The sequence below is a fragment of the Salmo salar genome, chromosome 09, assembly GCF_965601325.2.
Source record: "Salmo salar chromosome 09, fSalSal1, whole genome shotgun sequence".
Lineage (NCBI taxonomy): Eukaryota > Metazoa > Chordata > Actinopteri > Salmoniformes > Salmonidae > Salmo > Salmo salar.
The window spans coordinates 39018653-39090741 of NC_138299.1; the positions used below are offsets into that span (position 1 = coordinate 39018653).

Consider the following 72089-nt stretch of genomic DNA (forward strand, 5'->3'; position numbering starts at 1 on the left):
TGTAATTATTTTCGCCTCTATGGCCTATTTATTTCCTACCTCCCTACTCTTCTACATTTGCACACACTGTACATAGATCTTTCTATTTTTCTTTTCTTTTGTGTTATTGACTGTACGTTTGTATATGTGTAACTCTGTGTTGTTGTTTTTGTCGCACTGCTATAATTTATCTTGGCCAGGTCACAGTCGTAAATGAGAACTTGTTCTCAACTGGCCTACATGGTTAAATAAAAGGTGAAATAAAAATAAATAAATAAATTTGCATTTGTTTAAGCTGTTTTCCAGTGAAATTTATTTGGATACATCCATAACTATGAGCTAATGAGGCGCGATTTTACCTGACATAGAAAATGTGCTCACCCGTCAGGACACTGTTGTTCAGAGGAGCTAGCCAACAACACAGCTAACACAATCACTTCAAACTGAAGCTGAAACACTGCAAACTAGCTGCACTTTGTTTTGTTTTACCTTTTTTCAATTGACATTTCTTTGTTTATATCCCCAAAAATTATGCTAGCTGATTCATGATTTCGACAGGCTGAGAAACGCTGCCTGCCTGTGTGTCTCGTCCCGACTCCCGACACGTTCATTACTATGGGACAACTGGAGATCAAATTTGAATATTGAAACAATATTGCAAATGTCAGAGAGACAGACAGCAAGGTTTATACAAATCTTTGCAGTTGAAAACTACATGTTAGTCTAAAATAAATTTGAGATAATGTCTAGTTGTCACAGTATCCAACGAAGGTGGCGCCCCTCCTCGGTCGGGCGGCGGTCGTCGTCGCCGGCCTATTAGCTGCCACCGATCTATGTTTCTGTGCCTTTTGGTTTTGTCTGTCTATCCCGCACCTGTTTTGTGTCTGTCATTAGTGGGGGGTTATTTAGTGTGTATTTTCAGTTTGGGTTCTCGTGCGGGATTGTTCATTGTCCACTCAGGACAGTTGTGTGTTTGGCCTGTTTCGCTGGCCTGTGTAAGATTTATTGCCGGGCTGCGCCCCGTGCGCTTTTCTTCGTGTTTTCTTTTGGGAATGTGTTTCCCGGGCGGACCTATTTAAGCGCCCTGTGCCTTTAGGCTATTGTGTTTTGTTTACCGTGGCATTAAAACACTGTTGCTCCGGGCCTCTGTCTCCTGCGCCTGATTCCGCATCTCCACTGGTCCTAGAATTCCGTGACACTAGTGTTATAGTTGAGATCAAGTTTATAAATTGCCTGGCTGGGCTGATAAGACAGTGGATTGCGCAGTCAGATGGAACAGGGTAAATAGGCATTTTAACGTCATAGATTTAGCCGGTGGTAACTTGTGGAATAGACACCGGCTGGAATGCGGTTTTAACCATCATTCAGGATTAGAACCACCCGTTGTATAATATATTATATATTAAGATGCATTTGTCCATATGGGCTTATAAAATACTAGATATTCCAAAAGTAATCAATTTACAGTGTTTTAAATAATACAGTATTGGGCACTAGAATCATATAGTGGATTATTAAGTCTCAACCCTCTTCTTGTGTTTTCTTACCACAGGTAAATGAAATGGGAAGGCATTTTTCCACATCCAAAGATGGAGTTGGGCGGATTTGAGTGGAGCAGGGCTGGAGGCCGCAGCACCATCATTGATTGGCCACCATCTCACACAATCAGCATGAGCCTGAAAACTGTCAAAGACCAACCAACCAATCGTCTTTTGGAATGGAAGGAATAGAACTAAGGCTGTGGCCTATCAGAAGATTGCCTGACTGTACAGGACTGTGTTTATTACTTAACCTTTCTTGTTATTACTGTCATTACTGTAATTATTATTATTGTTATTATTTTGTTTATTTTTGTTTACATTTTTTACCAACTATAACCCGAAGCTTAAGTTTAATTGTTGATAATAAAAAAAAAAAGATGAAACTTAGTTTCGTTGTTGCGTGGAAAACCCCTGTGGAAAAGGGTGAAAGAAGGACTGTCTGTATTGTAATATAAGCAACTTGCATCTTTTTTTAACAGGTTTATTAAACATATGGCAAGGAGATGAACATTAATTTCAATGACATAAGTATACTTCCTTGGTTATTTTTATTATTATTTTGAAATCTTCAAGAGGTTTCTTATTCTGTTTTGTGAGCAGGCCCGACCCTATTTGACCAGAGAGGTTTAACTTATTGAGAAAGACTGAAACATGCTGTTTTTTCTACCTTTTTCACAAGTAATGCATCTATGCTTCAATGATGTAATTAAAATGATAATAGATTTTTTTCGCCTTGTCTGGGATTACTGTTCTGGAACTTCTAGATAGCGTCCCAAATGGCATCCTAAACCCTATATAGTGCACTTGTTTTGACCATGGCTCTGGTCAAAAGTAGTGCACTATATAGGGATCACAGGGTTCTGGTCAAAAGTAGTGTACTATAATGGAATATGACGACATTTGGGACGCATCCCTATATGAGGTGCTATTAGTGGTGGTGATGTCAATGCTTGTGTTAACTGAAATAGGACTGCTAGAGGTTTTGCCCTGCCCTCTCTTTCCTAAACCACTTCCAGGTCACCCAGGTTCTGTTTAGGACAGACTTTTTTAGAGACCAGGCTCTATGTCAGGTTCAGGGTATGAGTCAATTCTATAAGAGCTGTTTTTACCTGGTGAAGTCAAATCAATGTTAAGGCCGAGTCCTGTGTCTTAGTTGATTTTTTTATTTAACCTTTATTTAACTAGGCAAGTTAAGAACAAATGTATTTACAATGACGGCCTACCCCAGCCAAACCCTAACCCGGACAACGCTGGGCCAGTTGTGTGCCGCCCTATGGGACTCCCAATCACGTCCGGTTGTGATACAGCCTGGAATCAAACCAGGGTCTGTAGTTAAGCCTCTAGCACTGAGATGCAGTGCCTTAGACCGCTGTGCCACTCAGGAGCCAAAAGTTTAATACAGTTGAAGTCGGAAGTTTACATACACCTTAGCCAAATACATTTAAACTCAGTTTTTCACAATTCCTGACATATAATCCTTGCAAAAATTCCCTGTTTTAGGTCAGTTAGGATCACCACTTTATTTTAAGAATTTGAAATGTCAGAATAATAGTAGAGAGAATGATTTATTTCAGCTTTTATTCCTTTCATCACATTCCCAGTGGGTCAGAAGTTTACATACACTCAATTAGTATTTGGTAGCATTGTCTTTAAATTGTTCAACTTGGGTTAAATGTTTCGGGTAGCCTTCCACATCCTTCCCACAAAAAGTTGGGTGAATTTTGGCCCATTCCTCCTGACAGAGCTGGTGTAACTGAGTCAGGTTTGTAGACCTCCTTGCTCGCACACACTTTTTCAGTTCTGCACACAAATGTTCTATAGGATTGATTTCAGGGCTTTGTGATGGCCACTCCAATACCTTGACTTTGTTGTCCTTAAGCCATTTTACCACAACTTTGGAAGTATGCTTGCGGTCATTGTCCATTTGGAAGACCCATTTGCGACCAAGCTTTAACTTCCTGACTGATGTTTTGAGATGTTGCTTCAATATATCCACATAATTGTCCTTCCTCATGATGCCATCTATTTTGTGAAGTGCACCAGTCCCTCCTGCAGCAAAGCACCCCCACAACATGATGCTGCCACCCCCATGCTTCACGGTTGGAATGGTGTTCTTCGGCTTGCTAGCCTCCCCCTCCAAACATAACAATGCTCATTATGGCCAAACAGTTCTATTTTTGTTTCATCAGACCAGAGGACATTTCTCCAAAAAGTACGATCTTTGTCCCCATGTGCAGTTGCAAACCGTAGTCGGGCTTTTTTATGGCTGTTTTGGAGCAGTGGATTCTTCCTTGCTGAGCGGCCTTTCAGGTTATGTCGATATAGGACTTGTTTTACTGTGGATATAGATAATTTTGTACCTGTTTCCTCCAGCATCTTCACAAGGTCCTTGCTGTTCTGGGATTGATTTGAACTTTTCGCACCAAAGTACGTTCATCTCTAGGAGACAGAACGCGTCTCCTTCCTGAGCGGCATGATGGCTGCGTGGTCCCATGGTGTTTATACCTCCGTACTATTGTTTGTACAGATGAACGTGGTACCTTCAGACATTTGGAAATTGCTCCCAAGGATGAACCAGACTTGTGGAGGTCTACAAATGTTTTTCTGAGTTCTTGGCTGATTACTTTTGATTTTCCCATGGTGTCAGGCAAAGAGGCACTGAGTTTGAAGGTAGGCCTTGAAATGTATCCACAGGTACACCTACAATTGACTCAAATTATGTCAATTGGCCTATCAGAAGCTTCTAAAGCCATGACATAATTTTCTGGAATTTTCCAAGCTGTTTAAAGGCACAGTCAACTTAGTGTATGTGAACTTCTGACCCACTAGAATTGTGATACAGTGAAATAATCTGTAAACAATTGTTGGAAAAATGACTTGCGTCATGCACAAAGTAGATGTCCTGACCGACTTGGCAAAACTATAGTTTGTTAACAAGACATTTGTGGAGTGGTTGAAAAACGAGTTTTAATGACTCCAACCTAAGTGTATGTAAACTTCCGACTTCAAATGTATATACTACTTCCAGAGGTCTAGCCCCCCCCCCCCAAAAAAAAATCAATGTTGCCTTGGCGGTCACCTAATGTCTTTGTCTGTGTGAAGGAGAAAGACAGGGGTTCTGTTTTTGACAGTTGTAGAGATGAGGTTGTAATTCAAGTTTCTCTGTGAAATGAAATGAACAGCTAAACTCTGCTTTCTCTTGTAAAGTGATTATAATTAGTGGATGAGGTATCTCTGCTTTTAACACCTGATATCCTCAACTGTTCACACAGCAGACAACTAAAATATTTATATTTTAAATATGCCACAACACAGAACGACAAAAACAAAAAAAGTGTTAGACTGGGACCTTACTCACAGCCAATGTTGCCTCTAAACTGCACCCGCGCGCAGTGGTACCGAGGCTGCCGCGCGGCTCCCCCGGGGCTGCAGCGCAGAAATATCAGCCCACTGAGAGAAGCACGAGATTGTAACTTCACTCAACTTTCTAGAGCAGTGGTCACCAATCCGTCTATCGCGATCGACTGGTCGATCTCGAAGGCATTCCCAGTAGATCGCCAAACATTTCTGTAAAAAACCCAACGATAAAGCCTTGTGCTCCTATTTTTTGTCTAGGTCCGTTGTATGTAGGTGCACCCAATTCAGCTGCTCTGCGCGGGGGTAGGCGAATTGTTGCTATTTTGAACCATTTCATGTGTCTGAAGGCACGAACGCTGTTTTCCGGGCGGGCCCAGAGAGCAAATCAAGTGCATTATATAGTTACCGCTGGCCAATCGGATGGCACAGATAACGGTGTCTGCAGTAAGGTAGAAAGCTACAGTAAAGTTCATACTGTGAGATTTGAAAACGTTTAAAACCACGACTAGAGACAGACTGTCAACAAATACTGAAAAGAGATGCTGTTTTTTATGAATTTCGAGGAATATTTCACTTTCTCTGTTCATCAGAGCAGTGGCGGTTGTAGACATTTTCAACTGGGGGGGCCAAGCTGGGGCCAGTTATACTGTTAGAGGGGCCAGTTACATTAGACGTTATTGTTGTCATATCGTTTTCTTCACTGCATTGCAGGCAAACTTGCAGATGCATGTGGTACAATACTGTTGTGTTCCACCTAAAGCCGTCCCTCAAGAAAATGTTATTTCATACTCCACATTTAGGGGGGCCACAAAGGGGTCCAAAATTGTTGTCACAGGGGCACTGGCACCCCACCCCCCAGAACCGCTAGTGCATAGGAGTAACACCAGTAATTTGTACACAAGGCAGAAATAATGCGTTGCGACTCCAGTTTCGCCATGAGCTGAAAGACTCCCTTTTTGGTCCGTGGAGGAAAGGGAGAGCAGAGGGATGTTGAGAGGCTGACCCTCAGTCTGCTGCTCTCTCCCTTCGCTGATACTGACCATCAGATACAGGCACCATCAGCCCAGTAAAATACAAATGTAATTATGTAAATGTATGCTCACTCAGCTGTGCTTCACGAGTAATACAATAACTGATATATTACCGGTGTGATCATACAGTCTGCATCAAATTTAGATAAAAAATAATAATAATTATGGCACGAACAACAATGCATTGGCAGGGCAATTCAAGCAAAGCCAATATGCGGTAGTAATGTATTGGACCTATAGCTTACTGCACAAACCTCATTGCTACAGTACTGTTTTAATTGGTTAATGTTGCATAGGTTTACGTTTTTTAACTCATGTTAAGAAAAGAATCTGAGCGGTAGATCTCGGCTTGCATTTTGACTTAGAGATCTTGACTCAGAAAAGGTTGGTGACCACTGTTCTAGAGTTTTCCCTGTTAACACTAGCAACGTTTTTCTTTACTCTGCCAATTGTGAAACTCAACATTAGCCACTTTCAATACAACATACCGAAACAAAACAAACTATGCAACAGATTTGGTTGTAGGCAGAACGCATCGGAGAAGGATTCTATTGCATTGACACAAACTACTCAGCCCGTACTCTACACAGACTGGTGCAGCATAAACAATCAGAGCTGCAGCAAGCCTATATGCAAATAGACCATTGCCATATATGGATCTGTGCCATTTACTTTACACTGGGCTGTGTTTACAGCATTAGCGGTCGTGAGTAGATGCGCTTCCGCATTTAACCCAACCCCTCGGAATCAGAGAGGTGCGGAGGGCTGCCTTAATCGACATCCATGTCTTCTGGCGCAAGGAGAACAGTGGGTTAATTGTCTTGCTCAGGGGCAGAAGACGTGGATGTCGATTAAAGGCACCTCTCTGATTCAGAGGGGTTGGGTTAAATGCGGAAGACACATTTCAGTTGAAGGCATTCAGTTGTACAACTGACGAGGCTATGGTCCAAACACTTAAAAGACACACCCTATCCCCTCAACTTAAGTGGACACTTCTGATGGCGTTTCATGACGTGTGATGAGTATACACTTGCAGGGCAAGGGGCGAGGGCTGCAGGAATCATTTTTAAATAGACCACCCTTGGCCGGAAATTCGTCACTCGTTCATCCGGTGATGATTGTTTTCAGCCTCCGGTAACTTGTGGGTGCTTTATATGCACTACAGTCAATTATGATTGCATGTCTACTTAAATATATAATTATTAATATACGCCTACTGTATGATAGCTAGCAAATTAATGATCTAACTAACATTAGCCTACCTAGCTGGAACTTCTGAAGAAGGAAAATGTTTTATTTCTACAATTTCCAAAAGCTAACCAAACAAAAACCTGTTTACTTTTACGAGATGGGTTTGTGCCATCATGTGCATAAGTAGCACAATGTCTAACTTATTTGCATTCGTTTTGACTTACACTTGTATGTTGACTTCTCCATTGATGTTGTTTTTAAGTTTTCACTGACTTTTCTTAGCGGATGTACAATCGTTATGATTTTAATTATGAGGAGTTTCAGGCCCCGGAGTGAAGATAATTATACACTCGCAAAGCCGACTAAAAACGAGGGCTGAGGGCCTTACGTTGCAAACTTCTCTTGCTTGGCTTTTCATCTGGACCACCAGCTTTGTCTTATCCCATGTAAATAGCCTGTCTTTTCGTATATATCTTAATCTCTCTTTCTATCTATGAACTAAATATACTTTCCTGCAACCCGCCTCACCCAATGTGGTACGGATCTGCTATTTTTATTCCTTATAACCGGAACTTCAATCAGGAGCTAGCCAGCTAACCAGCTGCTAGTCTTTGTTAGCCATGGCTAGCGGACCTCGCCTTTTTTCCCCCAGCATCAGCCAGCCTTAGCTCGGACAATGACCTGCCAGTCTGCACAGTGCGATATCAACCCAGAGCATATCGGACTGCTTCTCTCTACCATATCACCGGATTCCTGCTGCTCTGGATCATTACACCGGATCATTACTCTGGATCATCGCAGCTAGCTAGCTGCAAACGAGTGGCTACTGTTAGTTAACGCCTCTGTCCCAAAGCAAGCACCAGCTAGCCTTGAGCTAGCCTCAAGCTAGACCCATATACCAGCTAATTCTAGGGCTATAACACCTCCTTTGCCAATTGGCCTGGACCCTTTATTGTCGACACGGAGCCCCGCCGATCCATCACAACTGGACTGCTGACGTGATCGCCCGATGTGGTCTCAACAGGCGATGTTGTTACGATGTCGCCGAAGAACCATCTACTAGCCCCGGCCCGCTAGCTTTTCTGAACGTTGTGTCCCCTGCTCGCCTAGCGTAGTAGTGACTACCGAACAGCACCCTGACTCACCTATTGCTGATCTTTTGACCCTATGATCACTCGGCTACACAGCTGATGCCCCCTGGACTGTTTCAATAACACGGTACCTCATTTTGTTTACCTGCCACCCCCAGCCTCGAACTCAGGTCCTGTATGTACCTAACTGACCCGCCCTGCCCATTCATCGCCATTTACCCGTTGTTGTCTTAGCTCTCCTGATCAACACCTGTGATTGCTTTATGCCTCTCTCAAATGCCAATATGCCTTGTCTACTGCTGTCTTGGCTAGTTTTTGTTTCATTTCACTGTAGAGCCCTCAGTCCCACACAAAATGCCTTAGATATCTCTTTTGTCCCACCCCACACACATGCGGAGACCTCACCTAGGTTAACTGATGCCTCCAGAGACGAAACCTCTCTCATCGTCACCCAACGCATAGGTTTTTCTCCACTGTACTCACATTCTACCATACCCTTGTCTGTACATTTTGCCTTGAATCTATTCTACCACGCCCAGAAACCTGCTCCTTTTATTCTCTGTCCCCAACACACTAGACGACCAGTTCTTATAGCCTTTAACCATACCCTTATCCTACTCCTCCTCTGTTCCTCTGGTGATGTAGAGGTTAACCCAGGCCCTGTAGCCCCCAGTTCCACTCCTATTCCCCAGGCGCTATCATTTGTTGACTTCTGTTACCGTAAAAGCCTTGGTTTCATGCATGTTAACATCAGAATCCTCCTCCCTAAGTTTGTTTTTTTCACTGCTTCAACACACTCCGTCAACCATCATCCAGCACCATCCCCAACTACAATATTTTCCACCAAGATAGAACTGCCAAAAGGGGTGGAGTTGCAATCTACTGCAGAGACAGCCTGCAGACTTCTGTCATGCTATCCAGGTCTGTGCCCAAACAGTTCGAGCTTCTACTTTTAAAAATCCACCTTTCCAGAAATAAGTCTCTCACTGTTGCCACTTGTTATAGACCCCCCTCAGCCCCTGGACACCATATGTTAATTAATCGCCCCCCGTTTATCTTCAGAGTTTGTACTGTTAGGCAACCTAAACTGGGATATGCTAACACCCCGGCCGTCCTACAATCTAAACTGGATGCCCTCAATCTCACACAAATTATCATGGAACCTACCAGGTACAACCCTAAATCCATAAACTCGGGCACCCTTATAGATATCATCCTGACCAACCTGCCCTCCAAATACACTTCTACTGTCTTCAACCAGGATCTCAGCGATCACTGCCTCATTGCCTGCGTCTGTAATGGGTCCGCGGTCAAACGACCACCCCTCAACACTGTCAAACGATCCCTAAAACACTTCTGCGAGCAGGCCTTTCTAATCGATCTGGCCCGGGTATTCTGGAAGGATATTGACCTCATTCCATCAGTAGAGGATGCCTGGTTATTATTTAAAAGTGCTTTCCTCACCATCTTAAATAAGCATGCCCCATTCAAAAAATGTAGCACTAAGAACAGATATAGCCCTTGGTTCACTCCAGACCTGACTGCCCTTGACCAGCACAAAAACATCCTGTGGCATACTGCATTAGCATCGAATAGCCCCGCGATATGCAACTTTTCAGGGAAGTTAGGAACCAATATACACAAGCAGTTAGGAAAGCAAGGCTAGCTTTTTCAAACAGAAATTTGCATCCTGTAGCACACACTCCAAAAAGTTCTGGGACACTGTAAAGTCCATGGCGTATAAGAGCACCTCCTCCCAGCTGCCCACTGCACTGAGGCTAGGAAACACTGTCACCACCGATAAATCTATGATAATCGAGGATTTCAATAAGCATGCTTTACACCTGGCTACCCCTACCCCGGTCAACAGCTCTGCACCCCTCACTTGCCCAGGCCTCCCCCATTTCTCCTTCACCCAAATCCAGATCGCTGATGTTCTGAGAGCTGCAAATTCTGGACCCTTACAAATCAGCTGGACTAGACAATCTGTACCCTCTCTTTCTAACATTATCTGCCATAATTGTTGAAACCCCTATTACTAGCCTGTTCAACATCTCTTTCATATCGCCTGAGATCCCCAAAGATTGGAAAGCTGCCGAGGAAGAGGGGGAGACTCTCTAGACCCAAACAGTTATAGACCTATATCCATCCTGCCCTGCCTTTCTAAAGTCTTTGAAAGCCAAGTTAATTAACAAACAGATCACTGACCATTTCGAATCCCACCGTGCCTTCTCCACTATGCAATCTGGTTTCCGAGCTGGTCATGGGTGCACCTCAGCCATGCTCAAGGTCCTAAACAGTATCATAACCGCCATCGATAAAAGACAATACTGTGCAGCCGTATTCATCGACCTGGCCAAGGCTTTCGACTCTGTCAATCACCACATTCTTATCGGCAGACTCAACAGCCTTGGTTTCTCAAATGACTGACTCGTCTGGTTCACCAACTACTTCTCAGACAGAGTTCAGTGTGTTAAATTGGAGGGCCTGTTGTACGGACCTCTGGCAGTCTCTATGGGGGTGCCAGAGGGTTCAATTCTCGGGCCGACTCTTTTCTCTGTATACATCAATGATGTCGCTCTTGCTGCTGGTGATTCTCTGATCCACCACTATGCAGACAACAACATTCTGTATACTTCTGTCCCTTCTTTGGACACTGTGTTAACTAACCTCCAGAAAAGCTTCAATGCCATACAACTCTCCTTCTGTGGCCTCCAACTGCTCTTAAATGCACGTAAAACTAAATGCATGCTCTTTAACCGATCGCTGCCCATACCTGCCTGCCCGACTAGCATCACTACTCTGGACGGTTCTGACTTAGAATATGTGGACAACTACAAATACCTAGGTGTCTGGTTAGACTGTAAACTCTCCTTCCAGACTCACATTAAGCATCTCCAATCCTAAATTAAATCTAGAATCAGCTTCCTATTTCACAACAAAGCATCCTTCACTCATGCTGCCAAACATACCCTCGTAAAACTGACTATCCTACCGATCCTTGACTTCGGCGATACAAATTAGCCTCCAACACTCTACTCAGCAAATTGGATGCAGTCTATCACAGTGCCATCCGTTTTGTCACCAAAGCCTCATATACTACCCACCACTGCGACCTGTATGCTCTTGTCGGCTGGCCCTCGCTTCATATTTATCGCCAAACCCACTGGCTCCAGGTCATCAATAAGTCTTTGCTAGGTAAAGCCCCGCCTTATCTCAGCTCACTTGTCACCATAGCAGCACCCACCCGTAACACGCGCTCCAGCAGGTATATTTCACTGATCAGCCCCAAAGCAACTCTTCTTTGGCCACTTTTCCTTCCAGTTCTCTGCTGCCAATGACTGGAACGAATTGCAAAAATCACTGAAGCTGGAGACTCATATCTCCCTCACTAACTTTAAGCATCAGCTGTGAGAGCAGCTTACAGATCATTGCTGTCACGCGCTGACCTAGGAGAGCTGTGTTTTCTCTGTTTAGCTAGGCCAGGGTGTGATAGGTGGGTGGGCATTCTATGTTTTGTTTTCTATGTTTTGGCCGGGTATGGTTTCCAATCAGAGGCAGGTGTCTATCGTTGTCTCTGATTGGAAGCCATACTTAGGCAGCCTGTTTTTCCTTTGTGTTTTGTGGGTAGTTATTTTCCGTTTAGTTGTAAAGTACCTGACGGAACTGTCTGCTGTCATTTTTTGGTTTAATTTGTAAGTGTTCATTCTTCTTTCATTAAAACTACAAGATGAACATATTCCACGCTGCACCTTGGTCTACTCATTATGACGCCCGTGACAATTGCACCTGTACACAGCCCATCTGTAAATAGCCCACCCAACTATCTCATCCCCATATTGTTTTTCTTCTTCTCCTTTGCACCCCATTATCTCTACATGCACATTCATCTTCTGCACATCTATCACTCCAGTGTTTAATTGCTAAATTGTAATTATTTCGCCACTATGGCCTATTTATTGCCTTACCTCCCTAATCTTACTTCATTTGCACACACTGTATATAGACATTTCTATTGTTTATGACTGTACGTTTGTTTATTACATGTGTAACTCTGTGTTGTTTGTGTTGCACTGCTTTGCTTTATCTTGGGCAGGTTGCAGTTGTAAAGAACTTGTTCTCAACTGGCCTACCTGGTTAAATAAAGGTGAAATAAAAAAGATTGTGTCGGGGCATGAGACGAGAGTGTGTCTTTTAAGTGTTTGGACCGCAACCAAGGTATCCCCCTTTCCCTTTTTGTTTTGAGATCAAAGCGAGAGCTGCATGTAGCCACGAATGCACATTTTGTTCATATCCTTTGCTAGTTAGTGAGTTATTAGCCCCATGTTATAAATAATTTGTAGTCAGCAGTAGGGGAGTGAGTGCTTCCTACAAGAGCACAAAACAAACATTTCTAGACATCTTTGAAAAGTTAGTCAGGTAAAGAGATTTTTTTGTCTTAAATGGGCGGTGTTGTATTTTTAGACAGGCTGAGTGGAAAAATATCTCCTGGTCCGACGAATCCAGGTTCCTGTTGCGTCATGCTGATGGCAGAGTCAGGGTTTGGCGTAAACCGTAATGAATCCAGCAGGAGTCCATGGATCCGTGGCGGTGGTGTAGCCTTCTGGTGTGGGAAATGTTTTTCTGGCACACGTTAGGACACTTGATAAAAATTGAGCAATGATTGAACGCCACAGCATATCTGAACATTGTTGCTGGCCAGGTGCAACCCTTCAGGCTGTTCTGGAGGTGAAGGGGGGTCCGACCTGGTACTAGATGGATTTACCTAACAAACTGAACCTAACAAAAAGCACATGGGTCAGTTTGTGCACAACTCAGATCCGTCACCCTCCCTCTGGCTACAGATACAGGTACATTTAACAGAGTGCCTGAAGAGGTAATAATTTGCCTACTGTGTGATCTAGCATATTATTGCCCTCTGTATGGCGATCTGAGGCGTTCTTTTTTTGTTCATTTCTGGTGCTAACCCTAAAGTATTCTGGTTAAGGGACAAGCAGAGGTGTAACTTTTGTTTCAGTGTTTGAGATTGCACCGTTTGTTCACAATGACTGGAGGAGAAGGAGAAATGTACTGTTTGTGGCTGTACGATTATTGTATATTTGTAGAATTTGTAAAAAACAAAAAACATGTTTTGAGTACAAGGAAATTGGTACTATGTTTAGTAGTAGGTGTATGACACTTAAATACAGTGAGGGAAAAAAGTATTTGATCCCCTGCTGATTTTGTATGTTTGCCCACTGACAAAGAAATGATCAGTCTATAATTTTAATGGTAGGTTTATTTGAACAGTGAGAGACAGAATAACAACAAAAAAATCCAGAAAAAAACGCATGTCAAAAATGTTATAAATTGATTTGCATTTTAATGAGGGAAATAAGTATTTGACCCCCTTTCAATCAGAAAGATTTCTGGCTCCCAGGTGTCTTTTATACAGGTAACTTGCTGAGATTGAGTGCTCCTTGTTACCTGTATAAAAGACACCTGTCCACAGAAGCAATCAATCAATCAGATTCCAAACTATCCACCATGGCCAAGACCAAAGAGCTCTCCAAGGATGTCAGGGACAAGATTGTAGTCCTACACAAGGCTAGAATGAGCTACAAGACCATCGCCAAACAGCTTGGTGAGAAGGTGACAACAGTTGGTGCGATTATTCGCAAATTTAAGAAACACAAAAGAATTGTCAATCTCCGTGTTTGGAGGAGGAGGAATGCTGCCTATGACCCCAAGAACACCATCCCCACCGTCAAACATGGAGGTGGAAACATTATGCGTTGGGGGTGTTTTTCTGCTAAGGGGACAGGACAACTTCACCGCATCAAAGGGACGATGGACGGGGCCATGTACCGTCAAATCTTGGGTGAGAACCTCCTTCCCTCAGCCAGGGCATTGAAAATGGGTCGTGGATGGGTATTCCAGCATGACAATGACCCAAAACACACGGCCAAGGCAACAAAGGAGTGGCTTAAGAAAAAGCACATTAAGGTCCTGGAGTGGCCTAGCCAGTCTCCAGACCTTAATCCCATAGAAAATCTGTGGAGGGAGCTGAAGGTTCGAGTTGCCAAACGTCAGCCTCGAACCCTTAATGACTTGGAGAAGATCTGCAAAGAGGAGTGGGACAAAATCCCTCCTGAGATGTGTGCAAACCTGGTGACCAACTACAAGAAACGTCTGACCTCTGTGATTGCCAACAATGGTTTTGCCACCAAGTACTAAGTCATGTTTTGCAGAGGGGTCAAATCCTTATTTCCCTCATTAAAATGCAAATCAATTTATAACATTTTTGACATGCATTTTTCAGGATTTTTATGTTGTTTTCTGTCTCTCACTGTTCAAATAAACCTACCATTAAAATGATAGACTGATAATTTCTTTGTCAGTGGCAAACGTACAAAATCAGCAGGGGATCAAATACTTTTTTCCCCCTCACTGTAAATCATATCAATCAATAATACCTCAGGTCAGGGTCCCTGAAGGTTAGTGGCCATAAAAAGGATCTGCTCTGTCCTCTGATTATCTCATGACAAATTGGCTGCCTGGGGTAGAAAGGCCTGGGTCCTGTACAGTAGGGCACACTGTAGCAAAACGTTTCACAACGGAAGATTGAAACTACACTTGTTCTAATTGGACAAGTTCCGGTAGCACTTTAGCGGTTAGGAGAATCGGGCCAGTAACCGAAATGTCACTGGTTCGAATCCCCGAGCCGGCAAGTTAGAAAAATCTGCCGTTCTCCCATGAGCAAGGCAGTTAATCGCCAACATTAACTGCTCCCCGGGAGCCAATAACTTGGATATCGATTAAAGCAGCCCCCGCATCTCTCTGATTCAGAGGGGTTGGGTTAAATGTGTAAGACCCATTTCGGTTGAATGCATTCAGTTGTACAACTGACTAGGTATCCCCCTTTCCTTTCCACTCTCACTCAGTTTCAAAATCTTTCTCCCTACTGAACAAGACAGTGCTGCTCACTGTTTAAGGCACTGTTCGTTGAGGTGACGAAAGAGTTAAGATGCATGAACGGCGTGCGTGGAGCCGGTCTAACATGTGCCGCTGTCCTGGCTAGTGGCTACTACTGCAGTCCATGAAGGATCGGACAGTGGAGGGACCGGGAACGGTGTGCCGGTAACAGGACGGTGAGACTTCGCATGGTCTGTTAGTCCATATAGCACATAAATGATTGGCTCTGCTGCATCCGGTAGGACCACCGCAGCGACAATATTACGGTAAGATGTTTAGGTTTGTATCATTTTTGTTCCAATTTAAATTAATGTACTTGAAACCGGACAGGACATTGTGCAAGACTGTACTTTTTTCATCACTACAGTAATTAATATTTATTTGACTGAAATCTCCTCTTGCAAAACGACCCGAGGATAATGTGGGTATGCAGCAGTGACATATTGAACCAATGGAATGAAATGTAGCCAAATAAAATATGGCCCAGTTTGTGTCAGCGGTTCGCTGTCATTTTTTTTACTCTGTCCAATTTATTTTACAACACTGCAATCATCACGGACAAGACAATTCATGTTTATCTATAAGGATTATAACCAGCGTTTCCCCCGATATGTGCAGTTTCTCCAGATAATATTCGCAACATGTTTATTCTCACACTGATTTTATAGGAACAGTTTGTCGCATTGCCATAATGTAGTGTAGTCTAAAAGAAATGCACGCAAAGCCATCATCAGCAATCAATATTTTGATTTGGGGGAGTACTCAGTAGGGTAGGCCTATTTGTGTCATGTCATCGACATTTCCCCCACTATCAGCTAGGCTTTGTGAGTTTGCCAATGCAGCGTTTAGAACCGGGACAGGAGAGATGGAGAATCTTGCATCCGCGCAGTAATGCTGCGGCCTCCCCTCCCCCTCGTTCACAAGCCTGGTCAAGGTGTCGTGGCCAACCCTTCTTCCTCTTTTAATTTGAGTGTCCAAGATTCCTAATCCCATGGATATAAACCATGTCACAGGTTGGAGGGCTTAGTTTTTTAACTCCACATATCAAGGTCTTTCAGGGTCCCTGAACTCAATGGCACAGAGCGAGGGAGAGAGCGAGAGAGAGGGAGAGAGAGCGAGAGAGACGGAGAGAGCGAGAGAGAGGGGGGCGGGGCCACAGGCTAGTAATTCATTTTACTGAATTAATTTCCACACAGCACAGTAGCCTACCTAATAACCAAATCGCATCCACATTTTCGCATCAAACTTTGCATACTCGTTTAGTCATATAAAGTTTTTAAAAAAACATTTGAATAATTGTTTCTGCTAAAATAGATGCAAAATGATAGACGCCTGCTAAGGGACTGTACATTATTTATAATGAGGGATACCTAAAGAAAATTGTATTTCTCTGAAATTAAAATGGATGGCCCTACCTTCAGTAAAATATATTTTTCCCGACCCTTCCTGAACAATTGGAGAGACAAAAAGGGCCCTCCCTCAATTAAAACGAAGTAGATAGCGGAGAACATGCCTACGGTTTACCCTCACTCCTAGGACAGACCAGAGCCTTAAGTATGCAGTTTTAGGAACTGTTCTTGGTTTTGTAAGCATCACATGGCAAAGTAGCCAGAAGGTTGTGGATTCGCAGACCACAGAGGACAAGGGTGGAAAGATATCCATTATAATAAAAGCACTGCATGAATCTATCATCTTATTTGCGGTCTGAGAAAAGAATTGCCTTTTATTAATGCATTTCATGCAATTATACGTCCATACATCCATTTACCTGACTGGAGACAAGCTTTTTTAATACCACAACAGAGCATGAAAACTAATGAGTGCATGCTGCAGCACCAGAGACGTTTAGATTTCGATACAGGATGTTGTTCAAAAAGAGGATAATCTAAGTTTGGAAAAGTTGTCCATCAAGTGTAAAAATGTAGAGCAACAGAACCAGTTACAACTGAAGTATCTGATCATCAATGAATTGGAGAAAAAGCCATTAATTGATTAACACAGCAGACACATATCATCAGGTATGCACTTGTAATTTATTTTTCATTTGGCAACTATCATTTTCTAATTCATTCTATTTTATTCCATTTTATTGTTGTTATAAAACAGATTTGTGTTGACTGTGGTTCAATAAGAATATCTGCTAGGCTAAATGAACAAGCTAGGCATGCATAACTCACCACATGATCCTCAAACCAGACTGGCCAGACTCATGTTTCTTAAAGTGGATTCAAAGGCAAATAAGATTTTTTTTGTTTCATTGTTATTTAACTCTAAGTAGTTATTTTGTAAAATTTTCTTTTACAGCCTAAATGCAAAATTAAAGGCAAGTTGTTGAAGTGCTGTTGTTGATGTGTTGTTGAAATGCTGAGTGCTCCTGACAGCCTATAGCGTGTCACAAATGTTTCACAATTTATTTCTTAAATGGCAGGCTATAGCATTGAAATAATAATATAGCCTAAATATTTAATTTTAGGCTACCTTGCTTGCTTCTGACAGATTTAGAGTTAGTATGTTGTTTAATAGCCTGTTGAAAAAGCGAACCTCAATTGATAGTGACAGAATCCTTACTTCCCTAGTAAACTCATTTTTTTGTCTCCTCCTCAGCTACAGAAGGTTGTAGCGCAGCCTCTGAATGTCATAGAGACAAACCAAATATATCCCATATGCATCGGAGTCACGTCATTCCCCAGCATTTTCCATCCAGCATCGTTATAGATCACTTTATATAATCAGGTCCATTTAAAAATAAATCTTAAGTTAACAAAGGGTAGACCTATGCTTTTAGCCATTTTCTTTAACAAAAGCCACAATACCCTCACATACCCACTCAATTAGAGCCCTGGTTTTAACTTAACACACCAAGCCCTTAACTGACACTGAGATATTTAAAGAGTTCATGGTGACAGAAGGAATTGGCTGACAGAATCTATGGATAGTAGACTATAATTTAGTCTTTCAAACAGGTAGGCATACCTTTTATTTAATAGGAAGAAATATGCTCCAACACAAAGCCCTCTAGTTGTTAATTAAAATTAGACTGTTTTAAATGAATGAGATCTTCTCGAATTAGCCTACTTTCAGCACCCGTGTGCTGTCCATCTCTGCGGCTGCCGCTTCATAGTAATGTATGTAAATTACTCGAATATGGTTTATTTGTGAGTTCAATAACTCTGATAAATAACTTCATTATGGGCAATAAATTATACCAATAGTAAGCTTACCTCCGGTCTTCCTTCTCCTCTTCACGCTTTCCCTCTCAAGCTGAACAGGACATCAGTAGGCCTAGTCATTGCACACAGATATTGCTTTTTTTTGTTGACAAATTGACTCGCCTCCTGAAGTGCCACGATACACAGCACAGTCATTGGTTAGGCAGCACAAAAAGGGTTTACATCAGCAAGAGCAGGGCATGCCAGGGCTCATGATTGGGATAGCCTATCTATTGCAGTGTGTAATGCTCGGGAAGGAAGTACACCTCTCTGAGTATGCTCTTCACATAGTCTAGGCCTACGTTATTGGCCAGCCTTTCTCAAACTTTTGTGCCAGGGACACCCCAGAGATGTCTTCAACAGCCTGTCTGTTGCGATATTTAGATTTTATTGCAGCAAGATATGAGAAGCTGGTCTCACATACAGTGCATTCGGAAAGTATTCAGACCCCTTGACTTTTGTTCCATATTTTGTTACTTTACAGCCTTATTCTGAAATTGATTAAATAGTATTTCCCGTCACCACTCTACACACAATACCCTAAAATTACAAAAAAACAACAGTTTTTTTGAAATGTTAGCACATTTCTAAAATAAAAAAACGGAAATAAGACATTTACATAAGTATTCAAACCCTTTACTCAGTACTTAGTTGAAGCACCTTTGGCAGCGTTTACAGCCTTAAGTCTTCTTGGGTATGACGCTACAAGCTTAGCACACCTGTATTTGGGGAGCTATTTTCAGGTCTCTCCAGAGATGTTCGATTGGTTTCAAGTCCGGGCTCTGGCTGGACTTGAACCTCAAGGACATTCAGAGACTTGTCCAGAAGCCACTTCTGCATTGTCTGTGTCCTTGAGGTTGTTGTCCTGTTGGATGGTGAACCTTCGCCCCAGTCTGAGGTCCTGAGTGCTCTGGAGCACTCTGGAGTTTTCGTCAAAGATCTTTCTGTATTTTATGCCGTTCATCTTTCCCTCAATCCTGACTAGTGTCCCAGTACCAGCTGCTGAAAAACATCCTCACGGCATGATGCTGCCTCCACCATGCTTCACCTTAGGGATGGTACCAGGTTTCCTCCAGACTTGACGCTTGGTATTCAGGCCAAATAGTGGTTTTATCAGACCAGAGAATCTTGTTTCTCATGGTCTGAGAGTCCCAAGCGGGCAGTCATGTGCCTTTTACTGAGGAGTGGATTCCGTCTGGCCACTCTACCATAAAAGCCTGATTTGTGGAGTGCTGCAGAGATGGTTGTCCTTCTGGAAGGTTCTCCCATCTCTACAGAAGAACTCTGGAGCTCTGTCAGAGTGACCATTGGGTTTTTGGTAACCTCCCTGACCAAGGCCCTTCTCCCAAGATTGCTCAGTTTGGCCGGGCGGCCAGCTCTAGGAAGAGTCTTGATGGTTCCAAACTTCTTCCATTTAAGAAAGATGGAGGCCACTGTGTTCTAGGGGACCTTCAATGCTGCAGAGATTGTTTGGTAACATTCCCCAGATCTGTGTCTCAACATAATCCTGTCTTGGAGCTCTATGGACAATTCCTTTGACCTCATGGCTTGGTGTTTGCTCTGACATGCACTGTCAAATCAAATCATCAAATCAAATGTATTTTTGTGACATCAGCTGATGTCACAAAGTGCTGTACAGAAACCCAGCCTAAAACCCCAAACAGCAAGCAATGCAGGTGTAGAAGCACGGTGGCTAGGAAAAACTCCCTAGAAAGGCCAGAACCTAGGAAGAAACCTAGATAGGAACCAGGCTATGATGGGTGGCCAGTCCTCTTCTGGCTGTGCTGAGTGAAGATTATAACAGAACATGGCCAAGATGTTCAAATGTTCATAGATGACCAGCAGGGTCAAATAATAATAATCACTGTGGTTGTCGATGGTGCAACAGGTCAGCACCTCAGGAGTAAATGTCAGTTGGCTTTTCATAGCCGATCATTCAGAGTATCTCTACCGCTCCTGCTGTCTCTAGAGAGTTGAAAACAGCAGGTCTGGGACAGGTAGCACGTCCGGTGAACAGGTCAGAGTTCCATAGCCACAGTCAGAACAGTTGAAACTGGAGCAGCAGCACGGCCAGGTGGACTGGGGACAGCAAGGAGTCATCAGGCCAGGTAGTCCTGAGGCATGGTCCAAGGGCTCAGGTTCTCAGAGAGAGAAAGAAAGAATGAAAGAAAGAAAGAAAGAAAAAAAGAGAGAAAAAGAGAGAGAATTAGAGAGAGGATACTTAAATTCACACAGGACACCGGATAAGACAGGAGAAATACTCCAGATATAACAGACTGATCCTAGCCCCCCGACACGTAAACTACTACAGCATAAATACTTGAGGCTGAGGCAGGAGGGGTCAGGAGACACTGTGGCCCTGTCCGATGATACCCCCGGACAGGGCCAAACAGGCAGGATATAACCCCACCCACATTGCCAAAGCACAGCCCCCACACCACTAGAGGGATATCTTCAACCACCAACTTACCATCCTGAGACAAGGCCGTGTATAGCCCACAAAGATCTCCGCCACGGCACAACCCAAGGGGGGGAGCCAACCCGGAGCTGTCAACTGGACCTTTATATAGACAGGTGTATGCCTTTCCAAATCATGTCCAATCCATTTTAGAATAAGGCTGTAACGTAACAAAATGTGGAGAAGGAGAAGGGATCTGAATACTTTCCAAATGCACTGTAAGTAGGTAGAATGAAAGAGGATTAACGTCTTCACAGCCATCTCGCTGAGTTGCGGGTATTCTTTGCTTCTGAATGACGACAAGTGCATCACATTAAAACGAGTGCGCAGGCCTTGGTCACTGGACAGCTCCAATAGTTTATCATCAAGAACCAGTGACATGCTTAAGTGCGGGTGAAGGGATTACACAGCCACTGCTTTCCCGGGCGTAGATCAGATTGTGAAGGGAAGTAATCCTCGAATTTGAGCAGAGTTTGGCTCAGATGTGACCTCATGAAATCCACATAACCCACGTCAGCCAGAATTGAGAATAGGGGGAGCATATCGAAAATGATTCTATCCTCTCGGTCTCTCCAGATGCCCAGTTTTTTTCTTGAAATCGGCAATTTTATTGTTTGCTTGGAAATTGTCACTTGCTCATCCCTGCATGGATAGGTTGAGCAGCCGTCTCATCGGTAGACTTACAGATCCCGATACAACAGTCCCATCATAATCCATGTCCCATTATGTACTCATTCAGAACACAGAATATTTCACCTGCAGTTGTATTCTGAGGCAACTCTTTACAACAAAGACATTCCTCATGTAGCGAATATATATACAAGAAGCGGCATTTGAAATGTCAGTCGTCTCATCTAATTGGAAGGCAAACCAATTTGATGTGCGGGCTCTGTCTAAAACCTGCATGCGATTCAATATAATCTGCCATATCCTGGATTCTACGATTGACAGTGTCGTTGGAAAGTGGGATTTCACTGTTCTTTGTAGCAGCAGTTGGGCCTAAAACCTCTCGGTAAGCATCCACGACTGAGGGCATGACCAGCTTTTCAACTATAGTGAAGGTAGCCTGGCACTTGGAAATGTTATGAGAGAGTATGTATGAAGTCTTCACTAAACTCTCATTGTCTGGGAAACTGTTGTGCAGCATTTTTGTTAGGTTGTTCATCTCTTTTTTGATCATAAAAAAATAAATGGTCTGGTTTATCCTTGGGATATGGATGCTTTGTTTCTAAATGTCTGCGCATTTTCGATGGCGTCATAACATTGTTGCTGAGGCAAATCTGACATATCACACAGAGCGGTTTGGAGGGCAGCTGTTATCCAGAGAAAGACTGGGTGTGTGTGTGTGTGTGTGTGTGTGTGTGTGTGTGTGTGTGTGTGTGTGTGTGTGTGTGTGTGTGTGTGTGTGTGTGTGTGTGTGTGTGTGTGTGTGTGTGTGTGTGTGTGTGTGTGTGTGTGTGTGTTTGGTGTAGCTAGACTTAGTCATGGCAACACAATTTTTTTATTGCGGCATAGTTCAGCGCATTGCGAAGGTAGGCCTATGGAAAGTATTTATTCGAGTCAGATAGGGCACAGACCATAACACCCCCCCAATCATATTCAATGCAAATATGCTGCAGACAGACAAGCATTCCTCCACAGACCCGGGGTTTGAGAAAGGCTGGTATAGGCTATGGATCATTTTACTGAGACCAAACCAGGTGCACTTGATATTGCACGCCCAGCAGATAATCATGGATGAGGGGCATCATTGGGCAGACATGAGATATTATAATAAGAAACTCATTTTCAAACCCTGAGCAATATGACATTCAATTGATTACAAATTACATTACATTAATCCCCTGGACAAAATAAAACAAATACTAAAACCTCCCCGACTGAAATTAAACCCATTGCCTCTGGAAACTATTATGTAAATGTGGACCTTTCCCTAACACACTGCAACAATTCTCGGGCCGACTCTTTTCTCTGTATACATCAATGATGTTGCTCTTGCTGCTGGTGATTCTCTGATCCACCTCTACACAGACGACACCATTCTGTAAACTTCTGGCCCTTCTTTGGACACTGTTAACTAACTAACCTAAGCTTCAATGCCATACAACTCTCCTTCTGTAGCCTCCAACTGCTCTTAAATACAAGTAAAACTAAATGCATTGCTCTTCAACCGATCGCTACCAGCATCTGCTCGCCCATCCAGCATCACTACTCTGGACGGTTCTGACTTAGAATATGTGGACAACTACAAATACCTCGGTGTCTGGTTCGACTGTAAACTCTCCAGACTCAAATTAAGCATCTCCGATCCAAAATTAAATCTACATTTTAGTCATTCAGCAGACGCTCTTATCCAGAGCGACTAACAGTAGTGAATGCATACATTTCATACATTTTTTTCTCTGTACTGGTCCCCCGTGGGAATCGAACCCACAACCCTGGCGTTGCAAACACCATGCTTTACCAACTGAGCCACACAGCTTCCTATTTTGCAACAAAACCTCCTTCACTCATGCCGCCAAACATACCTTCGTAAAACTGACTATCTTACCGATCCTTGACTTTGGCGATGTAATTTACAAAATAGCCTCCAACACTCTACTCAGTAAATTGGATGCAGTCTATCACAGTGCCATCCGTTTTGTCACCAAAGCCCCATATACTACCCACCACTGCGACCTGTATGCTCTAGTTGGCTGGCCCTCGCTTCATATTCGTCGCCAAACCCACTGGCTCCAGGTCATCTATAAGTCTTTGCTAAGTAAAGCCCCGCCTTATCTCAGCTCATTGGTCACCATAGCAGCACCCACTCGTAGCACGCGCTCCAGCAGGTATATCTCACTGGTCACCCCCAAAGCCAATTACTCCTTTGGCCACCTTTCCTTCCAGTTCTCTGCTGCCAATGACTGGAATGAATTGCAAAGATCATTGATGCTGGAAACTCATATCTCCCTCACTAACTTTAAGCACCAGCTGTCAGAGCAGCTTACAGATCACAGCACCTGTACATAGCCCATCTGTAAATAGCCCATCCAACTTCCTCATCCCCATACTGTTATTATTATTATTATTTTGCTCCTTTGCACCCCAGTATCTCTACTTGCACATTCAGCTTCTGCGCATCTATCACTCCAGTGTTTAATTGCTAAATTATAATTATTTCACCACAATGGACTATTTATTGCCTTACCTCCCTTATCTTACCTCATTTGCACACACTGTATATGGACTTTTTATTATATATATTTTTTCTATTGTATTATTGACTGTATGTTTTGTTTATTCCATGTGTAACTCTGTGTTGTTGTTTGTGTCACACTGCTTTGCTTTATCTTGGCCAGGTCGTAGTTGTAAATGAGAATTTGTTTTCAACTAGCCTACCTGGTTAAATAAAGGTGAAATATTATTATTATTATTTTTTTACTGTATACCCATCATGAAGAGCAGAGGTGTCATGCCCATAGGAGGCACATTCCCCCTCAGATTTGTTCTTTTTATATATATATATATATATATATATATATATATATATATATATATATATATATATATATATATTGTTTCTCTGTAATACTACTAGCCACCTAGCAATTTTATGAAGTTGGCTTTAGCTAGTCTAGATAGGTTCCCAACCTCATAACTAGATACCAAGAAGCCATTTCAGGGTATCAATCAAGTTAGTTTGACAAGCTGGCTACTCTGTCTTAGATGGCATGAATGCTGGCAAGGTTGGTAGACTTTAGAAAAGCAAGCAATAACTAAATGTGCTGAATAAGACATTCCTTTCAATATTTTACCCAGATTTTAGCAGACATGCAGAGAAGCAATATATTGTTTTTCTTTTTAAAAAAAAGAACCGCCAGTCAGGAGGATACAGAGGCTCAAGAGGTTTACTTAGATATGCAGACATTTTTATGTGATGATTATGGCTCTAGATTGCAGAAAGAATTCAAAATTCTCCAATATACGGTTGGATGGCCTAGCCCCCATCCGGACCATCCTCGCATCCTTTGTGCCCCCTCAGATTTTTGGTGTGCCTCACGCCCCTGATGAAGAAAATAATGACAAAATTATATAGACCTAACTACCCCCCCCCCTCTCTCTCTCTCTCTCTCTCTCTCTCTCTCTCTCTCTCTCTCTCTCTCTCTCTCTCTCTCTCTCTCTCTCTCTCTCTCTCTCTCTCCGTGTTTTGTTTAGGATTCACCTTGAGGAGAGTACAGTGATGCCTACTGGAGCGTTACATGAGCTTTTTAAGCACTCCAAAAATCTCTCTCTCTCTTCCATCAGCATCACTCTGTTATTTTTATATAATCCTCCATGCTATTCTCTCTCTCTCTCAGTGGGTATGACTCTCACAGTCAGTGACCTCAGGAAGGTCACTGTTTCATTTCTTCTATTCCTTCTGTATTACATTTCCATTAGGGCTTCACTGTATCAGAGCTACTGTATACTAAAACACATAGGAGACTGTCCAGGAGTAGTCAAAACATCTTTCCTATTCATTTGGAACAACTTTTTTTTGTGCTGCTGTGTGTGTGAACCGCTGCTGCATACAGTACATGACAGGAACCCAGTACCTGCATCCCAAAATCATGATCAATAAAGAGTGACTTGGGAAGCCATACAGCTGTCACTTACTGGCCAGAGGTCAATACCTTGGCCCGTATCCACAAAGTGTCTCAGAGTAGGAAATTGCTGAGAATAGAAACATTCTAATCCTACTCTTATGGGTCAAAATAAAAGCTATGCGTGAAGCCTCTTTAGTCTTTAGTCTCTTTAAGATTCCCACCTAGTCGACAGATACTTTTGGTCATGTAGTGTATGTGGACACCTGCTTGTTGAACATCTCATTCCAAAATCATGGACATTAACATGGAGTTGGTCCCAGCTTTCCTGCTATAACAGCCTCCAATCTTCTGGGAAGGTTTTCCACTAGATGTTAGAACATTGCTGCAAGGACTTGCTTTCATTCAGCCACGAGCATTAGTGAGGTCGGGCACTGTTGTTGAGCGATTAGGCCTGGCTCGCAGTTGGCATTCCAATTCATCCCAAAGGTGTTCCATGGAGTTGAGGTCAGGGTTCTGTGCAAGCCAGTCAAGTTCTTCCACACTGATCTTGACAAACCATTTCTGTATGGACCTCGCTTTGTGCACGGGGGTATTGTCATGCTGAAACAGGAAAGGGCCATCCCCAAACTGTTGCCACAAAGTTGGAAGCACAGAATCATCTAGAATGTCATTGTATGTTGTAGCGTTAAGTTTTTCCTTCACCCAAAACATGAAAAACAGCCCCAGACCATTATTCCTCCTCTACCAAACTTTATAGTTGGCACTATGCATTCAGGCAGGTAGCGTTCTCCTGGCATTTCACCAAACCCAGATTCGTCCGCCGGACTGCCAGATGGTGAAGTGTGTTTCATCACTCCAGAGAATGTGTTTCCACTGCTCCAGAGTCCAATGGCGGCAATGCTTTACAACACACCAGCCGACGCTTGGCATTGCGCATGGTGATCTTAGGCTTGTGTGTGGCTGCTCGGCCATGGAAACCCATTTCATGAAGCTCCCGATGAACAGTTCTTGTGCTGACGTTGCTTCCAGAAGCAGTTTGGAACTCGGTAGTGAGTTTTGCAACTGAGGACAGCCAATTTTTACGTGCTTCATCACTCGACGGTCCCATTCTGTGAGCTTGGGTGGCCTACCACTTCGCGGCTGAGCCGTTGTTGCTCCTAGACATTTCCACTTCACAATAACAGCACTTATAGTTGACTGGGGCAGCTCTAGCAGTCCTGAAATTTGACAAAATGACTTGTTGGAAAGGTAGCATCCTATGACGGTGCCACGTTGAAAGTCACTGAGCTCTTCAGTAAGTCCATTCTACTTGGAATGTCTTAAATAAAAAATATATATGGGCTGCATGATGTGACTATAGGCTCTTGATGATTTGAGAAAGTCGCTGTTCTCTCATCAAGTGTGTTCACCCATCAGACTATTCTCAATATAAGTTATGGATAGGGGGCAGTATTTTCACGGCCGGATAAAAAACGTACCCGATTTAATCTGATTATTACTCCTGCCCAGAAACTAGAATATGCATATAATTATTAGCTTTGGATAGAAAACACTCCAAAGTTTCTAAAACTGTTTGAATGGTGTCTGTGAGTATAACAGAACTCATTTGGCAGGCCAAAACCTGAGAAGATTCCTTACAGGAAGTGCCCTCTCTGACCATTTCTTGGCCTTCTACACTCTCTTTATTGAAAACTGAGGATCTCTGCTGTAACGTGACACTTCCTACGGCTCCCATAGGCTCTCAGAAGGCGGCAGAACGGTGAATGATGACTCTGCTGTCTCTGGCTGAAAAACAGTAGCGCATTTGGATAGTGGTCGATCTGAGAACAATGAGACTGGGGGCGCGTGCACGAGAAGACTCCATGTTTTTATTTTCAGTCTGAACGAAAACAACGACTCCCGGTCAGAATATTATTGCTTTTTTACGAGAAAAATCGCATAAAAATTGATTTTAAACAGCGTTTGACATGCTTCGAAGTACGGTAATGGAATATTTGGAATTCTTTTGTCACGAAACGCGTCGGGCGCGTCACCCTTCGTCACCCTTCGGATAGTGTCTTGAACACACAAGAAAACGCCGCTATTTGGATATAACTATGGATTATTTGGAACCAAACCAACATTTGTTATTGAAGTAGAAGTCCCGGGAGTGCATTCTGATGAAGAACAGCAAAGGTAATCCAATTTTTCTTATAGTAAATCTGAGTTTGGTGAGGGCTAAACTTGGTGGGTGTCAAAATAGCTAGCCCGTGATGGCGAGCTATCTACTCAGAATATTGCAAAATGTGCTTTCACCGAAAAGCTATTTTAAAATCGGACATAGCGATTGCATAAAGGAGTTCTGTATCTATAATTCTTAAAATAATTGTTATGTTTTTTGTGAACGTTTATCGTGAGTAATTTTGTAAATTCACCGGAAGTTTCGGTGGGTATGCTAGTTCTGAACGTCACATGCTAATGTAAAAAGCAGTTTTTTGATATAAATATGAACTTGATTGAACAAAACATGCATGTATTGTATAACATAATGTCCTAGGAGTGTCATCTGATGAAGATCATCAAAGGTTAGTGCTGCATTTAGCTGTGGTTTTGTTTTTTGTGACATTATATGCTAGCTTGAAAAATGGGTGTCTGATTATTTCTGGCTGGGTACTCTGCTGACATAATCTAATGTTTTGCTTTCGCTGTAAAGCCTTTTTGAAATCGGACAGTGTGGTTAGATAAAGGAGAGTCTTGTCTTTAAAATGGTGTAAAATAGTCATATGTTTGAAAAATTGAAGTTTTAGGATTTTTGAGGACTTTGTATTTGGATATTGGAGCAGGTGTTCCGCTAGCGGAACGTCTAGATGTAAGAGGTTAATCTTGTCTTTACTAATATGTCAAATTAGTTTAGATTCAGAATGCTCCATTATCAAATGGGCATGAACAAGGGCAGGGGAAAAATGGAGTCCGCTTTCTTACAGTTCGTTTTTCAATAATGCAGGAAGGCTACTATTTCAGTCCCTGCAACAAACACTGTTTGAGGTACATGCAGCCTCTTGCTGTGGGACTGGTGATATTTCGCCCAAACTCTGTATGCCATGGGCTCTCCAACCCTCTTCCTGCAGCTAACCAGTGTTCTGTATGCCATGGGCTCTCCAACCCTGTTCATGCAGCTAACCAGTGCTCTGTATGCCATGGGCTCTCCAACCCTTTTCCTGCAGCTAACCAGTGCTCTGTATGCCATGGGCTCTCCAACCCTGTTCCTGCAGCTAACCAGTGCTCTGTATGCCATGGGCTCTCCAACCCTGTTCATGCAGCTAACCAGTGCTCTGTATGCCATGGGCTCTCCAACCCTGTTCCTGCAGCTAACCAGTGCTCTGTATGCCATGGGCTCTCCAACCCTGTTCATGCAGCTAACCAGTGCTCTGTATGCCATGGGCTCTCCAACCCTGTTCATGCAGCTAACCAGTGCTCTGTATGCCATGGGCTCTCCAACCCTGTTCATGCAGCTAACCAGTGCTCTGTATGCCATGGGCTCTCCAACCCTGTTCCTGCAGCTACCCAGTGCTCTGTATGCCAAGAGCTCTCCAACCCTGTTCCTGCAGCTAACCAGTGCTCTGTATGCCATGGGCTCTCCTACCCTGTTCCTGCAGCTAACCAGTGCTCTGTATGCCATGGGCTCTCCAACCCTCTTCCTGCAGATACCCAGTACTCTCTCTGTATGCCATGGGCTCTCCAACCTTGTTCCTGCAGATACCCAGTGCTCTGTATGCCATGGGCTCTCCAACCCTGTTCCTGCAGCTAACCAGTGCTTAATTTGGGAAACCAAGTGAAATCTTTTTGGGAACATCAATAGTAACATGTTTTCACAACAAAACATATTTCATTAAACTGTTTGACAGCACATCTTTCTGCGTGCTGGAGAAAGGAATGAAGGAGAGAGAGGAAGAGATGGAAACGAACGGAGAATAGATATTCTGTTGCTAAAGGTAATGTGTCAGCCTATTAATTATAAAAATATGCCTTATTACTAGGCTATACAAAATCAAATACAAATTCTATGTAATTGTAGGCGAACCAACAGCATAGCATAGGCCTATAAGTTCTCCCCCAGACTCATGAATAGAACATTTGGAGTATAGCATAAGGTAACCAGTCCATACAGTATGCATAATAATACAGTCCACACTCAAAGGTGATTACTAGAATTTGTTTAATTCTGGAGTACAGGCTAGACCAATTATGTACTAAAGACATCTTAAAATGAGTAAAACAAAATAAAGTCTGTAATAAATCGTAAAAATCCAAATAACTTCACAAGATGCCATCCCTGCCACAATAAATAAATCTGGTATTGTATAATGGCACAATCATTATTTTAATTCAGTTTTTTTGCGGGGCTTGGGCTCATATATAGGCCTATGCATATGCATCAGCTCTAATAGTCATATGGGAGTTTTGAATGAATCATCACCTTAGAAAGCGCTGTCATTTTCTTTGTGTTTGGCTTTGAAACAGCATCCACGAGGACCATGTATTCCACTTAGTTTCAACTTGTTGTTGAACTTCTTTCTTGAAATTGATCATCACAGTGATGTGAGTTTAAAAGAACAATACTGTTTTGATGATAAGTGTTTGATGTGATTTTCGAATACGTTTGCATTGATGTCAGAATGGTTAAAGGGACAATAGAGCCCTGAGTACCAGGCCATTAGCTATCTGATGGTCGTTAGCGAGTGGGTACTGCCAACGCATGTCCAGAGTGCATAAGAGGACATTACCGTGACTCAATGGTCACGTGGAATTTGACTGGGGTCATGACTCATGACTGCCAGTGTTGCGGTGTCAACAGCCCTATGTACCTGTATGACAGCGTGGTTGTATGACAGATTGGTTGTATGACAGGGTGGTTATATGACAGATTGGTTGTATGACAGAGTGGTTGTATGACAGAGTGGTTATATGACAGAGTGGTTGTATGACAGAGTGGTTGTATGACAGAGTGGTTGTATGACAGAGTGGTTGTATGACAGAGTGGTTATATGACAGAGTGGTTGTATGACAGAGTGGTTGTATGACAGAGTGGTTGTATGACAGAGTGGTTGTATGACAGAGTGGTTGTATGACATAGTGGTTGTATGACAGAGTGGTTGTATGACAGAGTGGTTGAAGGATGCCATCCCTGCCAGGGCCTGCAGACTCCTGATACCAGTGGTGCCTACTGCCAGTGGTGTCTACTGCCTCGGACTAAAACACATTACCAACTAAACTCAGCAAGAAAAGAAACGTCCCCTTTTCAGGATCCTGTCTTTCAAAGATAAATCATAAAAATCCAAATAACTTCACAGATCTTCATTGTAAAGGGTTTAAACACTGTTTCCCATGCTTGTTCAATGGACAATTAATGAACATGCACCTGTGGAACGGTCGTTAAGACACTAACAGCTTACAGACGGTAGGCAATTAAGGTCACAGTTATGAAAACTTAGGACACTAAAGATTTATATTGACTCTGAACAACACCAAAAGAAAGATGCCCAGGGTCCCTGCTCATCTGTATGAACGTGCCTCAGGCATGCTGCAAGGAGGCATGAAGACTGCAGATGTGGCCAGGGCAATAAATTGCAATGTCCGTACTATGAGACGCCTAAGACAGCGCTACAGGGAGACAGGACAGACAGCTGATCTTCCTCACAGTGGCAGACCACCTGTAACAACACCTGCACAGGATCGGTACATCCGAACATCACACCTGCGGAACAGGTACAGGATGGCAACAACAACTGCCCGAGTTACACCAGGAACGCACAATCCCTCCATCAGTGCTCAGCTGAGAGAGGCCCTCAGCAATAAGCTGAGAGAGGCTGGACTGAGGGCTTGTAGGCCTGTTGTAAGGCAGGTCCTCACCAGACATCACTAGCAACAACGTCGCCTATGGGCACAAACCCACCATCGCTGTACCAGACAGGACTGGCAAAAAGTGCTCTTCACTGACGAGTCACGGTTTTGTCTCACCAGGGGTGATGGTCGGATTTGCGTTTATCGTTGAAGGAATGAGCATTACACCGAGGCCTGTACTCTGGAGCGGGATCGATTTGGAGGTGGAGGGTCCGTCATGGTCTGGGGCGGTGTGTCACAGCATCATCGGACTGAGCTTGTTGTCATTGCAGGCAATCTCAACACTGTGCGTTACAGGGAAGACATCCTCCTCCCTCATGTGGTACCCTTCCTGCAGGCTCATCCTGATATGACCCTCCAGCATAACAATGCCACCAGCCATACTGCTCGTGCTGTGCGTGATTTCCTGCAAGACAGGAATGTCAGTGTTCTGCCATGGCCAGCGAAGCGCCCGGATCTCAATCCCATTGAGCACGTCTGGGACCTGTTGGATCGGAGGGTGAGGGCTAGGGCCATTCCCCCCCAGAAATGTCCAGGAACTTTTAGGTGCCTTGGTGGAAGACTGGGGTAACATCTCACAGCAAGAACTGGCAAATCTGTTGCAGTTCATGAGGAGATGCACTGCAGTTCATATTGGAGCTGGTGGCCACACCAGATACTGACTGTTACTTTTGAAACATTATTCTGTTTCTGTTAGTCACATGTCTGTGGAACTTGTTCAGTTTTTGTCTCAGTTGTTGAATCTTGTTATGTTCATACAAATATTCACACATGTTACGTTTTCTGAAAATAAGCGCAGTTGACAGTGAGAGGATGTTTCTTTTTTTTGCTGAGTTGATAAACCAAAAGCTTCCCCGGCAGCAGACCCCCTCATTGCCAAATAAACTAAACCAGCTTTACTTCAGATTTAACTCACAAAGGCTTTTCAATCACAAAGACAATAACACCCACATCTCCCTCCTTGCCACTTCCCACTCTTACCCATCTACCCCACGCCTCCCTCCCCCATTCCTTTCCAGGTTCCTCTCTCCTCTAGGTCTCTGCCATCCCAGGAACCCCCCACCCTCCCTCCCCCAGCCTGTCTAAGGCCGCCCTCCCCTTCCCCCACCACTTGTCATCACAGAGCAGGAGGTCAACAGACTCTTTAGAAAACAGAAAAGCAGGAAGGCTGCTGGCCCAGATAAGGTATCTCCATGCAGCCACACTTAAGCGCTGCACTGACCAGCTCTCCATGGTTTCCACGGACGTATTCAACCAGTCATTAGAGCAATGCACTGTTCCTGCCTGTTTCAAATCTTCCATCGTTGTTCCAGTCCCGAAGAAAACAGTCCTTCAGCAACGGCTGCTTGTCTGTCTGGAAAGGACTAAAATACATGACCAACTACAAACCTAAAGCTCCCCCGGCAGCAGATGACCCCCTCACTGACAAATAAACTAAACCAGCTTTACTTCAGATTTGACTCACAAAGGCTTTTCAATCACAAAGACAATAGCACCCACATCTCCCTCCTTGCCACTTCCCACTCTTACACATCTATCTCACCCCTCCCTCCCCCATTCCTTTCCAGGTTCCTCTCTCCTCTAGGTCTCTGCCATCCCAGGAACCCCCCACCCTCCCTCCCCCAGCCTGTCTAAGGCCGCCCTCCCCTTCCCCCACCACTTGTCATCACAGAGCAGGAGGTCAACAGACTCTTTAGAAAACAGAACAGCAGGAAGGCGCTGGCCCAGATAAGGTATCTCCATGCAGCCACACTTAAGCGCTGCATTGACCAGCTCTCCCCGGTTTCCACGGACGTATTCAACTAGTCACTAGAGCAATGCACTGTTCCTGCCTGTTTCAAATCTTCCATCGTTGTTCCAGTCCCGAAGAAACAAAAGATGTCCTGCCAGAACGACTACAGACCTGTAGCGCTCCCCTCGCTCATCATGAAAACCTTTGAGCTCCTGGTACTATCTCATCACAAAACCAGCACTCCCTCGACCCACTTCAGCTCGCCTACAGAGCCAACAGGTTGTTGGACGACGCTGTCAACTTAACCACTTGCGTTCAACACCATCATCCCAGAACTGCTACACGACAAACTCTCCCAGCTGAACATGTTCAGCTCCATCTTTCAGGCCAAAGACTTCAATCTTGGTTTCATCAGACCAGAGAATCTTGTTTCTCATGGTCTGAGAGTCCTTTAAGTGCCTTTTGGCAAACTCCAAGCGGGCTGTCATGTGCCTTTTACTGAGGAGTGGCTTCGGTCTGGCCACGCTAAAGGCCTGATTGTTGGAGTTCTGCAGAGATGGCTGTCCTTCTGGAAGGTTCTCCCATTTCCACAGAGGAACTTTGGAGCTCTGTCAAAGTGACCATCGGATTCTTGGTCACCTCCCTGACCAAGGCCCTTCTCCCCTGATTGCTCAGTTTGGCCGGGCGTCCAGCTCTAGGAAGAGTCTTGGTGGTTCCAAACTTCTTCCATTTAAGAATGATGAAGGCCACTGTGTTCTTGGGGACCTTCAGTTCTGCAGAAATTGTTCGGTACCCTTCCCCAGATCTGTGCCTCGACACAATCCTGTCTTGGAGCTCTATGGACAAAGTCTTTTGACCTCATGGCTTGGTTTTATGCTCTGACATGCACTGTCAACTGTGGGACTATAGCTCTATGCTCACTCTACTTAGTTGTATAAATGTACAGTACCAGTCAAAAGTTTGGACACACCTACTCATTCAATGTTTTTATTTTATTTTACTATTTTCTACATTGTAGAATAGTTAAGACGTCAAAACTATGAAATAACACGTATGGAATCATGTAGTAACCAAAAAAGTATTAAATCAAAATATATTTTATATTTGAGATTCTTCAAAGTAGCCACCCTTTGCCCTGATGACAGCTTTGCACTCTCTTGGCATTCTCTCAACCAGCTTAATGAAGAATGCTTTTCCAACAGTTTTGAAGGAGTTCCCACATATGCTGAGCACTTGTTGGTTGCTTTTCCCTCACTCTGCGGTCCAACTCATCCCAAACAATTTGAATTGGGTTGAGGTCGGGTGATTGTGGAGGCCAGGTGATCTGATGCAGCACTCCATCACTATCCTTGGTCAAATAGCCCTTACACAGCCTGGAGGTGTGTTTTGGGTCATTGTCCTGTTGAAAAACAAATGATAGTCCCACTAAGCCCAAACCAGATGGGATGGTGTGTCGCTGCACAATGTTGTGGTAGCCATGCTGGTTAGGTGTGCCTTGAATTCTAAATAAATCCCTGACATGGCCACCAGCAAAGCACCCCCACACCATCACACCTCCTCTTCCATGCTTCACGGTGGGAACCACACAATCGGAGATCATTCGTTCACCTACTCTGCATCTCACAAAGACACAGCAGTTGGAACTAAAAATCATACATTTGGACTCATCAGACCAAAGGACAGATTTCTTTGGTTTCAGTGGTTTCTTTGCAGCAATTTGACCATGAAGGACTGATTCACAGTCTCCTCTGAACAGTTAATGTTGAGATGTGTCTGTTTCTTGAACTCTGTGAAGCATTTATTTGGGCTGCAATCTGAGGTGCAGTTAACTCTAGTGAACTTATCCTCTGCAGCAGAGGTAACTCTGGGTCTTCCTTTCCTGTGGCGGTCCTCATGAGAGCCAGTTTCATCAAAGTGCTTGATGGTTTTTGCTACTGCACTTGAAGAAACTTTCCAAGCTCTTGAAATGTTCCAGATTGACTGACCTTCTTCCCATAATATGGACTTGGTCTTTTACCAAATAGGGCTATCTTCTGTATACCACCCCTACCTTGTCGCAACACAACTGATTGGCTCAAACGCATTAAGAAGGAAAGAAATTCCACAAATGAACCTTTTACAAGGCCCACCTGTTAATTGAAATGCATTTCAGGTGACTACCTCATGAAGCTGGTTGAGAGAATGCCAAAAGTGTACAAAAATCTGTGATCAAGGCAAAGGTTGTGAAGAATCTCAAATATAAAATATATTTTTTGGGTTACTACATGATTCCATATGTGTTATTTCATAGTTTTGATGTCTTCACTATTATTCAACAATGCATAATATAGTAAAATTAAAGAAAAACCCTTGAATGAGTATGTACAAACTTTTGACTGGTACTGTATGTAAACTTTGTGTAAACTCCGCTGTCTGTATTCTATCTCTAAATGTTGTCTATCACTAGCAGCACCATATCACCAAGAAACATTTTTAGTATGTGTAAATGTATTTGGTGAATAAAGGTTATTCTGAACTTTATGATCAGTCGTTTTACTGCTCCTCACGGTTGTATAAATGCAAACTGACATGGTTTGAAATGCAAACTGATGTTGATTGAGGACCGGTAGCCAACAACGTTAGAAGGGAAAGGCCAGAGTCCTCTACCTATCTACAGTTTAATCATTAGTAGTCGGTGTACTTTCCACAGTAAGCCTATTGTCCGTACTTAAAACAGTCATTGTAATACTCTGTGCACCATCACCACAAGGACACAAGGTAGGTTTTAGAGAGCCAGAGTACCTCTGCTACTCCTGTCTCGTTCTATAACGCCACACTGCCTAACTCACTTTTCTCTCCTTTATCCCTCTCAGACCTGTATTTCTCATCCACTAGATAAAAAGAGAGGGATGGTCATTATGGTGTAATGGGGACCTCTCACACACCAAACCAACCATTAGACCAAAAGAAAATCCTTGAGGTCTCAAAGTGACATTTGGGCATAAAACTCTCAGGTACGACTACCTCATCACGAAGGCGTGGCGATTCCAAATAACCCCTACTACAATGGCAACCACAGCCCCTACGCCGGTGCCTCTGACGGTCCTGTGTCGCTGGTACCTGTATGCCATCCATGGCTACTTCTGTGAGGTCATGTTCACCGCCGCCTGGGAGTTTGTGGTCAACCGTGACTGGAAGTTCCCTGGTGTTACCAGTGTGTGGGCTCTGTTCATCTACGGGACCTGCATCCTCATTGTGGAGCACATGTACCTGGCCCTCCGAGCTCTCCACTGCCCCCTGCTGCTGCGATGCCTCATCTATACCCTATGGACGTACATCTGGGAGTTCAGTACAGGGCTGTTGTTGACCCAGTTCGGGGCATGTCCCTGGGATTATTCCCATTTTCAGTATAACTTCATGGGGTTGATCACGGCAGAGTACGCCCTGCCATGGTTCTGTGCGTCGTTCATGACAGAGCAACTGGTTATACGCAACACACTGCGGCTAAGGATGGACACAGACGGAACAGAGGACGTCAAGTCTGATGCAGGCAGGGGAGAAGATGGGGGAGGAGGGGGGAGGAGACAACGGGGTGAACAAGCAGGTACAGAAGTCAATGGTTTCCTGAAAGTGGACTGAGGTCTGATCAAAGAACACTGAGGTCCGATTTTCAAGACACTGATAAACCCAATAGTGGACTAAAAAGCCTTCTCAATGGATAATCTCTATTGAAAGTGATTTTTAGTCCAGGACTAGGCTTAATCTGGGTTCAGGAAATGGTCCCTGAATCGTAACTCTTCCTTCAGGGAAATGTACACTGTATTTTTATTTAACAACATTCAAAGTACTGTAGTTATGTAGCTTCTGGTTGCAATCTGAAGTAAGTTCTGTATTGACTATCAAATTTGACTGGGTCCTAAAGCAATGCAATAGCTTCAATTCATTGTCATGTGGAGAATGTTTTTCTAAAGTTAGTGATAGAGTTCTGTATGCACTGCAGTCTGTTTCAAAAGGCAATTGATTTAGAGTAGTCTACAACTCAGTTACGTGTACTCTTATAATGTACTGTGTGTATTGCACATGCCCAAGCCTGCTATATGAATGGTGTTTCAGGTACCTACATTAACTGTGGGCTATATCTACTGTTCTTCCAAATGAAAGAAATCAGGATTTCTATGTTCAGAATCAGAACCTTGGCAATGTCTAGAGTTACCCTCCTGTGGATTTGCACTCTATCCCTATTTGTCATTTTATTTTACCTTTATTTAACTAGGCAAGTCAGTTAAGAACAATTTCTTATTTACAATGACGACCTAGGAACAGTGGGTTAACTGCCTTGTTCAGGGGCAGAACGACAGATTTTTACCTTGTCGGCTCAGGGATTTGATCTAGCAACCTTTCGGTTACTGGCCCAACACTCTAACCACGAGGCTCTAACCACGAGGCTTCCTGCTGAGCTAGGTTCAGTTTATCAACCAGCTAATTATTACAATCAGGTGCGGTAGATTAGGGTTGTGGTGAAAACCTACAGGAGAGTAGTGCTCTAGGAATTGATAAGATACTGCACCTGAAAGCTTGATCTGAAGTCTCGTATGAATACTCTATTGCCACAAATCTTTCCCAACGTCCAAATCCAGAGCTGGTGTGAGATTTGGTTCTGGGTTCCTTCAGAGGTTATATTGGCACCAACAACGACCATAGGATTTGACAAGACAGCACAAACAGATGTGGGACCATAGAGATAGAATTACATTCTGTGTGTGGGACAACCAGGCTACCTCAAGCCAGGCGGATTCAAAAGCACTAGATCAACAATGCAAAGTGATGACGATTATAGTTATTTTTTTCAATCGCTTTGGTGCTATTTTCACAAGTATGTGGGGAATTTTCAAAACTCTTAGTACAAAACTCCAAACTGTAACGCACTTGTAAAACTTTTTGTGCATTAATTTTGTTTGAAGACATCTTTCACCACACAACCATTGATCCAAAGATCCAAGTTTACTGTGAAATACAATGAGAACATTGATTTAATCACCAAAACACAACAACAATATCTTCTCAATTTAGTTATTTTAACAACCAGTTAATCAATAGTAAGAAATGCAAAAAATACATGTTTAAAGATTGCCCTTTGAATGTAACGTGCTACTGTACTATAAATTACTGTACATTACACTGTTTTCACATTACACTTGCGAAATATGTATTTCTAGACGAAACAGATTGTTTGGTGAAAAAGTGATTGTATGATTCTGTGTGTTGTACTTAGGCAATTGAACATTTGCTTATAGTTTTGAAACAACTGCCTTTTTAATGATCTGTTTTGAGTTTTGTTGAACAGTTGTGAAACTGTCCAACATATTTGTGATAATTGCACTAAAGGTATTTACATATTTAATTAAAAAATGTATTTAAAAATGTAGTCCCTAACTGGTTATTTGAGTCTAATTTACAACTACTGGTATATGTCAGTAGGCCTAGAACATTGGGTGCTGCTAATGTCTTTATACAAGAAATCCATTGCTTTGATGATACAATTATAGTAATGAGAATTTACAAGCCACACAAATGAAATATGCAATGGAAAGTGTGTGTGTGTCTGCATGTTTAGTGATGGTGGGGAGATGCTGATCTCTCACCACATAAACCTAAGACTTAGTATGCATGTAACAAAGTTATTTATTTTCTTGGTTTGACAAAAATAAAACTAATATTATGAAATACTGCACTGTATTCTATCACACATTTTAACGATGTATTGTGTATAGTTTGTGGAATAAATGTATTTATTTGACCATAAAATCTTTTGCTCTTTGGTTTTAAGCTGGGTATCTGTAAAGCACTCAGTGACATCTGCTGATTTCAAAAGGGCTTTATAAAATACATTTGTGAGTTGGGTAAATAACCACTTCGCTTCTCTACAGTCTCAGATGAGGGCCGTTCTATGCCAGCCAAGGAATTTCATTAGAGTTTTTTTTTTATTATTGCTTTATTTTAATCGCATTGGCACTACTTTGTGGTACATTTTCACAACGGTGAGAACAAAACTCAAAACGGGTCACACTTGTAACACAGCCAGTCTTTCTTTCAAAACCTGTCATTGTGCATTCATTTGGATTGTAAACATCTCTCACCACAACCATACGTCCTATCACACCATCTTCAGTGATAGTTGTGTGCATTGAGATGTTTCCCCAATGTTGTCCAGACACTTGGACCGTCGCCTGTTGGCGCTGTGGGCGGGACCACATCAGCCGAGTTTTGGCCAGGTTGAAGCACGCTTCATTAACAAAGATATACTTGTCATGGTTCACAGCAGCATCAAGCACCATCTAAAAATATATTTTGGTTAGTTATTTTTACAGTATAGTTCCAATATGATATTGTGAAGTAGCATATGCATCAAATAGTAACAGTAATACAGTATATAGTGGTGTACCAGAACATACTCGGCCCGCAGTTGTTTCACCCGGTCGTTGTTTCTCTCAAAAGGCACCAGGTAAAATGTGTTTCATAGATACCTGCTGCCTCTTCAAAAGGTGGGTGATTGTTGGTAGGCTGATGAATGCCACATTGGCAATGGTGTCATCATTCTCCTCAATGGCTGCTGAAGACTGCAATTAATCAAATGGCTACCCGGCTACCCGGCTACTCTCTGTTTATTATCTATGCATTGTATATATTACCTCAATTACTTTGACTAACCTGTACCCCCGCACATTGACTCTGTACTGGAACCCCCTGTATATAGCCTCGTTATTGTTATTTTATTGTGTTACTTTTTAAACTTTATTTCGTAAATATTTTCTTAACTCTATTTTCTTAAAACTGCAATGTTAAGGGCTTTTTACCACATGGTCAACAACAATGGCCCAGACTTCATTAGACACAACCAGTTCCCTGCCGTCTGCCTCCCTCGCTCTGATGTCCATCTCTTTGAGAGACCCGTTCCCACCTCTTTGATGGGGCCCATGCCCACCTCTTTGACCTCTTTGATGGGGCCCATGCCCACCTCTTTGACCTCTTTGATGGGGCCCATGCCCACCTCTCTGACGGGCCCCTTGTCCATGAGCTCTTTGATTTCTTCCTCTCCCTTGCTGTCAATCTTGCTCCATGATGAAAGAAATTGCAAACGTTCACACCCCATTTTCCCATTTTATATGGTGACCAATTGTGGTTACCACTATGTGAAATAAATTAGCAAGAAGGAGTAGTAATTTAAATGTTTATACTTTACAAACACACATTTTATTTCTGTAGTTCTCAAAATCCATATATAGTAGACAAACCAGTTTAAAATCCATATATAGTAGACAAACCAGTTTAAAATCTATATATAGTAGACAAACCAGTTTAAAATCTATATATAGTAGACAAACCATTTTAAAATCTATATATAGTAGACAAACCAGTTTAAAATCTATATATAGTAGACAAACCATTTTAAAATCTATATATAGTAGACAAACCAGTTTAAAATCCATATATAGTAGACAAACCAGTTTAAAATCCATATATAGTAGACAAACCAGTTTAAAATCTATATATAGTAGACAAACCAGTTTAAAATCCATATATAGTAGACAAACCAGTTTAAAATCTATATATAGTAGACAAACCAGTTTAAAATCCATATATAGTAGACAAACCAGTTTAAAATCTATATATAGTAGACAAACCAGTTTAAAATCTATATATAGTAGACAAACCATTTTAAAATCTATATATAGTAGACAAACCAGTTTAAAATCCATATATAGTAGACAAACCAGTTTAAAATCCATATATAGTAGACAAACCAGTTTAAAATCTATATATAGTAGACAAACCAGTTTAAAATCCATATATAGTAGACAAACCAGTTTAAAATCCATATATAGTAGACAAACCAGTTTAAAATCCATATATAGTAGACAAACCAGTTTAAAATCCATATATAGTAGACAAACCAGTTTAAAATCTATATATAGTAGACAAACCAGTTTAAAATCCATATATAGTAGACAAACCAGTTTAAAATCTATATATAGTAGACAAACCAGTTTAAAATCTATATATAGTAGACAAACCATGTTTAAAATCTATATATAGTAGACAAACCAGTTTAAAATCTATATATAGTAGACAAACCATTTTAAAATCTATATATAGTAGACAAACCAGTTTAAAATCCATATATAGTAGACAAACCAGTTTAAAATCCATATATAGTAGACAAACCAGTTTAAAATCTATATATAGTAGACAAACCAGTTTAAAATCCATATATAGTAGACAAACCAGTTTAAAATCTATATATAGTAGGCAAACCAGTTTAAAATCCATATATAGTAGACAAACCAGTTTAAAATCTATATATAGTAGACAAACCAGTTTAAAATCTATATATAGTAGACAAACCAGTTTAAAATCTATAGGTTTACCAAACGTTTAAGTGATTAACCATTAAGCACAGTTGGATTAAGTGAAATGTGTTTAAACAAATGAGAAGAGAATCATATGGAAAGTATTGTGAGCATTGCATTGTGAAAGGCAATTACTTTATATGAAAGGTATTTCTAGATGAAACACTGATTTGTTTTGGTGAAAAAGTTATCGTGTGATTTTGTGTGTTGTACTTTATCAAGTGAAAATGTGCTTAAAGTTTTGAAAAGAAATCCAACCTTTTTGATGATCTGTTTTGAGTTTTGTACTATGAGTTGTGAAATGTTACCACATACTTGTGAAAATAGTACCAAAATGATAAAAAAAAACGAAGATAGATGTGAAACAGGATAAATGGGAAAGTCATATTTCCTCGGCTCAAATCCTGTGGTCATTTAGAAAGTAAACAATGCAGTTATCCTACCTATATGATGAACTTTACTAATAAGAGCCTTTGTGTAAGATGGTGCCGGATAGGAAGTCTGCCGTTTCATGGGCTCTTTTAACCAACCATATTGTTTTGTTAGTTTTTTAGCATTTTTGTAACTTATTTTGAAAGAAATGTTGCTGCTACCGTCTCTTATGACCGAAAAGAGCTTCTGGACAAGAGGGATTTACTCGAACAGGCCCTCATCCCCGTCATTCGCAGGGGAAAGAGACGGAAAAGATATTGCGGAAAGAGATTAGGGTACCGAATAGTGGCTAATCTGCCCTTGCCATCAGTACTATGTAGGCCAACGTATAATCGCTGGAAAATAAGTTGGACGATCTAAAAGAACGTGTATCCTACCAACCGGACATTTCACAGAGTCGTGGCAGAACGACGACATGAATAACATATAGCTGGCGTGTTATACACAGCATCGGCAGGATAGAACAGCAGCATCTGGTAAGGCAAGGGGTGTTAATCTATGTATATTTGTAAACAACAGCTGGTGCACAATATCTAAGGAAGTCTCAAGCTTTTGAGGTAGGGTATCTCTTGATTTAATTTTTTTTTTTTACTAGGCAAGTCAGTTAAGAACAAACTCTTATTTTCAATGACAGCGTAGTTGTTCAGGGGCAGAACAACAGATTTGTACCTCGTCAGCTCAGGGATTCGAACTTGCAACCTTTCAGTTACAAGTCCAAGGGGCTTGTAAGGGCTTATAAGTAAGCATTTCACTGTTGTATTCGGTGCATGTGACAAATAAAATTTTATTTGATTTGACATGTCACATTCTCGCCCAACTCAAGCTGCACAGTGTTGCAGTGCAGTAACGTTGTTCTGCCACACGGTGTAGCCAGTTGCATGTTGGGTTTCGGAACACACAGTTTGGGGGCTTATGGTTTTATTTAGGTCTACAGTGTAGGCCCACTAATTCAATTCCAAAAATAGTTGTAGTTAATTACTTATCTTGACAGATCCTTTAAGTGCCAGTTGCTGGCCCCTGGGCTTGGCCCTCAGTTCAGTCACGGCCCTGCCAGTAGAGATATGAGCTCACTTGAATCACAGGTGAGGTGAGGTGAGAGAGGGTGTGTCCTCTCTGCCTCTGAAGACACACACACACACACACACACACACACACACACACACACACACACACACACACACACACACACACATACACACACACACACACACACACACACCAGTCAGTCCCCACCCTCTTTCACCTGTACCTTACTTTACCAGCTCTCCTCCAACCACAGCCCAGCTCAAATATGGAAAGGGGGTGTTATCCACCTGTATTAATAAAATCCACTTTCCCAGGAGCAACTGTATTTGTCTTTAAACCTTGTGTGTGTTTGAGTCAAGAATCAAGGAGGAAGCAGCCTCAGCGACACTAGACCTCCCTTCCCACATCACATGTGGTTTATAAAGGCATGAAGATAATGAGGGCAGGGGTGGGGGGTGGTATGAGGGCAGGGGTGGTATGAGGGCAGGGCTGGAGGGTAGTATGAGGGCAGGGGTGGGGGTGGTATGAGGGCAGGGGTGGAGGGTGGTATGAGGGCAGGGGTGGGGGGGTGGTATGAGGGCAGGGGTGGGGGTGGTATAAGGGCAGGGGTGGGGGGTGGTATAAGAGCAGGGGGGAGGGTGGTATGAGGGCAGGGCTGGAGGGTGGTATGAGGGCAGGGCTGGAGGGTGGTATGAGGGCAGGGCTGGAGGGTGGTATGAGGGCAGGGGTCGAGGGTGGTATGAGGGCAGGGGTGGGGGGTGGTATAAGGGCAGGGGTGGAGGGTGGTATGAGGGCAGGGCTGGAGGGTCAAGGAGGAAGCAGCCGCAGCGACACTAGACCTCCCTTCCCACATCACATGTGGTTTATAAAGGCATGAAGATAATGAGGGCAGGGGTGGGGGGTGGTATGAGGGCAGGGGTGGTATGAGGGCAGGGCTGGAGGGTAGTATGAGGGCAGGGGTGGGGGTGGTATGAGGGCAGGGGTGGAGGGTGGTATGAGGGCAGGCGTGGGGGTGGTATAAGGGCAGGGGTGGGGGGGGTATGAGGGCAGGGGTGGAGGGTGGTATGAGGGCAGGGCTGGAGGGTGGTATGAGGGCAGGGCTGGAGGGTGGTATGAGGGCAGGGGTGGAGGGTGGTATGAGGGCAGGGGTGGGGGTTGGTATAAGGGCAGGGGTGGAGGGTGGTATGAGGGCAGGGCTGGAGGGTGGTATGAGGGCAGGGCTGGAGGGTGGTATGAGGGCAGGGGTGGAGGGTGGTATGAGGGCAGGGCTGGAGGGTGGTATGAGGGCAGGGGTGGAGGGTGGTATGAGGGCAGGGGTGGGGGTTGGTATAAGGGCAGGGGTGGAGGGTGGTATGAGGGCAGGGCTGGAGGGTGGTATGAGGGCAGGGGTGGAGGGTGGTATGAGGGCAGGGCTGGAGGGTGGTATGAGGGCAGGGGTGGAGGGTGGTATGAGGGCAGGGGTGGAGGGTGGTATGAGGGCAGGGCTGGAGGGTGGTATGAGGGCAGGCGTGGGGGTGGTATAAGGGCAGGGGTGGGGGGGTATGAGGGCAGGGCTGGAGGGTGGTATGAGGGCAGGGGTGGAGGGTGGTATGAGGGCAGGGCTAGAGGGTGGTATGAGGGCAGGGGTGGAGGGTGGTATGAGGGCAGGGGTGGGGGGTGGTATGAGGGCAGGGCTGGAGGGTGGTATGAGGGCAGGGGTGGGGGGTGGTATGAGGGCAGGGGTGGGGGTGGTATGAGGGCAGGGGTGGGAGGTGGTATAAGGGCAGGGGTGGAGGGTGGTATGAGGGCAGGGGTGGAGGGTGGTATGAGGGCAGGGGTGGAGGGTGGTATGAGGGCAGGGCTGGAGGGTGGTATGAGGGCAGGCGTGGGGGTGGTATAAGGGCAGGGGTGGGGGGGTATGAGGGCAGGGCTGGAGGGTGGTATGAGGGCAGGGGTGGAGGGTGGTATGAGGGCAGGGCTGGAGGGTGGTATGAGGGCAGGGGTGGAGGGTGGTATGAGGGCAGGGGTGGGGGGTGGTATGAGGGCAGGGGTGGAGGGTGGTATGAGGGCAGGGGTGGGGGTGGTATGAGGGCAGGGGTGGGAGGTGGTATAAGGGCAGGGGTGGAGGGTGGTATGAGGGCAGGGGTGGGGGGTGGTATAAGGGCATGGGTGGAGGGTGGTATGAGGGCAGGGCTGGATGGTGGTATGAGGGCAGGGCTGGAGGGTGGTATAAGGGTAGGACTGGAGGGTGGTATGAGGGCAGGGCTGGAGGGTGGTATGAGGGCAGGGCTGGAGGGTGGTATGAGGGCAGGGGTGGTATGAGGGCAGGGGTGGGGGGTGGTATGAGGGCAGGGGTGGGGGGTGGTATGAGGGCAGGGGTGGGGGTGGTATGAGGGCAGGGGTGGGGGGTTGTATAAGCCGTAGACAGTGGCAGTGTGTGTGTGTGTGCATGCCTGCTTGCGTGTGTGTGTGTGTGTGTGTGTCTAGTGAAGACCTATGGAAAACTAGGACTCATTGAGTCACTCTTTCCCCATCTGGTCCGTTTGGCAAACTGAGCCGTGTTTCTCTTCCTCCGGTCTGGTTTGGACGGTATAGAAGACCAGGGTGTGTGTTATAGACAGGGGCGAAAATCTGATATCCACTTTGGAGGGGACAATTACATGAAATTTTCTCAAGAGCAATTCCTGAGGGGGACACCAAAAGTAGTGCTGTAACACATAGCCTACATTGTAATATGGTAAATGTATATTGAGGAACCAAAGAAATATGGTGTTTGCCGTTCTCCTAACTACCGGTACCCAAAACTACACAACTAATCACAACAGCAATACCATTGCCTTTAACAAATCTTAGTTCAGTCACCAGTTTAAGTTGAGAGTGGGGGTATCCATGGCATTTTCCAATTATGTTCCTATTTTACAAGTCAAAAAAATTGAGAACCTTTCATAATGTTGTCAAACAACGACTCAACAAACTTACCTGAGACTCCCTGTCTCTGCCAGTCTGTCCCTGCATATCTGTCCCCAACTCTGCTGTCTGTGTGCCATCTGTTGCCTGCTCTGCCTAATGACATCATTGTGAAACATTTCCATTAGAATTTCATTTCTTTCTTATGAACATTTTATCAACTAGTCTTTGAGATATTAGGCTACTAGGGTTCTTACTATGCGTTTTGGTGTATTGAAAAATACTCTGATGTCCATCTTTTATTTTTCTGCCATTTTTCTACCTGGCTGGCTACACACACAGTGTGTAGGTTATTTACAGTAGGAGATGGGCTTCTATCATCTTCAATCATTCCAAATGGGCTTCAATCTAAAAGGTAGCTATCAAATGTGAAACGGATTAACATGACAAGAGTTGACAGCTGTATGAGTTCACCATTTACATAACATATGCTGCAAGCTTTTGTAATTTTAATAGTTTGTTTCATATTGGCTGGCTTCCAACAATAGCTGAATTTGCAAAGCTAGCGAGCACCAATTCAGTTTCAGTGGTGTTTGCTATAATCTTTGCTACCCGGGTTAAATAAAGGTGAAATTAAATAAATAAAAGTTCCCTTGCGACAATTTAGCTTTTGCAACGAGACCATTAAATATATTTAAGACAATGGTAGATGAGAGTGTAGTTCTGTTCAGTTTGGACTTCAGTTTATCGCTAACCTTATCACAGGGACTTTGAAGCACTAACTTACATCATCTGCATGCTGATTCCATCTTTGACGACGCCACATAAATGGAATAGGTACTAGCTAGCTTAATAGTTAATATTTGCGCGCTAGCTCTGCATATTCAGCTAGTGTGTGTGTGCGCGATTGACTGGATGAACCTCACGGCAGTTACGTAGCAAGCTAAGGAACTGGCAGTGGATCAAACCCTTGTGAGGCAAAGGGCGGGGGGGTTGCAATCTTTTGAAACTTAAAAACGCGCTATTAAGTGTCTATAATCAGCACAATTGCTTTCATTGCGTATTATTAATATTATTTAAATTACATAGTTATGTTTCAGTGATATATTGGTGGGGACAAATCATATTTTTCCCAGGATGGGGGGGTCGTGTCCCCCCCGTCCTCCCCGGGATTTCCGCCCCTGGTTATAGATTACACTTACTCAGGGTGCAAACTCAACATTTAATACATTTCAACTGTATATCTGACATGGTACAGGTGTCTTCTTTTAAAGCCCATAACCATGTGTGTGAGGTGTATACTTTTGTTTCAAAGTAGATTTGTTTAAAACTACCAAGAAACACTGTGTGACCCTGATTTAGCCCACATAATCCCACTGTTGGGAGCATATTTAGAGTGTGAACTTACCTACTACAGTCAATTGTTGGGAGCATATTTAGAGTGTGAACTTACCTACTACAGTCAATTGTTGGGAGCATATTTAGAGTGTGAACTTACCTACTACAGTCAATTGTTGGGAGCATATTTAGAGTGTGAACTTAGCTACTACAGTCAATTGTTGGGAGCATATTTAGAGTGTGAACTTACCTACTACAGTCAAATGTTGGGAGCATATTTAGAGTGTGCAACTTACCTACTACAGTCAAATCAAATCAAAGTTTATTTGTCACGTGCGCTGAATACAGCAGGTGTAGACCTTACAGTGAAATGCTTACTTACAGGCTCTAACCAATAGTGCAAAAAAGGTATTAGGTGAACAATAGGTAGGTAAAGAAAAAGAACAACAGTAAAAAGACAGACTATATACAGTAGCGAGGCTATAAAAGTAGCGAGGCTACATACAGACACCGGTTAGTCAGGCTGATTGAGGTAGTATATACATGTAGATATGGTTAAAGTGACTATGTATATATGATGAACAGAGAGTAGCAGTAGCGTAAAAGAGGGGTTGGCGGGTGGTGGGTGGTGGGTGGAGGGACACAATGCAGATAGCCCGGTTAACCAATGTGCGGGAGCACTGGTTGGTCGGCCCAATTGAGGTAGTATGTGCATGAATGTATAGTTAAAGTGACTATGTATATCTGATAAACAGAGAGTAGCAGCAGCGTAAAAAGAGGGGTTGGGGGGGATTACCTGTTCAGGAGTCTTATGGCTTGGGGGTAAAAACTGTTGAGAAGCCTTTTTGTCCTAGACTTGGTACTCCGGTACCGCTTGCCATGCGGTAGTAGAGAGAACAGTCTTTGACTGGGGTGGCTGGGGTCTTTGACAGGGCCTTCCTCTGGCCTGGTGTAGAGGTCCTGGATGGCAGGCAGCTTTGCCCCAGTGATGTACTGGGCCGTACGCACTACCCTCTGAATGCCTTGAGGTCGGAGGCCGAGCAATTGCTGTACCTGGCAGTGATGCAACCAGTCAGGATGCTCTCGATGTTGCAGCTGTAGAACCTTTTGAGAATCTCAGGACCCATGCCAAATCTTTTTAGTTTCCTAAGGGGGAATAGGCCTGTCGTGCCCTCTTCACAACTGTCTTGGTGTGTTTGGACCAATCTAGTTTGTTGTTGATATGGACACCAAAGAACTTGAAGCTCTCAACCTGCTCCACTACAGCCCTGTCAATTGCTGGGAGCATATTTAGAGTTTGCAACTTCCCTGCTACAGTCAATTGCTGGGAGCATATTTAGAGTTTGCAACTTCCCTGCTACAGTCAATTGCTGGGAGCATATTTAGAGTTTGCAACTTCCCTGCTACAGTCAATTGCTGGGAGCATATTTAGAGTTTGCAACTTCCCTGCTACAGTCAATTGTTGGGAGCATATTTAGAGTTTGCAACTTCCCTGCTACAGTCAATTGTTGGGAGCATATTTAGAGTTTGCAACTTCCCTGCTACAGTCAATTGCTGGGAGCATATTTAGAGTTTGCAACTTCCCTGCTACAGTCAATTGCTGGGAGCATATTTAGAGTTTGCAACTTCCCTGCTACAGTCAATTGCTGGGAGCATATTTAGAGTTTGCAACTTCCCTGCTACAGTCAATTGCTGGGAGCATATTTAGAGTTTGCAACTTCCCTGCTACAGTCAATTGCTGGGAGCATATTTAGAGTTTGCAACTTCCCTGCTACAGTCAATTGTTGGGAGCATATTTAGAGTTTGCAACTTCCCTGCTACAGTCAATTGTTGGGAGCATATTTAGAGTTTGCAACTTCCCTGCTACAGTCAATTGTTGGGAGCATATTTAGTGTGCAACTTTCTTTTGTTCTTTTTATGCAGTTTACTTTTGGGTGTGCGCACATTTCAAAGGTTTCTGTTATGAAGTGTTTTGCTACAGCGTGCACTAATGAATACACCCCTGATAATATAATCCATATTCTGTCCTGCATCCGTCTTTGTGATCGACCTCAACCTCAACCAAGCTGTATGTTTACTTGGCAACCCTCATCTGTCGATGCCAAAACAAACATCAGGTTCTGAGTGCTATGTTTGATGTTGGCTGTTGACAGTTTGGAACGGTGGACATTTGGTCTTCCAGGCCACTCCTCTCGCCACACACACACACACACACACACACACACACACACACACACACACACACACACACACACACACACACACACACACACACACACACACACACACACACACACACACACACACACACACACACACACACACACACACACACACACACACACACACACAGGTTGTGGCCGTTATGTAAACGGTTGCATGGCGTGTTCTTATCTCCCGCCAAGCTTTGCATAACGAGATGCAGCGCCACAGCGGAGAGTGGATGTTTCCCACGGTGCTTTACATTGTTGTGCACAGATGTGTTTGATGGTAAACAGAGTTGCCCTGTGATGCTGAAGATAAGAATTGTAACAATTTCTCTCTCCCTCAAATGTGTTGTCATTATCTTATTAAATTGTGCCAAACGAGTAGGTGGTTACAGGTCTCACAATACACTAGTATCTTCTTCAGAGTATGCTGCATATTAGCTTCATGTGTCTATATAGGCTAAATGTGCTGTGAAGGCAACATCATTATCCACCCCAGGCCACAACAGACAAGGGGGCTAAGGTAGGATGTCTAGTAGTGTGCCTCAAGTTTACAGGATGGAGCGTTGTTCTCAATCACAACCAGCTGTGATATTGTGCTGGTAGTGTTTCAGTGAGCAAGCTGATAGAAATGGTACTAAAGCTTTTCATGCTTTCATGCTTATTGTGGTCGGTTTTTAAATGGAAAATGTATGAAGACATTTCAAGTGAAACTGATCTCGATGGATAACTTGCCAAACAGTCATGTGTTCCACAGACAACCTTTTCACATTTTATCACACATTTGACTATATTCAAATTCAACGAGCTTTATTTGTAAAGTAAACATCAGTGTTCTAATCCATAAGTGTGTTTGACGCCTCTCTCTCTCTCTCTCTCTCTCTCTCTCTCTCAATTCAATTCAATTCAATTCAAGGGGCTTTATTGTCATGGGAAGCATATGTTAACATTGCCAAAGCAAGTGAAGTAGATAATATACAAAAGTTAAATAAACAATAAAAATGAACAGTAAACATTACACTCACAGAAGTTCCAAAATAATAAAGACATTACAAATGTCATATGTATATATACAGTGTTGTAACGATGTGCAAATGGTTAAATTACAAAAGGGAAAATAAATAAACATAAATATGGGTTGTATTTACAATGGTGTTTGTTCTTCACTGGTGGGCCCTTTTCTTGTGGCAACAGGTCACAAATCTTGCTGCTGTGATTGCACACTGTGGTATTTCACCCAGTAGATATGGGAGTTTATCAAAATTGGATTCGTTTTTGAATTCTTTGTGGATCTGTCTAATCTGAGGGAAATATGTGTCTCTAATATGGTCATACATTTGGCAGGAGGTTAGGATGTACAGCTCAGTTTCCACCTCATTTTGTTGGCAGTGTGCACATAGCCTGTCTTCTCTTGAGAGCCAGGTCTGCCTATGGCGGCCTTTCTCAATAGCAAGGCTATGCTTACTGAGTCTGTACATAGTCAAAGCTTTCCTTAAATTTGGGTCAGTCACAGTGGTCAGGTATTCTGCCACTGTGTACTCTCTGTTTAGGGCCAAATAGCATTCTGGTTTGCTCTGTTTTTTGTTAATTCTTTCCAATGTGTCAAGTAATTATCTATTTGTTTTCTCATGATTTGGTTGGGTCTAATTGTGTTGCTGTCCTGGGGCTCTGTGGGGTCTGTTTGTGTTTGTGAACAGAGCCCCAGGACCAGCTTGCTTAGGGGACTCTTCTCCAGGTTCATCTCTCTATAGGTGATTGCTTTGTTATGGAAGGTTTGGGAATCGCTTACTTTTAGGTGGTTGTATTTAACGGCTCTTTTCTGGATTTTGATAATTAGCAGGTATTGGCCTAATTATGCTCTGCATACATTATTACTCTCTCTCCCTCTTCTTTATTCTGTTGTTCTCTTATTTGTGTCAATCCTCTTAACAGCACGGCTACTTTCGTCTCCAGGTAGTACACACACACACACACACACACACACACCCTTTCTCCAACCATCGGACCGCAGGAGAAGCAGCAATCATTCATTTTAATAACTGATCTCATTTTCTCTCCTGACAGAAATCATTAATATAATTCACGCTCTGTCAAGTACCTTTGGGGCGGCAGGTAGCCTAGTGGTTTGAGCGTTGGGCCAGTAACCAAAAGGTTGCTGGATTGAATCCCCGAGCTGACAAGGTAAAAATCTGTCGTTCTGCCCCCGAACAAGGCAGTTAACCCACTGTTCCCAGGTCGGCCGTCATTGTAAATAAGAATTTGTTCTTAACTGACTTGCCTAGTTAAATAAAAACACATATTTTAAAAAGTAACTGGAGAGCTGTGTGTGTGTGTGTGTGTGTGTGTGTGTGTGTGTGTGTGTGGGGGGGGGGGGGGTCTTGGCTGACCTAGTGCGGCCCTTTCAACCAGCTGTCCCTCATTCATAGGCCAGCACCTCTCCATTCCTCTAGAGACAGACTGAATGACTGTGTGTGTGTACAACAAGATCTCACGGTTTGACTTCAGTATTCAATGTTTGTCCATGGGGGGATGAACACAAATTTCAATGGTTGAGTTTAGACATTAATTCTGAATGGTTAAGGTAAGCGATAGATTGGGATTTTGGCAATGAAGCCCTTTATCTACTTCCTCAGAGTCAGGTGAACTAATGGATACCGTTTTTATGATTCTGCGTGAAGTTTGAAGGAAGTTGCTATCTAGCGTTTGTGTAATTTCTAACTAGTGTTAGCTGTTCCCGTAGACTTCCAGTCATTGCGCTAATGCTAGTTAGCATTGGCTCGTGAAACAACCTGACTCTGGAGAAGTAGATAAAGGGCTTCATTGTCAAAATCCCAAACTCTCCTTTAAGGTTTGGGATAGGGTTAAAACAAAACGTTGAATATCGCCTTGGATCTCGAGTGACCTGGCAGATGTGAATGTCTCTCCTGCTATAGATATCTGTCCTCTCCCCTCTGGTTCTTCCATTGTAACTAGGTTTTGGGCAATACTTCTAATGCTTCACCCGCCACCCTGCTCTAATGCCAGCCAGATATCAGTCAGTCACCCTGGCCTGTGGCCCTAGTCTGCTTAATGTCTTTGCATGCTCCATTGTCTCCAAACAGACCAGGCTCAGTGCTGGAGCCTAGTCCCAAATGGCACCCTATTCCCTATATAGTGCACTACTTTTGATCAGAGCCCTGTGGGGACCTGGTCAAAAGTAATGCACTACATATGGATTAGGGTGTCACTTGGGACTCAGCCCTGGAGTCTAGTCCTCACTGCCACTACTTTGAAGTGGGGATCCTTATGCTTAGCCCATTCTGACGTCATAGAAAGGTTCTGATAGGAAGTAAGTTCCGAACACCAGGGCTGTTCTGTCTGTCTGTCCAGGCCAGACAAGGCCATGTGGGATAGCTAACTAACACACAGTGAGCTTGATCCTACAAAACAGATAACTAACACACAGTGGGCTTGATCCTACAAAACAGATAACTAACACACAGTGAGCTTGATCCTACAACCAGATAGATAACTAGCACACAGTGAGCTTGATCCTACAAAACAGATAACTAACACACAGTGAGCTTGATCCTACAAAACAGATAACTAACACACAGTGAGCTTGATCCAACAAAACAGATAACTAACACACAGTGAGCTTGATCCTACAACCAGATAACTAACACACAGTGAGCTTGATCCTACAAAACAGATAACTAACACACAGTGAGCTTGATCCTACAACCAGATAACTAACACACAGTGAGCTTGATCCTACAAAACAGATAACTAACACACAGTGGGCTTGATCCTACAACCAGATAGATAACTAGCACACAGTGAGCTTGATCCTACAACCAGAAAGCTAACTAACACACAGTGAGCTTGATCCTACAAAACAGATAACTAACACACAGTGGGCTTGATCCTACAACCAGATAGCTAACTAACACACAGTGAGCTTGATCCTACAAAACAGATAACTAACACACAGTGAGCTTGATCCTACAAAACAGATAACTAACACACAGTGAGCTTGATCCTACAAAACAGATAACTAACACACAGTGAGCTTGATCCTACAACCAGATAACTAACACACAGTGGGCTTGATCCTACAACCAGATAGATAACTAGCACACAGTGAGCTTGATCCTACAACCAGAAAGCTAACTAACACACAGTGAGCTTGATCCTACAACCAGATAGCTAACTAACACACAGTGAGCTTGATCCTACAACCAGATAACTAACACACAGTGGGCTTGATCCTACAACCAGATAGCTAACTAACACACAGTGGGCTTGATCCTACAACCAGATAGCTAACTAACACACAGTGAGCTTGATCCTACAACCAGATAGCTAACTAACACACAGTGAGCTTGATCCTACAACCAGATAGCTAACTAACACACAGTGAGCTTGATCCTACAACCAGACATGTTGGAATAGACTTTATTTCTGTCAGTCTGTAAAGAAGCCGGTCGCCTGGAAGGGGAAGATGTATTCAGAGGAATGTAGAGGATTATTAAAGCCATGTTGGCACTATGTGGTGTGATCGCTATACTGTAGGTACGAGTGCTCTTAGATCACCAATGGAGAATCTGGAAGAAGAGTTGTACCTGCTTTAAAAAACATTTAGTGATCTTTTACCTAACCATCAACTGAAGCTGTCATTACTGCTACAGGCATCTCTTCAAAGCAAGGCCTGCAGCCATTCAAAGCCTCCTCGTCAGCATCTGCATGTGGAGGTTGGAATCAGGTTTTCCCACAGCAGAAGAGTTAACTGTTGAGTTTTCCAAACCGACTGTCCAAACTGGCCCAAAGGGTGTGTGTGTGTGTGTGTGTGTGTGCCACTGACTCCTGAGGAACTCCAGAATGTCATTAAGGGTGTGTGTGTGTTTGTGTGTGTTTGACATAGTAGGGAAGGCTTTCCCAAACTCGGTCCTCAGGACCCCAAGTGGTGACCGTTTTTGTTTTTGCCCTAGCACTACACAGCTGATTCAAATAATCAGCTAATCATCAAGCTTTGATCAGTTGAATCAGCTGTGTAGTGTTACCCTTACGAAAAAAGATTGCAGTATAAGAAAACACACATTTTACAGCGGTAATTTTGCAGTGTAACTGCAGCTCAACTGTAGTTATTCTGCAATTACTGCGTCCTAAATACCATCATCGACTGCAATTACTGCACTTTTACTGCAGTTTCAAAACTGCAATCTTTCTCTGTAAGGGTAGTGCAAAACCCAAAAGGTGCACCCCCTGGGGTCACGAGGATCGAGTTTGGGAAACTCTGGTGCAACTTGTAGAATGTACTATACTATGGAAAGTATTAAAGCATTGGGCCTGTGTCAGATAAGGAGAATTACAGTGGGAATGCTGTTTGTTCAGGTGTGTGCCGCGTGTACGACGTCTGGTTATGAAAATATGTGAGACATTCATCACCTTTGCTTTTTTAACCAATTGCTCTGTATAAAAAAACTGCCATTTTAGAGTCAAGAAAAACATCTTGGTTTCCTCTGTGGGTCACACGGAGAGTGGCTCTAGTATCCCAGTAGACCGGCCGAGGGCCGTGGGCGTGTATAGAATCCCAGTAGACCGGCTGAGGGCCGTGGGCGTGTATAGAATCCCAGTAGACCGGCTGAGGGCCGTGGGCGTGTATAGAATCCCAGTAGACCGGCTGAGGGCCGTATGGGTGTATAGAATCCCAGTAGACCGGCTGAGGGCCGTATGGGTGTATAGTATCCCAGTAGACCGGCCGAGGGCCGTGTGGGTGTATAGTATCCCAGTAGACCGGCTGATGGCCGTGTGGGTGTATAGTATCCCAGTAGACCGGCTGAGGGCCGTGTGGGTCTATAGTATCCCAGTAGACCGGCCGAGGGCCGTGGGCGTGTATAGAATCCCAGTAGACCGGCTGAGGGCCGTGGGCGTGTATAGAATCCCAGTAGACCGGCTGAGGGCCGTGGGCGTGTATAGTATCCCAGTAGACCGGCTGAGGGCCGTGGGCGTGTATAGTATCCCAGTAGACCGGCTGAGGGCCGTATGGGTGTATAGTATCCCAGTAGACCGGCTGAGGGCCGTGGGCGTGTATAGTATCCCAGTAGACCGGCTGAGGGCCGTGGGCGTGTATAGTATCCCAGTAGACCGGCTGAGGGCCGTGTGGGTGTATAGTATCCCAGTAGACCGGCCGAGGGCCGTGGGCGTGTATAGAATCCCAGTAGACCGGCTGAGGGCCGTGGGCGTGTATAGAATCCCAGTAGACCGGCTGATGGCCGTGGGCGTGTATAGTATCCCAGTAGACCGGCTGAGGGCCGTGGGCGTGTATAGTATCCCAGTAGACCGGCTGAGGGCCGTATGGGTGTATAGTATCCCAGTAGACCGGCTGAGGGCCGTGGGCGTGTATAGTATCCCAGTAGACCGGCTGAGGGCCGTGGGCGTGTATAGTATCCCAGTAGACCGGCTGAGGGCCGTGTGGGTGTATAGTATCCCAGTAGACCGGCTGAGGGCCGTATGGGTGTATAGTATCCCAGTAGACCGGCTGAGGGCCGTATGGGTGTATAGTATCCCAGTAGACCGGCTGAAGGCCGTGTGGGCGTGTATTGTATCCCAGTAGACCGGCTGAGGGCCGTGTGCTTGTATAGTATCCCAGTAGACCGGCTGAAGGCCGTGTGGGCGTGTATTGTATCCCAGTAGACCGGCTGAGGGCCGTGTGCTTGTATAGTATCCCAGTAGACCGGCTGAAGGCCGTGTGGGCGTGTATTGTATCCCAGTAGACCGGCTGAGGGCCGTGTGCTTGTATAGAATCCCAGTAGACAAACTGAGTGCCAATGGGAAGAGACTGGGTTTATTTACAGGAAAGTCTGATGTGACAGAAGTTTAATAGAGATGTAGGATACCTCCCAAATAGCATGCGCCACATAGGACTGGTCAAATATAGTGTACTATGTAGAGAGTAGGGTGCCATTTGGGACGCAGCCCATGTAATTATTGGAACAGGGCCAGTGTGGACTAAAAGTTATTGGAACCAGGCCAATGTTGATCAGTTAATCAGTTATATCCTAGGGGGAGAAACGTCTCTAGTTATAAACAAACATCCTCTCACTCCAATCAAAGTCTGATCCAACCCTGTGGGGTTCTAGGGCCTTGTTCAGATTTGTTACAAATGTGTCCTTTCCTTTCTCCCTTTTCTTGAAGTAATCTCTGATCCCATAGGGCTCTGGTCTGAAGTAGTGCATTAATTAGGGAAAAGGGTGCCATTTGGGATGCAAGCCTTTGGCTGTCTATAAAGAGGGTGAAATAGTAAAGTAAGAGCATCATTTAAAGGGAGAAACAGCATCTGTTTCGTATAACTGATGTTGATGTTGGCTGTGGAGCTCAGCTTGGTTTGTGTAAACAAACTATGGCTGCCAGCTATCCCACTCTCTCATTTTGTGGATACCAAGATATAGATATAAAGGCATGATGATGTGACCAGTGAGATTTGAAATCTGTGTGATTTGTAGTGTTTGTATCAGTGCCAAACCTACATACAGAGAGAGAACAGGCCTAATACTCCTAATCCACATCCATCAACTAATCATGACGGGCCCTTCCCACTGTGCTATTTACCCTAACTGGCCACACATCACACTGTGTTCTGATTGGCCCAGAGCCAGTCACCAGACAAAGTGGAGAGTTGAGAGCCATTGTGATGTAACACAGGGGAAGTCTACCTGAGAGGTCTGCCTCTGACCTCTCTAAACTCCGTATGTGATGGATGGATTTGGTCGGTAAACACACACACAGTTGAATGAAAGAGCACAGACACACAATAGGACTTGGCTATAGGACTTGGCTATAGGACTTGGTTATAGGGCCTGGTTATAGGACCTGGTTATAGGACCTGGTTATAGGACCTGGTTATAGGGCCTGGCTATTACATTTACATTTACGTCATTTAGCAGACGCTCTTATCCAGAGCGACTTACAAATTGGCTATAAGGCCTGGCTATAGGACCTGGTTATAGGGCCTGGCTCTAAGGCCTGGTTGTAGGGCCTGGCTATAAGGCCTGGTTATGGGGCCTGGTTATAGGGCCTGGTTATAAGGCCTGGTTATAGGGCCTGGTTATAGGGCCTGGCTATAGGGCCTGGCTATAGGGCCCGGTTATAGGACCTAGCTATAAGGCCTGGTTATAATGCCTGGTTATAGGACCTGGTTATAGGGCCTGGCTATAATGCCTGGTTATAGGGCCTGGCTATAGGGCCTGGCTATAGGGCCTGGCTATAGGGCCTGGCTATAGGGCCACAGCACCGTAGGAGAACATAATGCGCCCATTGACTCAGTTTCAAGCCCCAACCAGCCAGTCAGTGTTGTGTGCCGGCCAGGGAGTGAGGTTTATTGTAAAAGGTTTTAAAGCGCCAATTAAGGAACATTAGGTGTGAGGGGAAAACTCTTATAGGATGCTTGTTTTTACATCTTTTCTGACAGGAAACATAGGAAAAAGAGCTCTGGGTATAATGAAGCATAACTTATCTCACTTGCTTTTTGCACAGTAAGAGAGAGAAAACAGTTGGTTGGAAGCCTTGGTGGAAAAAGCTATCAGGAATCACTCCCAAAAACCAGACTCATGCTTTTTTTCTCCCCCTCACTTTCTCTGTGGTTTGTTAGGTAATGTTTTGATGAGGTAATGTTTTGTTGAGGTAATGACTAGCTCTATAAAAGGTATACCTGTTGGCATTGACAAAACATAGAACAACATACTGTACTGTAAATGCTGGTGTTAACATCATTCAACACGCGCGTGCGTGTGCGTGCGTGCGTAAGTACTGATGGAACAGGTGAGTCAAGTGTGTGACATTAGTCAACGTTGCAGAGAACACTGAGTATGACTTGGTGACACATAGCCACATCAACCCAGAGGTGCCAGAGAAAGAGCAAGGACAGACAGACAGAGGCCAAGCAACAGCTCTGATTCACACAGGCCTACATGTCTGGCAGTGGCTGGTTGAGTCACTCTGTACCTTAATCACAACCAGCCTGTCTAACGCAGACCTGCACTTGCTGTTATTAGGATGACTGTGGTATTAGGATGACTGTGGTATTAGGATGACTGTGGTATTAGGATGACTGTGGTATTAGGATGACAGGGAGTTGAAAAGAAAGAGAGAAAGAAAGAAAGGTGTGTGCGTTCACACAGCAGTCTTAATGTCCCAGCATCCACAGGGTCAGGAAGTGGTTTTTATACTCTGTCCTATCCTCCCTCTCCAGACACACAGTCACAGGACTCTGTCCGATCCTCCCTCTCCAGACACACAGACAGTCACAGGACCCAGGCCATCCCGAGTGGCGCAGCGGTCTAAGGCACTGCATCTCAGTGCAAGAGGCGTTACAGCCTGGATTCAAAACCAGGGATTGTAGTATCACATCCGGCCGTGATCGGGAGTCCAGCATCGTCCAGGTTTGGCTGGGGTAGGCCGTCGTTGTAAATAAGAATTTGTTTTTAACTGACTTGCCGAGTTAAATAAAGGTTAAATAAAAAATCCCAGAGGATGCCAGGCAGGCAGGCAGGCAGACAGTCACAGGACAGGCCATACCAGATGATGCTAGGCAGGCAGGCAGGCAGACAGACAATCACAGGACTCAGGCCATCCCAGAGGACGCCAGGCAGGCCGGCAGACAGTCACAGGACTCAGGCCATCCCAGAGGACGCCAGGCAGGCAGGCAGACAGTCACAGGACTCAGGCCATCCCAGAGGACGCCAGGCAGGCAGGCAGACAGTCACAGGACTCAGGCCATCCCAGAGGACGCCAGGCAGGCAGGCAGACAGTCACAGGACTCAGGCCATCCCAGAGGACGCCAGGCAGGCAGGCAGACAGTCACAGGACTCAGGCCATCCCAGAGGACGCCAGGCAGGCAGGCAGGCAGGCAGACAGTCACAGGACTCAGGCCATCCCAGAGGACGCCAGGCAGGCAGGCAGACAGTCACAGGACTCAGACCATCCCAGAGGACGCCAGGCAGGCAGGCAGGCAGGCAGGCAGACAGTCATAGGACTCAGACCATTCCAGAGGACGCCAGGCAGACAGGACAGGGTCTCATTCACACTATAGAAACTCCTAGTGTTGTGGATGAAGAACTGGGAGGGGTTGACTCTGTAGCGTTTGGCTTGAAGTCTCAGGTAGACATCACTGTCAGGCAGTGGTAGTTAAGTTGCTGTGGTAGTTAACCACTTGACGTTACCCTAGGATAGGGGGCGCCACAGCGCATTTTGGAAAAAATTCGTGCCCATTTTCAATGGCCTACTAATCAGACTCAGAAGCTAGGATATGCATATAATTAATACCCGTGGATAGAAAACACCCTAAAGTTTCTAAAACTGTTTGAATGGTGTCTGTGAGTATAACAGAACTCATATGGCAGTCAAAACCCCGAGACCGATTGAACCAGGAAGTGGAATTCTGAATTGTGGACTCAACTTCACGTCGTCGCCTATAATTCACACCGTGAGATATCGTTTATTGAGCACTTCCTATTGCTTCCACAAGATGTCACCAGTCTTTACAAAGTGTTTTGAGCCTTCTACTGTCGAAACTCAGTGAATGAGACGCGTTGGAAATTGGTCACAGCGGGAGGGCCATCACCATTATGACGCCGGCGGCCCTGTCTACCCCCACCTTTGGAAACGTTTTGAAACACATTGAAATCGTCCCCCTCGAATCTTATTGGCTCTCTTGTTGAAACATGCTCTGAAGATTTATGTTATACAACGTTTGACATGTTTGAACGAACCTAAATGTGAAAAAAAAGTATTATTTCGAAACCACTGTGGCGCGCAAGGCAGATTAGTTGGATACGCCCTTCGGACGCACTAACATCAGCAAGCTAATGGAACATAAAGGATGGACTTTTTCGACCAAAAATACATCTGTTGTGGACCTGGGATTCCTGGAAGTGCTTTCTGATGAAGACAACTAAAGGTAAGGGATTATTGACAATATTATACAACATTAGATGTGATATGCGATTGTTCCAAGATGGCGCCGAGCTGTATTTACTAGCTCATTTTCTGAGTATCGCATCCCCTTTTATCGCTAAGTGTGATTACCCAGTAAAGTTATTTTTAAATCTGGTATGACAGGTGCTTTCAAGAGATATGCATCTATAAATCTTAGAATGACAATATTACATTTTAAACATGTTTTCGAATAGTAATTCAGTAAATTGTAGCACTGTTTCATCGGATGCTTTTGACGGGAAAATAGTTAGTCAACGTCAGACGCCGATGTAAAATGCTGTTTTCATATATAAATATGAACTTTATTGAACAAAAGAATGCATGCATTGTGTAACATGATGTCCTAGGTGTGTCATCTGATGAAGTTTGTAAAAGGTTAGTGCTGCATTTAGCTGTTTTTTGGTTATTTGTGATGCATGTGTTTGGTCGGAAAATGGCTATGTTGCTGCTTTTACGATGGACTCCTCTAACATAATCTAATGATTTGCTTTTCCTGTTAAACCTTTTTGAAATCGGACGATGTGGGTCGATTCAGGAGAGGTGTATCTATTTTTTTAAAATATTTTTTATGCTAATGGCGATATGATTTTTCGCTGGATTTTGATCCCGCTGACGGGATGAGACGCTGCTGCTGTGGTGAAGGCAATCCCTCCTGGAGTACCACAGGTCCTGCAGGATGTTGTTCCAACTAGGCACTACACCTGACCAACTGAACTAATTGATCTGTTCAGTGATTGCCTAAATTCAACACACCTGGTCTTCCAGGCCAGTTAAATCCCCAACAAAAGGACCAGGGTTGCCTACCCCTGACATGAAGGATGAGGACAGTATGTATTCTATGAATTATTGTCACACATTATTGGCATGTTAGACTTGATAATATGTATTAACTTACAACACAGACACATAATATGTAAGTTGATGTGTATGAAAAGGGCCAGGCAACACACTGATCGCTGTACATCACACACACACACTTATCGCTGTACACCACACACACACAGTGATCGCTGTACACCACCCACACACACACACACAGTGATCGCTGTACACCACACACACACACACACTGATCCCTGTACACCACACACACACACTGATCCCTGTACACCACACACACACACACTGATCCCTGTACACCACACACACACACACTGATCCCTGTACACCACACACACACACACACTGATCCCTGTACACCACACACACACACACACACTGATCCCTGTACACCACACACACACACACACTGATCGCTGTACACCACACACTGAACACCACAGACACACTGATCGTTGTACACCCCCGACACATATCGTTGTACACCACACTCAGCGACAGCGATCGTTGTGGGGTGTCCCAGGTTAAGAGGGGTTCAGATGGGCTGGGGTCTGGCAGTGACGAGCCTGGCAGAGGGAGACACATTCCTAGGAAAACCTAAACCTTGCAGGACATTCCTGATGGTCTGGGTGGTCTGATAGTGTAACGGTGGAGGGGCAGAGAGGGACCAACTGTTGTTCGTTCCAAGAGGGGACATCAAAGCAGCCCAGTGGGAAATTACCCGGTAGCCCAGACGGTCCCAGTCTGTCACCCACAACACACACACTGACAGACAGACATGCTGACTCACCTAGTGCTCTGGAAGCGCACCATTCCCACACATTCTATTCTACAGCTACAGCCCAGAAAACCTGCTTTTCCAGTCATAGAAACACACTTCCCTTTGTCTTGCTAGTGTGTGTGTGTGTGTGGAATTTCTCCTTGGATCTGGAATGATCCCTCTGGCGTGTATGCGTTTCGTCGGTCTCCCTCTGTCCGTCTGTCTGTCTGTGGGGGCTCTACTTCTGCAGGCGCCCTTCAAAAGGACAAACCAAAGATCTCTGAATCTCTCTGAGGCCAAAACTAATACTTCCTTAACCATCCCTACACAGGCCTTCAAAGAGCTTCTTCCTCTGGAGGGGTTGAAGCTGAGGCAACAGTCAAGCCATGATGCATTAGGTACGGGTCATTCACTGAGTGTGTCCAGTCCCACCAGGGGGCAGTACAAGAGTTCCCAGAGGAGAGGACAGTGGTAGGTGATCTGGTCTGGTGTCTGCAGGCTGGTCACTCTCCCATCACAAAATGCACCTCAGCTAACATAACGCAGCTAACACATCGCAGCTAACACACCTCAGCTAACACACCGCAGCTAACACACCGCAGCTAACACACCTCAGCTAACACAGCTAACACACCTCAGCTAACATAACGCAGCTAACACACCGCAGCTAACACACCGCAGCTAACACACCTCAGCTAACACACCTCAGCTAACACAGCCAACACACCTCAGGTAACATAACGCAGCTAACACAACGCAGCTAACACACCGCAGCTAACACACCGCAGCTAACACACCGCAGCTAACACACCTCAGCTAACACACCTCAGCTAACACACCACAGCTAACACACCTCAGCTAACACACCTCAGCTAACACACCTCAGCTAACACACCTCAGCTACTTCTCACATCCTATAAACCTTTCTATATTCACTACATCGTAATGGCTGTCTCACTTCTTCCACTGTTCCTACAACACACACACCCCAACAGGGTCTTTCACAAGTCATTTAGTCTCCCAGAATTGTAGTAAGGGATACAGGAATAAGGTAAAGACTGGGCTGTATATCTCTTGTGTTTATGTCACATGTGTGACTAATTGCCTGCGCTGTCAACCAAGAGCTTCCATTGGCTAATTGATGATCATCTGACTTCTGCTGTGTGTATTTAAACCTCTGTTTATTTTGTGTTCTAGGCAGCCACACACAGTGAGTGTTTCAGTCGATTGTCATGGTGGAGTACCAGTTGTAGACAGCATGTTGCAGCGGTTTGGTAAGACACATGGTAACTAAGGAGATGTTTGAGATGAACTGTGAAAGGCAATGGGCGCCTTCCTCCTGGGCTGCACCACTTCCTGTCCTCCTTTGTGTTTGGTATTTGTTATTTTTAATATGCATTGACTAAAGAAACTTGACTTGAACTTCTAAGATGTAACCAACTAAGCTGTGTCCTATTAAATATTTGATTTGTTTGAGACTGTTGTCTGCCTTTACTTCACTTTGCCTGCTCAACCCAGATCTAAAGAACATTTTACATTTTCCACCATTTGACATATGTGGTGTTTGTAGGAGTGTGTGTCGGTTCCTATGGGGGTGTAAAGTGAACTATACGTGGTGTTTCTTGACAGAAAATCAAATGGATTTAAAGTGGTGAAACCTAGCTTAGCCAGAACTGTCCATTTCTGAACAGAGCTGTGTGCTGCGAAAGTGTTTCAAATCCACTGTGGTTAAGGTGGGTGATGGGGAGGAATCTGAGTGTTTTCAGTACCCGTGTGTGTGTGTGGACACAATATTGGCGATTGTGTGAGTGTCTGACCAAGCTGGGAATCGCTCCAGTGGGGAGTTGCAATCAGTCTCTGGGTATGGTACAGAGTGTAGGTGTTTGTATACACAGTATGTGTATCGTATGGTGAAATGAGCAGCAGAAAAGCATTCTGGGGAGGGAGAGCTGCATGAGTTCCATGACTATCAGGTTCTACAGCTGGGGTGTGGGTTTGGCTTTCCTCAACATTAATGACAGAGAGACAGGCAATCTGTATTATTAGGAGTTAATGGGCCAAACCAAACAAGCGTTTGGGACCAAGAAAAGTGTTTATAGATAATGAACCATGACAGAGGGAAAGGACAGAAATCACACAAGCCTGGACCATTTAAGTAACAAGTCTAAGTGATAAAGTGTGACCGATGCCCTAGTTTTGAACAGTTCACTGCAGCAGACCTCGTAGCCAAACTGACTGCTAATGAACTTGATCGGTTGGTGGTGAATGGTCTCTTTCATTCTACCACCCTTTCTCCCCTTGCCAAAACAGAGAGCCCCTGGATAGCTGGGGAAATGTCAGCAGGGGGTTTTCTCTCCCTCTTTCTCTCTCTCTCCTTCCTTTTCTCTCCCTCTTTCTTTCTCTCCCTTCCTTTTCTCTCACTCTCATGGGTGAAAAGACAACACTGAATTGTGTCATTCCTGTTTTATTATTCTGTGGGACTCTGTGGCTAAATTACGATGGCAAATCTGATATGGAGAGTAGCCTATTATATGTTTTGCTTTCTCGGGTGTGTGTGTGTGTGTGTGTGTGTGTGTGTGTGTACCCATTTCTGGGCATCTCTTTGTGTGTGTGTTTGGCTCATGTTGTGACCCAGAGACAAACAAACTACCTCGGAGGGGTGTGTGTGTGAAGTTAAACTAAAGGATATACAGCAGATGCTTCTCTGGCCCAGTCTCACTTCCTTTCAGCGTGTTGTCATGTCTGTCTACTTCTTCTTTCCCTTCCTCTTTTCTCTACAAAGTGAAGAAGGCTGTTGTTGTGGAGGGAGAGATGGGCGGTCAGGTGGCTAGGAGGAGTCAAGGATGTAAGCCAGGCCGTTCACACTGTTTGGACACAGTACATGGCAGCCTGTTTTGTCTGTCCGTGCATATGTCTGTCTGACTGTCTGTTTCTATTTGATTAGAATTTGGTTACTAGACCAAATTTGTCCCCAACACGCACAGGCAGAGTGGAATAAGTTCATTAGTTTCAATACAAACACATGGCTGTGGGATGTGTATCTGTGGTCACATCTCTCAGTATCAGGGATGGGGGACTTTTCTTAGTTTTATGTAATTAACCAAAACAGTGAAAGCGTTGCAGAAGTGAAAGCAATAAATCGACAGTATTTGTCTCCACTGTCTGCCTATCTGTCTGTCTGTCTACCTGTCTGTTTCCACTGTCTGTCTGTCTGCCTGTCGCCAATGTCTGTCTGTCTGTCTGCCTGTCTGTCTGTCTCCACTCTCTGTCTGACTGTCTGTCTGTATCTACTGTCTGTCTGACTGTCTGTCTGCCTGCCTGTCTGCCGCCACTGTCTGTCTGTCTCCACTGTCTGTCTGACTGTCGCCTCTGCCTGTCTGTCTGTCTGTCTGTCTGTGTGCCTGTCGCCAATGTCTGTCTGCCTGTCTATCTATCTGTCTGCCTACCTGTCTGTCTCCAGTGTCTGTATGTCTATCTGTTTCCACTGTCTGTCTGTCTGACTGTCGCCTCTGCCTCTGTCTCCACTGTCTGTCTGTCTGTCTGACTGTCGCCTCTGCCTGTCTGTCAACCAATGTCTGCCTGTCTGCCTGTCTCAGTGTCTGTCTGCCTGTCTGTCTCCGCTGTCTGTCTGACTGTCTGTCTGTCTGTCTGTCACGTCGGTCTGTCTGTCTGTCACTTGTCTGTCTGTCTGCCTGCCTGTCTCCAGTGTCTGTATGTCTATCTGTCTACACTGTCTGTATGTCACGTCTGTCTGTCTGTCTGTCTGTCACGTGTCTGTCTGCCTGCCTGTCTCCAGTGTCTGTATGTCTATCTGTTTCCACTGTCTGTCTGTCTGTCTGTCTGTCTGTCTGTCTGTCTGTCTGTCTGTCTGTCTGTCTGTCTGTCTGCCTGCCTGCCTGCCTGCCTGTCTGTCTCCACTGTCTGTCTCCACTGTCTGTCTCCACTGCCTGTCTGCCTGTCTGTAATCGACCCATGTGTGCATATGCCAGATGTTGCCTGGCTACCTAATCCTCAGATTCTGTCTCATTTTCTTCATCCCTCTCTGCTTCTATCTTTTCCAGGACCGTCCCAGGGCTTACAGTAGAAGAGTTAAACCAGTGTAGACCTATCAGATTGATAACTTGTCCTCCGACATCACCCCTTTCTCTTTCTTTACTCTTCTACTATTTCTCATTTCAAAGACAAAGGCCTCTCCAGTTTTGTGTTTAAATATCAGCTGGTGTCTGGCCTCCACCTCTCCCCATATTCGTGGCTCCTACAGTAGGGGATATGAGAGAGTGCTCCATACCACAAGATTTCACTGTCCATACAGTACAAAATGTATGAAAGGGATAGGTGTCTACTCAGACTGATAAACGTAGATGAAGGACAACGTTGATTTACATGTAGTGTAAACAGGTACTGCCACACTCAGCTACAGGATATGATGAGGGATGGCACTGTCAGCAAATATACCAGACATCACCAAATCATTTATCATCCACCATGATGTTGGAGAGCCCCTCAAACAGCCAGAAGATCTTAAGATGAAAGAACACCCTGGAATGTCCTGAACCACTGTGTTGACTTTTGTACCGGTCAATTTAACTACAGGGATTATGTTCTAATATAGATCAGGTTCTGTATCTCGTGGAAGGAAGGACTGACCTCATGTGTTATGTTATATCCATTCAATAATAATTCCTCCCATATAAGACACCTCTGGCAGCCTTCAAACCCTTTTATTTTCCTCCTCACCAGTCACTATCAACATCTGGACGGCATATGAACGCATCGGGGTTATGACGGTAAAGAGTGTGGATGTGGGGGAAGGGAGTCCATAGTCTAGCCAGGGTACTGTACTATAGATGTTGTTTGGCAGTGTTTCCATTATACAACTACAAAGTGCTCAAAATATTTCAACCTGCTCAAAAGCAGCAGATGGCTTTTATTAGTGTGAAAGAGACTTGGGCTGTGCAGCTTTTATTAGTGTGAAAGAGACTTGGGCTGTGCAGCTTTTATTAGTGTGAAAGAGACTTGGGCTGTGCAGCTTTTATTAGTGTGAAAGAGACTTGGGCTGTGCAGCTTTTATTAGTGTGAAAGAGACTTGGGCTGTGCAGCTTTTATTAGTGTGAAAGAGACTTGGGCTGTGCAGCTTTTATTAGTGTGAAAGAGACTTGGGCTGTGCAGCTTTTATTAGTGTGAAAGAGACTTGGGCTGTGCAGCTTTTATTAGTGTGAAAGAGACTTGGGCTGTGCAGCTTTTATTAGTGTGAAAGAGACTTGGGCTGTGCAGCTTTTATTAGTGTGAAAGAGACTTGGGCTGTGCAGCTTTTATTAGTGTGAAAGAGACTTGGGCTGTGCAGCTTTTATTAGTGTGAAAGAGACTTGGGCTGTGCAGCTTTTATTAGTGTGAAAGAGACTTGGGCTGTGCAGCTTTTATTAGTGTGAAAGAGACTTGGGCTGTGCAGCTTTTAGTGTAGAGTGATATATTGCTACGTCTTCAATCTCAGTTTATTTTGGACGGGGACTGTGAAGAAACTGTCCCTCTACTTCCTGTCTCTCTTCTCACTTCCTTTATGGCCTATTCCCAGTTCCACCACATCGTTCTAGAACCTCCGTCTCCATAGTGATGACAGTGTGTGTGTGTGTGTGTGTGTGTGTGTCTTTGAAAGAGCTGTAGAGGCCAATGAAAGGATTATCTGTGATGTCTGTGGTCTTCCTCTCTCCATCCCACTGCGTCCCAGCCAGCCAGGCAGGAAGCTGCTGGTATCTCCTCTCTTCCTCCTGGAGCCACAGATCTTCCCATCCATCCATTCAACTCCTCTTTTTTATTTTCTTTCCTCCGGGGGAGCGGTGTGTGAGCGGGGGGCTGTGTGTGTGCGCCGGGGGGGGGGGGGGGGGGGGGGGGGGGTGTGAGTGTATGTGAGTGTGTGTGTGTGTGTGTGTGTGTGTGTGTGTGTGTGTGTGTGTGTGTGTGTGAGAGAGTATGAGTCCAGCTCCAGCTATAGCTGTGCAGCATTGACCCACTTTTATGAGAACTCAATAGAGAGTGGTTGTGCAAAACAGCTACCCGCGACAGATTCAAGCCAGAAACACAGGTCTGGGACCAGGCCCTGCCAGATAGCGTGACAATATAAGATATTTGGTGCAGGGATGGAGGAACCAGAGAATGAAACAGCTAACCTGGGACAGACACAACTAACCTGGGACAGACACAGCTAACCAGGGATTGACCCAGCTAACCAGGGGCTGTCACAGCTAACCAGGGACTGACAGAGCTACATCATGGAAAAGCTGCATCACCAGTTACCACAGCCTGTCTGCAGTTTTCAGTAGGCCGGTCAGAGTAATGAGCAGCTCTCTTCACTGCGCCAGGTTTAACCAGGTTGATGGCACTAATCCAGCGTCAGTCATTAATACACACACGGCTGCCAGCTTCAGTCATTAACACACACACGGCTGCCAGCTTCAGTCATTAACACACACACACGGCTGCCAGCTTCAGTCATTAACACACACACGGCTGCCAGCTTCAGTCATTAATACACACGGCTGCCAGCTTCAGTCATTAACACACACACGGCTGCCAGCTTCAGTCATTAACACACACACGGCTGCCAGCTTCAGTCATTAACACACACACACGGCTGCCAGCTTCAGTCATTAACACACACACACGGCTGCCAGCTTCAGTCATTAACACACACACACGGCTGCTAGCTTCAGTCATTAACACACACACACGGCTGCTAGCTTCAGTCATTAACACACACATGGCTGCCAGCTTCAGTCATTAATACATACACGGCTGCCAGCTTCAGTCATTAATACATACACGGCTGCCAGCTTCAGTCATTAATACACACACGGCTGCCAGCGTCAGTCATTAGGACACACTCATAATTACCCTTTCCAGCTAAAAACACAAAGCTGAAACATCTGCTGGGTACTTTACCCTCTTCTGTTCCGCCCCTCGCCCTGAACTGAAGAGTCTCCATGCCCCAAGAGCACCACCACCTCTATACCCCCCACTACCACCACTACCATATCGCCACCAACCTCCCATAGCAACCATTCCCAGACTGCTCTTTTAGCGGCATCTTGTCACCATGGTAATGTCTCTCGCCAGATTGTATCAAGAGTACTAGAGGAGACCTGTCCCTGCCACTATTGGCATGCACTGCACTTTTTCTAGTAGGCCTGCCCCCCCCCCCCCCCCACACACACACACACACACACTACATCTGTGAATAAACCTCCCTCCCTCACTCACTTGTCTGCCGTAGAGACTGACATGTCTTGTTGATGACGGCAGCATGGAATACCTAGGTGTCTGGTTAGACTGTAATCTCTCCTTCCAGACTCACATTAAGCATCTCCAATCCAAAGTTAAATCTAGAATCGGCTTCCTATTTCGCAAAAATGCCTCCTTCACTCATGCTGCCAAATATACCCTCGTACAACTGACTATCCTACTGATCCTTGACTTCGGAAATGTCATTTACAAAATATCCTCCAACACTCTACTCAGAAAATTGGATGTAGCCTATCACAGTGCCATCCGTTTTGTCACCAAAGCCCCATATACTATCCACCACTGCGACCTGTATGCTCTCGTTGGCTGGCCCTCGCTACTTATTCGTCGCCAAACCCACTGACTCCAGATCATCTATAAGTCTTTGCTAGATAAAGCGCCGCCTTATCTCAGCTCACTGGTCACCATAGCAACACCCACCCATAGCACGCGCTCCAGAAGGTATATTTCACTGGTGATCCCCAAAGCCAACACCTTTTGCCGCCAACACCTTTGGCCGCCTTTTCTTCCAGTTCTCTGCTGCCAATGACTGGAACAAATTGCAAAAATCACTGAAGCTGGAGACTTATATCTCCCTCTCTAATTTTAAGCATCAGCTGTCAGAGTAGCTTACCGATCACTGTACCTGTACACAACCCATCTGTAAATAGCACACCCAACTACCTCATCCCCATATTGTTATTTAATGTTTTGCTCTTTTACACCCCAGTATCTCTACTTGCACATCATTATCTGCACATCTATCACTCCAGTGTTAATGCCTCTATGGCCTATTTATTGCCTTACATCCCTAATCTTGCTACATTTGCACACACTGTACATAGACTAGTTCTATTGTGTTATTGACTGTACGTTTGTTTATGTGTAACTCTGTGTTGCTGTTTTTGTCGCACTGCTTTGCTTTATCTTGGCCAGGTCGCAGTTGTAAATGAGAACTATATAAATGAGAACTGAATATTTGTAATAATTTTTATTTCGCGCTCTGCAGTTTCACTGGATGTTGTGGAAACGATCCGCTAGCGAACCCCTATCCATAACAGGTTTAACTATCTGCACATCGTATAGTATATAGACATAATATGTTATTTGAAATGTGTTTATTCTTTTAGAACTATTTACGATTCCCTTTTTATTGTTTATTTCACTTTTGTTTATCCATTTCACTTGCTTTGGCAATGTAAACATATGTTTCCCATTCCAATAAAGCCCCTTGAATTTAATTGAGAGGGGAGGAGAGGGGATAGGAGGAGAGGAGGGGAGAGGAGAAGAGAGTAGGGCAGGAGAACAGAGTAGGGCAGGAGAGGAGAGGGGAGGAGAGGGGAGAGTAGAGTACGGTAGGGCAGGAGAGGATGGGAGGAGAAGGGAGAAGAGAAGAAAACAGAACAGAGGAGAAGAGAAGAGAGGAGAATAGAAGAAAAGAGAGGGAGAGGCAGGCTTTATGGTCTTATGTTCATTGTTTTTAATGACCCATTTTACTAGGGCTCTTTAAACAGTTCCTTTTACCGCCCACCTCTGTATTGCATTGTGTTTTGGAGGTCTATGCTGTAAAAAGTAATTATTATTTAGCAAACTTTTAATAATATTTAATATCACCTTCCAGCAAAGGCAATGTGTGACTGATATAATAATGTTACAAGAAAACAAAACAACAAAAAGTATTTCTGATGTAAATGAATGTTCAGTAACCATAGAAACAAACAGACTGCCTGTAGAATGGCTGGCGACAGATTTGTTTTGTGGAGTCAGTGTGTCAAAACAGTTCATTTAGAATGGATATCTAAGTTTCTGGCCAAACAGATAGTTATCATGGCCATCTTGTGTGTGTGGGCGTCTCCTATTGATAACCTGTCTGGGAGAGAGATGGGGGGGGGGGGGGGGGGGGTTGAGAGCTGTGTGTGGTGAGATTTGTCCTGGTTTGGCAGGCTGTGAGAAGATGGATAGAGAGGGAGAGAGAAGGACGAAAGAGAGGGGGATGAAAGCTGTGTGTGGTGGGGGAGAGTTGCTACAGCTCACGGATGGTATGCTGTAGACAGCTGGACTGGCGTGTCTAATTTCCCCTCACACAAAGGCTGAAATTTCATAGCCCCTGAAAATTGAGGCTAATAAATGATTTGGCTCTAAAAAAAACCTCGATGCGGTTTCCCGCCCTTTTCCTTGTTTTTCTTCTCCCCATTCCTCCGTCTACTTTAACAGAAATCCAGAACACTGCAACTTTTGGGTATATAACACTGTCTGGTATTACAGATATGAATTGTGATTGTGTAAAAAATCTTTCACTCCAAACATAGTTCAATGGTTAGGAAATGAAATTCACTCCATCCACAAGGTTGATATTATGTTTGAACTTTCCCTTCACATGGCTTGTATATTATGTTGAATCAGCAGTTGGGCAACACAGCCTTTCTGGGTGCTGTGTGTCCTTCACGTGGTTGGGGTCAGAGCCATGGACAAACTTTGTCTAATGTCTAATTCAGTTACAAAGCAATATTTCCCATGTAATGTTAATGGGGAGGTAACATGGCTGCCATCGAATTTAGAATTGTCATGTAAATGATTCATAATGCTCATCCTATCTAGACATTATATTCCCAATGTAATGTTAAGGGGGGGGGGGGGGGGGGGGTCTAACATGTCTGCCATAGAATGTTGTAGTGTCATGTAAATGTGTCTCTAACTCTCTAAATACATGGCTCTGTTTGGGTTTCTTTTCTGACTTCACCATTTTTTTATTTGATCGAAGGTCAGTCTTTCTGGAGGGAAGTGTTGGGAGGAAGTGAAAGGTGCTGACAGGACAGTAGTTAGGCTTAACCCCCTGGCTGGCAGGATCACAGAGACAGACAGACAGACAGACAGACAGACAGACAGACAGACAGACAGACAGACAGACAGACAGACAGACAGACAGACAGACAGACAGACAGACAGACAGACAGACAGACAGACAGACAGACA

The 72089-nt window shown here is 44.3% G+C and overlaps 2 protein-coding genes across 4 annotated transcripts in view; both read left to right on the forward strand.

Moving 5' to 3' along the window:
* LOC106611285 (metastasis-associated protein MTA1) overlaps positions 1-2246 on the forward strand; it is an 89392-nt gene extending 87146 nt beyond the window's left edge. For all 3 annotated transcript variants that reach the window (XM_045723624.2, XM_082955764.1, XM_045723625.2), the window contains one exon: positions 1532-2246. In XM_045723624.2, the coding sequence (XP_045579580.1) occupies positions 1532-1588 (57 nt within the window). In that variant the 3' untranslated portion in view covers positions 1589-2246. The remainder of the gene's footprint in view (positions 1-1531) is intronic.
* A 12809-nt stretch (positions 2247-15055) lies between these two features.
* On the forward strand, positions 15056-38775 carry LOC106611286 (transmembrane protein 229B). The gene is made up of 2 exons (XM_014211332.3): positions 15056-15410; positions 35844-38775. Exon 2 carries the CDS (start codon positions 36037-36039, stop codon positions 36607-36609), a length of 573 nt encoding a protein of 190 aa, XP_014066807.1. The 5' UTR covers positions 15056-15410; positions 35844-36036; the 3' UTR covers positions 36610-38775.
* The last annotated feature ends 33314 nt before the right edge of the window (positions 38776-72089 follow it).

Bases quoted from the DNA above. Each gene is read 5' to 3' on its own strand.
- LOC106611286 (XM_014211332.3), top strand. From the start codon at position 36,037: ATGGCAACCACAGCCCCTACGCCGGTGCCTCTGACGGTCCTGTGTCGC.